Source organism: Lycium ferocissimum, chromosome 6, assembly GCF_029784015.1.
Source record: "Lycium ferocissimum isolate CSIRO_LF1 chromosome 6, AGI_CSIRO_Lferr_CH_V1, whole genome shotgun sequence".
Lineage (NCBI taxonomy): Eukaryota > Viridiplantae > Streptophyta > Magnoliopsida > Solanales > Solanaceae > Lycium > Lycium ferocissimum.
Window position 1 is genome coordinate 16,498,783 of NC_081347.1, and position 72,089 is coordinate 16,570,871.

The 72,089-nt window shown below is 34.9% G+C and overlaps 5 protein-coding genes across 5 annotated transcripts; 4 read left to right on the top strand and 1 right to left on the bottom strand.

The window, feature by feature from the left end:
• The first annotated feature begins 14,609 nt into the window (after positions 1 to 14,609).
• LOC132060699 (nuclear transcription factor Y subunit B-1-like) lies at positions 14,610 to 15,576 on the top strand. Its single transcript, XM_059453663.1, has one exon. It carries the CDS (start codon positions 14,757 to 14,759, stop codon positions 15,336 to 15,338), a length of 582 nt encoding a protein of 193 aa, XP_059309646.1. The 5' UTR covers positions 14,610 to 14,756; the 3' UTR covers positions 15,339 to 15,576.
• An 11,955-nt stretch (positions 15,577 to 27,531) lies between these two features.
• On the top strand, positions 27,532 to 28,436 carry LOC132061167 (L10-interacting MYB domain-containing protein-like). The gene is made up of 2 exons (XM_059454025.1): positions 27,532 to 27,901; positions 27,999 to 28,436. The coding sequence occupies exons 1-2, from the start codon at positions 27,575 to 27,577 to the stop codon at positions 28,434 to 28,436; spliced, it is 765 nt and encodes a 254-aa protein (XP_059310008.1). The 5' UTR covers positions 27,532 to 27,574.
• Positions 28,437 to 29,029: 593 nt separating this feature from the next.
• Positions 29,030 to 30,854, top strand: LOC132061169 (uncharacterized). Its single transcript, XM_059454026.1, has 3 exons — positions 29,030 to 29,162; positions 29,665 to 29,876; positions 30,186 to 30,854. Exons 1-3 carry the CDS (start codon positions 29,030 to 29,032, stop codon positions 30,852 to 30,854), a joined length of 1,014 nt encoding a protein of 337 aa, XP_059310009.1.
• A 9,894-nt stretch (positions 30,855 to 40,748) lies between these two features.
• On the top strand, positions 40,749 to 47,353 carry LOC132059428 (protein CPR-5). Its single transcript, XM_059452057.1, has 5 exons — positions 40,749 to 41,090; positions 44,340 to 44,396; positions 44,758 to 44,793; positions 44,897 to 45,634; positions 46,376 to 47,353. Exons 1-5 carry the CDS (start codon positions 40,779 to 40,781, stop codon positions 46,910 to 46,912), a joined length of 1,680 nt encoding a protein of 559 aa, XP_059308040.1. The 5' UTR covers positions 40,749 to 40,778; the 3' UTR covers positions 46,913 to 47,353.
• A 2,596-nt stretch (positions 47,354 to 49,949) lies between these two features.
• LOC132059429 (protein HEAT INTOLERANT 4-like) lies at positions 49,950 to 57,795 on the bottom strand. Its single transcript, XM_059452058.1, has 14 exons — positions 57,298 to 57,795; positions 55,899 to 55,937; positions 55,732 to 55,785; positions 55,560 to 55,623; positions 54,840 to 54,898; positions 54,007 to 54,131; positions 53,729 to 53,788; positions 53,477 to 53,535; positions 52,284 to 52,360; positions 52,094 to 52,132; positions 50,999 to 51,061; positions 50,844 to 50,891; positions 50,580 to 50,708; positions 49,950 to 50,421 (listed from the first exon to the last, which is right to left on the bottom strand). The coding sequence occupies exons 1-14, from the start codon at positions 57,520 to 57,522 to the stop codon at positions 50,374 to 50,376; spliced, it is 1,089 nt and encodes a 362-aa protein (XP_059308041.1). The 5' UTR covers positions 57,523 to 57,795; the 3' UTR covers positions 49,950 to 50,373.
• Between the last annotated feature and the right edge of the window lie 14,294 nt (positions 57,796 to 72,089).

The following is a 72,089-nucleotide window of genomic DNA, read 5'->3' on the forward strand; positions in this document are numbered from 1 at the left end:
GTTGGGCCTTGTTGTATGATTTGGGGCTAGCCACCCTATTGTGTTGTGACTTATCTTGTTCTATTTGTTGTTGGCTCGTTGTCACGTGGAGATAGTAGATATTGGTTACTAGTGATATATTTTGATAATGATATTATAGCACCTTACTTGTTACTGTCTTGAGACGAGGATTGTGATTCTATTGTGGCTTATTGTGTAGCCTTTTGTTGATATTGTTGGTGTGCCCATGTGTGGTACTGTTGAGACTGATTTGATTATTGACATTGAACTCATACATTGCACGCATTCTCATCCTTCATGATATATTATTGATACATTGATGATATACAAGGAAACACTGTTATGAGCTGGGCTCAGTTGGATGAGAGTAACGTGAGGACCGATGTTCGATGTTTATCCCGAAATAAAGGTATGAGTGTTGGTAGCGATTGCCGAGGTCTTTGACGGAATTGTGAGGATTGGTACATGGACTTCGCGGGTCCCCTATGGATTGTGCTATCGAGATGTGATGTTCCATCATCGGAGTACATATGTATCGGTGCATATGCATTGCATCCATATTTCATACATTATTGCATTGCATTGTACCTTTGGCTTCTTGTGATATAGTTGTGATATACGGATTCAGATTGGATGTAATGAGACTTGGCGCCGTTGGGTTTAGATGCTATAACATAGATGATGATTTGTACTTGGTTACTGGCTCGTGTTCACTTATACCTTATCGATTTACCTGTTTATCTTACTTTATTATCTTGGTATATGTTAGCTAATCTTAGTCGGCCTATGATACTTACCAGTACGTGTTGTTGTACTGACCTACACTTGCTGCATTCTTTTATGAATGCAGAGTATCAGGTGGGATCGACGTCTACCCCTCGTGGCTAAGAGTTCGAAGTTGCTGATTTGAGTCTGTTGGGGTGAGCATGTGGGCGCTTCGCTACCCGAAGACTTTTCTTCTTCTATGTCTTACTTTGATATTCTAAGACATTATTTGAGACTATTGATGTATTATTGCTACTTCCAGACTTTTAGATTTTAGTTAGATGCTCTTGTATGACCAGACCAGATACTAAAGTGGTTTTTGATTTACTTCCGCACTTATTATATATATTCATATGTCAGACTTACTTTACTTTATATTCTTCCGTTATTTTTACTGCGTTTGTGAATGTTGGGTTAAGGATTGGCCTACCGAGGTGAGATAGGAAGGTGCTCGCGCGACTTTGTGAAATTGGGTCGTGACACCATGCAACAAGCACTTGCTTTACCGTACCGATCAGCAACTTCTCTTCTTCTAAATCTCTTGTCTGGAACCCGGTTCCTTCGGGCCCGTCATGATTGTCCTGCTTGTTTTTAGGACAATCCTTCATAAAGTGACCAGGTTTCCCGCATTTGTGACAGCAGTTGTCGTTTCCTCTGAAGTTTCTATTGGATCTTCCTTTCTTGGTGAATCCACCATTCTTCTTGATTATCTTATGAAATCACCGCGTAAGATAGGCCATTTCAGATTCATCGTCACTTGAATCTCCTCTGGCAACTTTAAGAACAAGATTTCTTTCTTTCTTTACTCCATTCTTTTCTACCTTCTTCAAAGTCATCTTTATTTCATATGTCTTGAGAAATCCTATTAGTCTATCAATAATCAACATAGTGAGATCTTTGGCTTCATAGATGTCATTTACTTTGCTGTCCTAAGAATCAAGCAAAACTTCGAGTAGCTTCCTTACCAGTTTGGTAGATGTGATGACCTCTCCTGCAGCTGAGTTCATTGATTATAGAGGTGAATCTAGTGTGCATTTTATGGATAGATTCGCCCTCTTTCATTTTGAACAGCTTATACTCTGTAGTGAGCATGTCAATCTTGGAGTTTTTTTACTTGAGTTGTTCCTTCATGGGCAGTTTGGAGAGCTTCCCAAATCTCCTTAGCAGTTGTACATGATGAACTTCGATTGTACTCATCTGCTCCTATGCCACAGACAAGAATCTTCTTTGCGTTATAGTTCTTCTCCACAACCTTCCTGTCTGCCTCAGTGTATTCTTTCCTTGTTTTTTGAGTGGTTGCCAAACCAGCTTCATGTTTGTTTATAGGGACATGAGGACCATCACAAATGATGTCCCACAGCTCTGAGTCTTTAGCCATAATGAAGTCATGCCTCCTAGCCTTCTAGCACCCATAATATTTTCCGTTGAATGATAATTGACCTCCTTGCAAGTTTGATGGGGCTGCCATTTCACAGATTCTTTCTAGGTGTTAACCTTTTAGAAAGCACCCGTTCTGATACCACTTGTTAGCAACGGTGCGTTCACCAAACAAGATATTGGAGACCTCGGTTGCCTATCGCCCTCTCGCACGTATGTACCGTAAATAACACGAGATTTTACCGTGAAAAACTCCTTGCTCAATGGATTAAAAACCACGACCTACCACGTAGGATTTCACTTCACTACACCGAGTAACTTCAGATTACAACCTCTTGCAATATAGGAATTTAACTCACATAAATCCCTCACCCTTATAATACATCTATTATAAGCTACAACTCTTGACTACCCTTAGCCAAACACACAACCACGTTTGACTAACTCTAGCCAAACCAACTAATACACTTGACTAACTCTAGCCAAGGGTACCACTCAATAGATTGAATAGGTAAACTGCCAAACAACTACAGAGAATTTAAGCTACCTAAAACAGCTTCTTCAAAGAAAAGTAGGTTTACAGTTTAAAGAACAAATGAACAAAAACTCACAACAACCTAAAGAACAAAGACATAATCTAGTGTCTAGATCAGGTTCTTCAGCTTGTAAGTGGCTTTGTTCTTGAGAGCACTTGATAACTTGTGGCGGCAAGGATTTGCACAAGATTGTTTAGCTTTTCAAGAGATACACAATATGTTGGAACAAGTTGTATATATATTGGGGAACATGTGGGTGAGATAGAGACCACTCATCCCATGTTTGACTTAAAGCATGGGCCTCAAAGATCGTTGTACAAGCCATGGGAATTGCGCCGCAACTTTACAGTTGTTGTTGGTGACTGTATGACGTACAGAGAGAGCAGATCGCGAACCAGGTCTCTCTCTGTTTCTCCAGCAGTTTGACAATCATCAAAACGTAGAATGCATTTTGTCTTATCAGCTCTTATACTATAAATTTTTTACTTGATTTAATAGTAGGAAAATTTGTCGAACATTATTACCAAAAATCGAATATCCTTAAGTGATGTATTAATTTAAAGGAAAAAAGAATTCGGCCGTAGCATTTACTAGAGCAATGCAAGACTACAGGAGTATAAAAAAAAAAAAAAAGATTAGAATACAAAAAACAAGCATTATTTGGACTTTTAGATAATCTAATTAATTTTTGCCACTTTTGGTATGCCCTAAATTAAAGTATGCTGCATTTCGTTCGGATGATTGTCCAAATTTTGGTGACATATACCATGAGATAATTTATTTTAAGAGTGATGTACTAATAAAATACTTGAAATAAAGTAACTAGCAGGATGTAACAATCTTTTTTTTTTAAGAATGGAAAACAAAATAAACTAAATAAAGATTTTAAAATCGTTCATAAGCAACATGAATTAAATCCGCTAGGAGAAGAAACTTCATGTTCTTAAGTGCACCACTCCAGATCATGGAAGCCTCTTCATTATTGTGTTCTTCATTTGCTAGAAAATTGGCACACTGCGGGTTTGTCTCCCTCCAGACATGTCTAAGTGTGTCCTTGTTGGCCTTCAACAAATATCTACAATCTTCATAATAGGTCGCAGCGGATGATGTTGGACTTCCTCTTCATTGATAAGTTTGACTGCGATTAAGCAATGTGTTTTCACTTCTACTGCTTCATAATCCATCGATTTGCGACATTTAATCTTTGTTCGAACTACACAATAGTAAGGCTTGGGGTGGGCTTCATCTTACATGAGTATCCCAACAACCACTTTTCCTTATCAGCTCTAAAGATTATCAACTAATAATCTATCCAACTTCAATCCTAAAATTTCTTAGAAAAACTAATCAAAACCACTCTTCATTAACCGGCTCGTAAAATCAAAATAAGATTTTCCAAAGTTTATATTGAAAATTGTTTTTGGTTTGGGTGAGACAATTTCCAACTTCTCAAGTTCTAACTATCGGTCACTCTTTAAAAGTCATGCTTGTTTTTAGGTGATCAGTAGCTTTTGTTAGGATCCTTTCCCTGTTATCTTGTTCCACCTTGTCAATTTTCTATAGTTTGTTGACTTTATTAGTTTATTTAATTTGTAACGTTAATTTGCATGCTTTCTCAAGCAAGAGCATTCCATAAATCGATTTAACTCGAATCCAGTTTTACGAGAAATTTCCATCTATGGCAATCTTTCCATAAATAATAGGAGTTCTTCTCTTTTGCGCAACAGTATTTAAACTTTTAATTAGCTGAGTTGAATAAAGAGACAGCTAATTGGGATAGTACAATGAATGTTCTTCGCTATTTTCGAATTGAGAAGCTGGTAAAAGTTGCCATTTGGCACATTTTTGTAACAAGAGTTGAGCTGAGCTGGTACTAATATTAAATTTATACTAGTAGATGACCGTTTCGAAACTCAACGTGCAATTTTTAATTGTTGAATTAGAAGAGTTAGTTCATCAAATCCCAAGCTAAGTGTGAACAGAGAGTATTAGTAGTAATCCTAAAAGACTATAATAGAGTGGTAAGTATAAAATATGATAAGAAAAGTAGTTGAAGGATGATTTTATTCATTCAGCAGCCAGGCTTTAAATACAACAAATAATAACCTACAAAATTTCTTATGGAAACTAACTAGCTATACAATAGGAGTAGTCTTATATTAATACTCAACTACAAGAGAACTATAAGCAAGAATTCAAAATACAAAGAACTATAAGCAAGAACTAACCCTAATGATGATAAGATAATGATGCTTAATACACCCCCTCAAGTTAGGTGTGGTGCAACAATGCCTAACTTGGAACGACACCTTGCAAAGGCTAGTTTTGGTAACAGCTTGGTAAATGCATCAGCAAGTTTATCACAAGCATGAGTGTGTTTGACAAGAACCTGATGCGCTTGAACTTGGTTCCTAACATAAGAGAAGTCTACAACAATATGTTTCATGCGGCTATGAAACACTGGATTATGATAGAGATAAGTGACACCAACATTGTCACAAAAGATTGTGGGCGTATTTGGAATGGTGACACAAAATTCATTGAGCAAGTTGCGCACCCATGTGAGTTCTGCAAGTGCGTTTGCAACAGATTTGTACTCTACTTAGTGGATGAGCGAGCTACAGCCTGTTGCTTTTTGGACGACCAACTCACTGGATTGGGCCTAAAGAAAAGAACATAACCTGATGTGGATATTCTGTCGTTCGGGTCTCCGGCCCAATCAGCATCAGCATACATGTAAAGATTGTGGTCTGAGTTGCGAAGAATTCGAAGGCCTAAAGTTGCTGTGGTTTTGAGATACCGTAGTATCCTTTTAACCGCCTTCCAGTGTTCATCAGTAGGGTCGTGCATAAACTGTGACAGTTTGTTGACAGCGTAAGAAATGTCAGGTCGTGTGAATGATAAATATTGTAACTTACCGAGGGTACGCCTATAGAGTTTAGCATTAGCAGTTGGAGAACCATCAGCTGCCCGAGGTAGTTCTTGGTGCACATTGGTGTCAAGACTCCGTTACAATTTTGCATATGCAATTTTGCATATCCAATTCAGACAAAATGTCAAGAATGTATTTGGATTGAGAGAGAATGAGACCATCGGGCACCTTTTTAACTTCTACGCCCAAAAAGTAGTCTAAATAACCAAGATCTTTCAAAGAAAAACGAGAACCCAAGGAATCAATAACGCACCTAATCAAGCTGTGATGATTTCCCGTGATCAAAATGTCATCAACATAGATAAGCACATAAATAGTTATAGCCAGGTTATTCAAAAGAAAAAAAGAGGTGTCGGATTCAGACTTGATAAAGCCCATTTTCTATATATGATCACGCAATGCAGTATACCAAGCCCGGGGGGCTTGTTTGAGACCATAAATGGCTTTTTTTAATCTGCAAACATGAGAAGGGAATTGCGAATCAACAAAGCCTTGAGGCTGAGACATAAAAACCTCTTCTGTCAATTGGCCCTGTAGGAAAGCATTATTGACGTCGAGTTGATGAATCGGCCAATTATGCTGCACTGCTATGGATAACACAAGTCACACTGTTGTTGGCTTGATAACAGGACTGAAGGTTTGATGAAAATCCAAGCCAGGGCGCTGCGTGAACCCTTTTGCAACGAGGCGAGCTTTGTATCTATCTATAGAGCCATCCGTTTTTCGTTTCATGCGATACAACCATTTGCAGACCACAACATTCTTCGTTAAGTCTCGCGGTACCAATTCCCAAGTCTGATTCTTCATCAAAGCATCATATTCTACTTTCGTAGCTTGTCTCCACTCTTAATGGATGGTAGCTTGTTTAAAGGTGGTTGGTGTAGGAGTAAAATGAGTTAAAAAAGGGAATTGTCTTTTGGGCTTAGAAATATTATTCTGGGACCTAGTGACTATTCGGTTAGGTGTAGGCTCTGGAAGTGGCATGGGGGGTTGTTCTGGGGAGGGGTTACTAGATAATGGGGTGGAGGGAGTTTCTCTGCCAGTAGGTGAAGAGGTTGTCAATGGTGGATTCGTGGTTGGAGATGGAGCAGAAGGTGTTTGGAGTAGAGTGTTGTTGTTGGATTTACGTCTTTGATATGTTATCAAAGGTGCGGTGCTGTGGTTTTGGGTTTCGTATGCGGCCACTCGTAGAGTCCATTCTTATTTCGGCCTTGTACCGACACGTACCTTTCCGAGTACGGTGTCCTTCACAAGAAAAGTAAATGGAAAAAATTCAACAGATGTTACATTGTCTTGACAAAACTTGGCTACAGAAATTAGGTTCTTTTTAATTGATGGAGCACATAGAGTGTTAGAAAGCCTGAAAGCAGAATTAGATGCTTGTATATGAGTTGAACCAGTATAAATAATAGGAATAGTTTTACCGACACCCATAGATATTTCCTCATTGCCTGTATACTCCTCAAGATTGTGAGGTTCAGCCGTAACATGATGAGTTGCACCAGAATCCAAAACCCAAGAGTTTTCTGCTGACTGCAAACCAGAGGCAAAGTTGGCCTGAGCTTCAACATGATTGTGTGACTTGGAACGACATACATCTGCAGTGTGACCATATTTTTGGCACAATTGACACCGAACAGATTGTCTTGATCTCCAGTTTTGCTGATTGTTGGAGCTGTATGGTCGAGTCACAGTCTGTTTCCATTGTTGATTGTTAAAGCGGCGATTGTTCCTGTTAGACTGATGCGGTGTGTTTGTCTTCTACGCTCGTTGCAGCTGTGATAATGGAAGATGACTTCTCAAGATCTTGGTGCTTGAGGAAAAGCTCATGATCTGTGAGCTTGTGGAATAATTCTTCAAAACTCAAGGAAGAGTCTCGTGCTCTTATAGCAGCAGATATTTCACAGTACTCGGGGCCCAGGTCGCTTAGAATCTTGACAATAAGTTCATCATCTGTTACTGGTGATCCAGCAACTTTGAGCGCATCAGAGAGAGAGCGAACCTCTAGTAAGTATTCTGCAATGGATTTAGAGGATTTTTTGATATTTTGCAATTGATCTCGCAGGCTAAAAATGCGAGTATGGCTCTTATTTGCATAAGCCGTGTGAAGAAGTTCCCAAGCTTTCTGAGCAGATGGAGCTGTGCCGACAGTTGGCGCAATGGTCGGATCGACAGATGCCATCATTGCTTGTTGGATCAGTTGATCCTGAGAGAACCAGACTTAGTATTTGGGATTTGGCACCTTAAGGTTATCTTCGGTAACAGTCTGTGGTGGTGCCGTTTTTGATCCGTCAAGATGTCCCATGAGTTGATGGCCATTGAGTAGCATCACAAGTTGCGCTTTCCAAGTTGGGAAGTTGAGGTTACCTTGCAGTTTGATAGGTAACTGAGAAGCGGGATTGAATTATACCACATGAACGACAGGTGGAGTCGGGAAGCACCGCTTGTGGCAAAGAAAAGAACATCACCAAAGTTAATAACAACGGAAGGGATTGTGTTTCCAGGTGCAGCTATGGATGGGAACAGAAAAAAAAAAAGGATCTGACTCGTTAGAGCTTAATGGGCGCTGATACCATATAAAATATGATAAGAAAAGTAGTTGAAGGATGATTTTATTCATTCAGCAGCCAGGCTTTAAATACAACAAATAATAACAACCTACAGCTAAGCTTATGGAAACTAACTAGCTATACAATAGGAGTAGTCTTATATTAATACTCAACTACAGTAACTATAAGCAGTAACTAAAATACAGTAACTATAAGCAGTAACTAATTCTAATGATGATAAGATAATGATGCTTAATAGTAAGTACTTTTTTTTAATTTTTAACTAAAGTTTTTTAGTTCGAGTATGGGGAATAAAATCGCCTTTCGTATAAAACGTTTTACTTTTAAAATGAAACTTCCCATACAAATTTCAATTAGTCGGGCTCAAAGCAAAATCGAACATGGGGTGAAATTTTTTAAAAAGTATATTATAATAGTAGTTGACTAGAAGTATTGTATTTTTTGCAGGATAGGTCACCCAGAGCACTAGAAGTAGCTAGAAGCAAGCCAACTTATTTGATGACTCATCTCCCTCCTAGAGAAGTAGAATCTTTAAAATGCTAATTGGCATTTTTTTAAAAGTTGTTTGATAGAAGGAAAAAAAAACATATCTGATTTTCTTAAATTGTAAGTGACTTTATAGAACAAGCGAACCATAGTGTGTTTGGTATGCGGGAAAATATTTTTGAAAATATTTGTTTGGAAAATACCCGTCATATTTTATGTCTTGTTGTTAGAAAATATTTTTCATCAAATCAAAAAAAAAAAAAAAAAAAAATCTTCACATTTAGGTGAAAGTTTCTTCATCACTATCTCAATTTGTAACTTTGCTCCAATCAACATCTATACTAAATATTGAACACTCAAAAATTTCACAAAACACTATTCGATTTGCTAGAATTAGGAGTACAAATCTTTAATAAATGTTCTTTTTTCTGAAAAGTATTTTCCACACAAAATTATAAGTCATTATCCGAAATTCTGTTCAGTCATACATTAACAAAATACTATATTACAACACGCTGAAATACGATTATTTTACATTGTCGGAATTTAATATCTGTTACCTGTTTTCCTTTTAACATATTTATGACATCTTTTAATTTTCTTAATAAATTTGCAAGACTTGAATTAAAGATTTTTTGCAATCCCAATCAACTCTTTGAAACTCAATTAATGAAGTTAGAGCCTTAATTAATCATCTGCTCATGAAACCTCTCAAAGCCAAGAAAATTAAGATTGACCGTTGAGTTCATTTTCGAGTCATAGGAACAAAAAGGGGTCAAATAGAATTTATTTGTAGACAAAACTAGCTTTCTTCTGCAAACTTTATATCTTAAAGCCAAAAATGCCTCAAGATAAGGAACAACTATTAGTGTGGAGCACGATCAAGAAATCCTTGTCATTCAGCAGATTTCAAAAATTGAACCTGATCTCAGATGAAATAAAGTAAAGATTAGCATCTTTTTGTTTCTCTACTTTTTAACTTCTTCAAATAACTTGATATGAAGATCATAATGTCAAATCATAGCCTTAAGTGATTGATTTAATACATGGAATCCAGGGGGACACCAACAAATACAAAGGAGAAGAATTTATGCACTTTTTCCCCCTCTTTCCTTAGCGTTGCAAATATACTTTGTCACCCACACAAAGGTGTGACCTAGTGATCAATAAATTAAATGCAGCCTTATAGCTTAGAATTAAAATTTTCAACGAAGATTAAAAAAATACGAGGTGATTTTTTCCCATTTAAACCTAATTTAAATCGTGGTGCGTGGATAGAGTTGTCTTGTTATTATTGATGAAATACAGGCATAAACAGCTGAAGCAAATAGCCAAGATCGAACTTACATTTAATATAAACAACACATAATCAAGATTTTAATCAAACATAAAATCAATACTTATCTTTTGAAGCATAACCGCGACCGCAAATCGAACCTTCAAGCATCCATGCGATCTTCCTTCAGTTCCACGGTCTGCAGTCTTCTGCTATTAACCTAAGTATTCTATGAACAAGAATACTCGAGTGGAAAGTATTATAGCTAGGAAAAAATGTCCCTCTTAGGGCTGAAAAGCCTTGTATATATAGCCACGTTTTAGGGTGTAAAACACCAGCATAACGTGTGGGCTTTCTTTTTCCCCAAAGAATCTTATTTTCCAAGTTCTAGAATAATTAGGCATAGCAGGGATCACAGATTTAATAACGAGGCTTCAAATTGTGGTATTAATTCGGAATATAAATGAATTAATCATACCACAATAAATTATAATTTATTCCACTAAAAAACTGTAATTGCACTCTTCAGTTTAATTTCGAAATCCTTCATTAAAACTTATTTAACTCTCCATGTTAAGATTACAGATACCAATCATTAAATTAAATTACTGACAATTTAATTTATTGATTACTTAAATCCTTTATATTTCATGTGACGAATACAAAATTCACCTGCAGGGTTTTCACATGAAAACTTATAAGCATCCATAAAGGAGTATCATCAATCTCAAAGTCAAGATAATGAACAAATTACAATGATCGTAATAATTATATCAAGATTAAGAGTATAAGTACATTTAATGAACTAGAGAAGTTGTTTTATATATTCTATACAAAAACACTTATCTCTACTTGGTCCGTTCAATACATACAAAATGTACCAGCACAAGAAGTCGGAACTATACCGTTCCCATAATGAATATAATTATATTCAATCTTGTGATACAATCATGCCGATAGCTTTGTCCAATTCCTTTCGTAGAGTGTGAACATAAATTTTATACTTATAAGAACTGATAATCTAATCTTTCGTGTATAAACTAAACTATACACTAAATCATCTACTATATACAAGTAAAGGACACACATACTAGTACATGATCTATTTAACTCTTTATTAAAAATTGAATAAATTATTGTTTCATACAATATTATGTCCAAACACATGATTAACAGTATATACAGTCAAACCTCTCTATAATGGCAGCGCTTTTCCGGGAAATCCATGGCTGTTATAATGAGGTGTTGTTATAGATGTATATTATCATTTGATGTTTAGATCTCATTTAGCTGTTATAAGCAAAAGTACGCAAACAACTATTTTTTCTATACTTTTTAGGTTAAAAACGAAAACAATATACTTGTTAATTTTAAAATCTCAATTGATTTTTATACCTCATTAATTAAAAATTAAAAAGACTAATAAATTACTAAATAAATCCATAACTAGTTGTACCATACTGATAAAGAAATAAAATCTAAGGAACATATGCATTTAAAATTAATTAAGAATTTAAATATTTCAAGGTTGATGTAAGAATTCTACAATTGTAGCTAGGTTGTTTCGTAAATTCCTTTCTCTTATTAATAATATAATGCTTCAATTGACAAAGAATTTTGTCCAAACTTTCAGCAAAAAGAGCTCAATAGTTAACAGTTCTATCTCACCTCAAGTAGCAGTAGGTTGAGGCTCTTCATCAACACTTTCGTTGTTACCTTCTGCATCCGATGTCTCTTGAAATTTTCTATGTGCATGACATTAATGGTGATTACCATAAATATTTTAATATTTTATTCTTATACATAATACATTTTTTACAAAATGTTATCATGCAATATTTGAGTATGGCTGTTATAGAGAGGTAATTTTACAAATAGTACTATGTACCTATAATAGAATGTTATAAGTAAAATATGTAAAAAATGTTACGGGTTATAGTGAAATGTTGTTATAAGGAATGACAATTAGAAGTAAAATATAAGTATAAAAAATGTTGATAAGGTAATAAAAAATGCGCGAGGGAAACGTTATAGTGAAATGACAAAAAAAAAAAAAAAAAAAAGATACCTTTGTTATCTTATTGTGCATTTTAGTGCGGACACCATCCAAGAATTTGAACTTCACAAATCTTCAAAAGATATTAATTTACATGTGAAGTGAAGGATTGTATGAAATCTTTTATCGAACATAATGTCTCCTCCAATGTCAAATAAGCAAGAATTCATTCAAGTTTTCTTCTAGCACCCACGAATAGCCATATATGGCCAAGATAAAAAGCTTTACCATAATAGGAATGGGAAACTTTTAATTGGATACCTTTTGTTTGGGAACTTGTTGAGCTACAAATGGAGATACATATAATTTTATTTATCAAATATCTTTATTCGGATCACGTTGTAAAGGTAATACGTAGCAAAGAAGGCCAATCTATGAATTCTTTGGCATATGATTTTACCATTTTGAGGAATATTTACCACTTAATTCTTGTGCAATTTTTAAGCATTATGAAATTTATTTTGATTTGACTTACGCACACTAACACGTAAAACATTTCCGTACATTAAAAATATATTTTAACACGTTGTAACAAGTAATTATGTGCCTTATTTTCAGGCTAATAATTATTCTTTGTGTGCCTTGATATAATAAAATAAGTTTATGTTGTTCCGTATATATAGAAATTAATTTATTCGTGAAATGGATATCGAAATACGTCAATTTTAACAATTAAAAAGAGCAAACGAGAAAATAAACTCTATTCTATATTCAAGAATTTCCTAGAACGATATGATTCCAAGAACAATCATGGTCCTACCCTCTTTGAAAAGCAAAAAAATATACCAAAAGCTCGCTTAAAATCACCAAATATACACCAACAATAATTTTGAATAGCTTTTACATCAGGCAACATATTACATGTGAAGATTCCAGGGATCGGAGGGTTCAAAATATAATTAATCCTAACAATCTCCATTAAATTATTTAAAGCAAAATGCACAGTTAAGGTTAATTCAAATGGTTAATAATAAGCGTATAAGGTCCTTGACGAAGAAAACACATTTTTTAAGTTTCATATTAGCTATTTCTTCCGTTATTTGTGAATTATTGTTAAAGCTTTTTTCTTTAGTACAGCAACTTGTTCGAGAAAAGTTATTTATTTAATCAGTGTACCTTTAGCAATTCACTTAAAGAAAAAACAAACAAACAAAATTCAGATCTACACACTGAAGCAAATTAAAAGCTAATGGTACTTGATGACTAATAAGATGGAGTTAAAAGTTAACTATGTCCCATTGGTGTGCGTCTATTACCTACGAATTCGAAAGCATTTTCAATAGAAAAATAAATTCGTCTCTATAGGTTATTCGCCTTTATAAAAAAGTTTGTTTACACATCGATCAGTGTATGTTTAAGTCAAAACTCAATTACAAAAAGTTTAGCACTATAGTAATGTCATTCCTCAATTGTCTAGCAATTTTGTTGTGTGCGTTTTGTCATATTAAAGTCCCTTCTAAGAAAAAGTAAGTTTGGTTAAACAGAAGGAGCTAAATTTTAGAAAATTTTGTCAACTCAAACAAAAAGTCACATAGTGATTACGTTATTATATTAATTAATACATATCATTAATCTCCACCAAGCCGCCCCTCACACTCACCTAATAGTGGAGTTTGTGGAAAAAGGTTTTCATGAACAGAACAAGAAGAACGAGCTCATAACACAGTTAATTAATAAAACAAGATTTTTGTAGAAATTATTAACGGAGATTCTCTCTATTATCTTTTTGTCCATTATCTCTTCTTCATTAACATATAGAGATAAATTATTGCACAGAGCTTATTTCATTATATTATTGCACAAAACTTATTTCATTTCTCCTTTACGTACACGAAGAGTCAAAATGTACTATTTACAACCAGTATTATATATATCCATCAGTGAGTTGAAAAAAAAAAAAATCCATCAGTGAACCCAAGATATATGTCTTTCATACGCACAATTATTAATTAATATATTTTAAATTCATTTTTTTTAAGTGTTAAGATTAAATTATTTACTTACTGTAAAATATCAAGTGCAAATAATTATATATTGACTTAATATATACACAACTCCTTAAGCTTATCAGTACATTTCATTTAGACACTCGAACCATGACTTGTTTCAGTTGAGCCCCTGAACACAAGGTAAATTGATTCTATTAGACACTTTTGATTGAGATTTTGAAAAATCTTTTGCGCATATTTTCAAGCGTCCATTAGGTAGTTAAGTTAACCACAAATAAATATGTCATCTACTTTAACTAGACACATCACTGTTAATTGGAACAAGCCTGGAGTTTTACGGCTTACTGAGGCTAATGCGTATAATTAAAGAAAGTGACATATTTAAGTTAACTTATTTATGTAACGTGCAGTAGAAAACACGTGATTTTTTTTTTTTTCAAAATTTGAACCAAACGTGTCCTATAATGAAAGCCTAATAAATATTTATTTATCATATTTAAAATTTCATTCTCTACTAAATCTAATTCGCGTTGAGTAGACCTAGTGAAGGTAAATTCCACAACTTCTTACTCGATCCATCCCTTTGAAGATCAACTCATAATTTATATATATCCTTTTTCTGTCCCCATCAAACCGTCTGTCCACTCTTTTTCTATTGTTTCTTTTTCCTTCTAATGTTAGCTTAAAAAGCCCCCTCTCTCCCAATATTCCAAAGCAACATACACTTCATCCTAAAAAGAAAAAAAATCCAAACATCTCCAATTTTAACTTTCTTTCTTCTCTTCTTCATCATCACCATTATTATTATCATGACCGGAAAAAGAACCCAAAATAGCCCTGTGGGAAGCCCGTTATCAGGTAACGTGTCCGATAACTCCTCTAAAGAACTAGACAGGTTCCTCCCCATAGCTAATGTTAGTAGAATAATGAAAAGATCACTTCCAGCCAACGCGAAAATCTCCAAAGAAGCCAAAGAAACTGTCCAAGAATGTGTCTCTGAGTTCATCAGCTTCATCACGGGCGAAGCATCGGATAAATGCCAAAGAGAAAAGAGGAAGACCATCAATGGAGATGACCTTTTGTGGGCTATGACAACATTAGGGTTTGAGAATTATGTTGGACCCTTAAAGGGTTATCTCAATAAGTATAGAGAAACTGAAGGGGAAAAAAATATCATGGCTAGAAATGAAGAATCTTCTCATGAACCAACTAGTACTAATATTACTACTAGTTATAATAATATTGGTGATCATCACCATGTTACAAATTTCTCACTAGCAAGGCCTGAATTTATTCAGAGCTTCAATAGTGGGAACTTTTCACAAAGTTATGGAGACAATTATGGTGAAAATTTGACATCTGCAGCTAATCTTCATGGGGTTAAATGGTAGACTTTTGGTTTTTGAGAAATTATTGTTAAAATATTGTGTTCTTGATTCTTAACATATTGCATACGCCCTTTTTTTATGTTATCTTCCTTTTTCTTATTTTGTTAAGTTAGCACATTCTATTACTTTTGTAGTACGTGTTAAGTATTACTATAGTTTAATTAATAGGTTTGCTGATTATGTGTCTTTCGGATGTAATGAATGAGCTGATTCATCAATTCCATATTATTTATAATATCTAGTCAAATAGTTGTCGGATGTAATTAAGCATCAATTAATGCTAACTTCTATTTTGAGAAAGTGTTTAAGTATTGACTGTGCATTGGTTTTTTCACAACATCAGATTAAGTTGACCTATAACAACGGGTAATTCTACATACTTATAAGCTTGAATTTTTAAATAGTCATAACCTACTATTGCCAGTTAAATTAAATTGATGGCGTAAGAGTTTTTTACACTCTGGTTATAATTAACTTCTTAACTTGAATCCTTCGAGAAAACTTCACATACAACGTGTAAGAGGATTAGTTTAAGAGTTCCCTCTTTATTCTTCATTATCAATTCAATGAAATTAAGGAAATGACTAAGTATATGATGAAGCTTGCATATCTAGACATTATTAATTGTAATTAGCTATTTTCTTGATTAGCATATATGCAAAAACTAATTGTTAAGTCCCACCGTTTTACTGTAGAAAACAATAATACTGACTTTACCAACTTTACCATTTTGCAATATTCAGTAGCATTTGACAAAAGATGCTCAACACCTATATATAGCTCGCAATTTTTACTAGTTTGTATGTGACTGTGACAAAAAGATATTATTAGTTTTATTACTTAGTATGCACAGTCCCAGTGAGTTTGTTTGCCCATATTCTTAAACAAATGTACTGGAGTCTGGTTATATATTAGAACATCAGAACTATTTAATTATGTGGAAAAAAAAAAAGTTTACTTTACATTCTAGTAACTAACAACCCATAAGGTATAACGGAAAAATTACCCAAAAAAATGGAAAATAAAAATAAATTTCATACACAGAAATGAAAAGTTTTGTTTTAATATTTAATAACCTGTATCTTTAATGCCAACTTTAATTTTGAACAATTCCTTGAGTATTTTTTGTGACTATTCTTTATTTTTGGCGACGAAAAGTTCCCAAGAAAGTAATATTTTTGTGGCAACTTATAGGGGTGGTCTCGAATCAGTTTTAGTGACAGGACTATATTGGACATTCAATCGAGTTACTCTTGGACCCAAAAAAAAAAAAATTAAGAGCTCTTGGACCCAAAAAAAAAGAAAAAATAGAGTTACTCTTGAATAACTGGCATTATGAACTTGGTAATTCTGTGTATGACATTATCACTTAGTACAGTTTTTTCTTGCCATATTCATATATGCCTATAAAAATAGAAACATTTGTTTTAATGGCCCAAGACGCAGACCATTCAGTGTAATTGTTGTTGGCATGGCCCAGATAGCCCTAAAGCTCTATGATGTTCGATCTTTGTCAATGGCGTGATATGAGTCCTCATTGATGACTATCCACTCAATAACTAGCTAGGTCCACCAACAATTATAAAATGTTCTAAAAGCATATAGTGATATGTCATTTTCGTAATAGCGAATTGCTAACTATAATTTCAGTTTTTTTTTTTTTTTTTTTCACTTTTGGCTGTGTAAGAAGAATTAGATGGTGAACGTTGAGCACTCATTTCTTTTCTTTTTTCCTTTTTAATACGGGATTTTTTTCATGATGTGTGAGAAATAAATATATCCGCATGAACCATTTATAAAATGGAAAAGGGCCAAATATCGAACTATCGAAATTCATTTTATTATCGAACTATTAGAAATGGTACCATTTATGTCATTTTCATCAATAGTTTGGCCATTTATCATCGTTAAGTTACCAAAATGACTCATCCATGCCATTTTTCGTTGACGTCGGTTTTTATAATACGAGATATGAAACGTGGTCTTGATTAGAAGCGATGGCGGAGCCACGTGTCTAAACGGTTTGGCGAACAAGCTTTTGTTCAAACCTTATATTTGCTTTAAGAAATTTGTGTAATATGTATAAGTTAATAATTGAGAACTCAGTAACTTAAAGATTTGAATTCGGAACCCACAAACCTCAAATTCTAGCTCCGCCTATGATTAGAGGTCTACCTCGTTTAAGTAAACTAGTCTAATTTTAAATCTCAAATTAATAAAAACTACGACCCATACACCCGACCCACCCACAACCATAATCTAGTTAGAGTTCACGTATCATATCTGGTATTGTAAAACCGGCGTTAATGAAAAATAGCATGGATGAGTCATTTTGATGACGGACAATGGCATAAATGAGTCAAACGATTGATGAGTGGCATAAATAAGTCATTTCCGATAGTTCGATGGCATAAATGAGCCATACTATTGATGAGTGGCATAAATGAGCCATTTTCGATAGTTCGATGGCATATTTGAGCCTTTTCCGTTTATAAAATCTGCCCCTTGGAAAATTACAGGCCACAATTTTGGAAGTTGTATATCTTTGGATAAACAATTCACATAATTATATATCTGGAAGGTATACAATAGCAAGATAATTGAATTATATTGTGTATACTATTAAAGTATATAGCATGTGATTTGTGTAACTCGAAGGCATATAACGTACATATTAATTGGGTATTTTATGGATATTTTTTTCAAATATAGAATGTAATATATTTAACTAGGTGTTTTCGGGTGATTTTGCCGCATGAACACCCGCATTATTTTCCCTTAATTAACGGTTTAAGAATTATATTCTATTATGTTTTTTTCCATTATTGTATTTTTCCCTATCGTATTGTGTAACAAAAGTATTTACACGAATCAATAACCTGACCCCAGTATTTGCAGAAGTGTCAAAGTGATGGGGTTAAGTACCCGTAGTGCTAATAGCAAATGGAGGGCTGGACTTTAGCTGTGCTAGTGGAATGACCCAACTCCATTAATTCATACAAACTCTGGACACTCTTCCATATCGTTCAAATGGAATATCACGATACAAAAAGATACCCTTCAACGCTTAGATTCTTTGCTCAAAATATTAAATCTACTCAAACTATTTGATAGCTATACATAACTTTTCACGATCACAAAAGGAATACTAATATAAGACAGATGATTTGGCCCTCCTTTTGGATTTGAGTAAATAGCTAAACATATGGCCAATTAGGCATTAAGATATTACTTAGTACCTTTCTGTCAGCCAAGAGGAATCCTTGCTCAATAAGTAAGTTATTAAAAAAGAGAATAGCACTCATGCTTCTTCTTACAAATAAAAAAAAAAAAAACTTATTTTAAAATCATTGCATTGATAAATGTTTGAGTAGAACTACAATCATTTCTCTAGAAGAGATGAAAATGTCACGATCCGTAATTAGGGGCAAGTGATTGGCACCCGATTAACAAGTCCGTCGAGTGAACTACTTAATTTATTAGTTATTGATTAATACTTAAAAAGCTGATAACTTAATCAATTCGCATCATAAACTGAAATATCTGAGAACATCCCACAATACGGATAACACGAATATCTAATAAATTTCAACTACAATTATAACTATGATTGGACACTACACTAAGCAGATAGTTCTATATAGACCTCGATCGGGCATGCCATGGAATACTGAAAGTAATTAAAGTGTAATATAACTATGTAAGGTAGAACTCTTATTGAATATCAAGAACAAGGAATACTGAAGCTGGAAGTATGATCTAGCTGGTAGTATCGAACTTGGTAATACATTCTTGTATCTGGGATAAAACGGAAGCATATGTTACAATTCAACCCCTCATTTTGAATATTTGCGCCCCAATTGATGTTTTAAACTTTGTGCAAGTTATTTTTTGGATGAATTTTAGATCACTTGAACCCAATATGCACTTGTAGATTTGGATCTTCACTAACGTTGTCACTTTATAACAAACAGAAATGACTAAATACATAATTTAATCTTCAATCAAACATAGAAATACGTAACATTATGGGCAAATCTCATATGAGATGTTGGTATATATGAAAACTAGTCTACGACTCTGGTGACACGTTTTTAAAATTCATGTATGAATATATTTAAAGCGGACAATATTTTTAGTGGGTTGGGCTGTTACAGATGATATTACAACCACTCTGCACGCAATCTTAGGTGATGATACGTATTGGAGTATAGAATTCTTCTTCTCCGGTGATTATTGATGAACGAGTTGAAGAAACAATGGAGAAAGTTTCAGAGAAAGAAAAGAGTTCAATGTTAAGTTGTCGGTGACCGAAAAAATAAAGGGACTTTTGGGCCAGCCAACTTTCAAAGAATTGGGTCTATTCAAAGACAAATCTTTGGCCCAACAATGCAATCAAAGTCCCATATAATCAATATTCAGCTGAAGACCACAAAGAAATATACACATACGTATACAGCTGTTAGGATTACACCTATACATAATCTAGAAGTTTCCATGTATTTACATTTTTGTATTTTTCTTTTTATTCAGAATAGTTAGTTACATGGGTACCAATAAAGATTGGACAAGTGTACAGGTTTGGTAGGATTAGATTCTTTCATTCTTGCTATATATACATGACTGTATACAAAGGAATATACAAAGAAATTTTAGTATAAATTTTCTTCTAAATTTTGATTCTGTTCTTCCCTTATCTTCTTCATTAATCATCTTTTTCTAGTCTATTTCTCTGCGAAAAGTGGAAGATAATGTTGCAACCCCAACACTTGGAAATTCTTCTGGTATTTCTGAGAATAACTCTAACAATGAACTCATCAATTCAGCCCATCCTTTCTTCATTGCACCTTCTGATTCACCTGGTGCTCTTTTGGTTAACACAATATTTGATGGGAAAAGTTTTGGTAGATGGAAAAGGGCTATGTGGATTGCTTTGACTGCCAAAAACAATCAGGGTTTATTAATGGATCAATTGTTGAACCTGAATTTGGATCTAAGTTACATGCTGCTTGGTCTAGATCCAATAATATGGTAATCTCTTGGTTATTAATCTCTCTTTCTAGGTATATTTTTGAAAGTGTCTTGTACTATGCTATGGCTAAGGATATATGGACTGAATTAGAGGATAGATTTGGTCAGAGTTCAGGAGCTAAGTTATACCAACTTCAAAAAGAATTGAGTGACCTTGTACAAGGTGCTTCTGATATTACAGCTTATTTTACAAAATTAAGAAACGCTGGGATGACTGGACACTTTGGAATCTTTTATTCCATGTTCTTATGCTTGTCCCTATGGAGCAAAAGTGAAAAATGTTAAGCTCAAACAAGATAAAAGGTTGGTTAAGTTTTTAATGGGGCTTAATGATTCTTTCTGTGGTGCTAGGGGAAATATACTAATGATTTCACTCCTTCCCTCTATTGCTAATGCTTATGCTATTTTGGTGCAAGAAGAGAAACAAAGGGAAATGCAAAACACACCCAAGTTTCTTGGTGAATCCTCTTCTTTTATTGCTGCATAACAAGGTACAACAGGACAAAGGTCCTTCTCAACTGATTTCAGGACTACAAAGGGGTACTATGACAACAAGAAATCTAATATACTTTGCAAATACTGCAAGAAACCTAGTCATGTTATTGACAAATGTTACAAACTGCCTTGTTTTCTTCCTAATTTTAAGTTTACCAAATAGAGGAGTTTTCAAAATCCTATTCAAAGTAATGCAGTGACTAATAATGATGGTTGTGCAGATCCTTTTGTCCCTAGTGCTCAATCTGATGAGCAGGGAAAGTTACTTAGTCCTGAATAATTGACTCAGATTATGCAGATGCTACAGCAGGTTAATCCAAATGATCAAAATAACAATTCTGATGTCATAGCTAATGCAAACTGTGCTGGTATAAGCTTAAGCCCTTTCTCTTTAAACTCTAAAATTGATGTTTCCAAATTCACTAACAAGACTTGGATCATTGACTCAGGTGCAACTGAGCACATGAGTTACATCAGAGAATTCTTTATCAATCTTGGGCCTCTACCTCATACTGTGTGTGTCAAGTTACCAAATTCACAAAGAGTCTCAGTTTCTCATTTTGGTTCTGTCAAAGTTATATACTAATCTTATCATTCACAATGTTCTTTTTATTCCAAGTTTTCACTTCAATCTCTTATTTGTTCATAGGCTTTGTCAGCAACTTGCTAACTTCATAATTTTTTCTCCTTTTCATTGCTTTATGCATGGCCCTTCAATGAAGAGCCCAATGCTACTTGGTGAAGCAAAACAAGAACTTTATGTGTTGAACAATAGGACTTAAGCTGTTTCTTTATTTTTCAAGCCTAGTTTTAAATTTTCAAGTTTTGTCTTAAATTTTTTTAAAGGATGTATCATCCAATTTCAATTGTATTTCTGTTTCTGATTCTGAGAGCAAATTGTGGCACAATAGATTGGGTCATATGCCTTTGTCTAATATGAAGAATATTAATGAAATACCTTTTATTGTAAGTTCTAAGTTTCTTGTTTCTTGTACTATTTGTCCATTAGCAAAGCAAAGCAAGTTACCTTTTCCAAATAGTTCTATTTCTTCTCAACAATGTTTTGATCTTATTCATATTGATACATGGGGACCATATAAAACACCTACCTATGATGCTTATAGGTATTTTTTAACCATTGGATGATTTTAGTAGATGTACTTGGACATTTTTTTATCTACTAAATCCAATGCTTTTCCTATCCTAAAATCTTTCCTTGCAATGGTTGAAAGACAATTTTCCCAAAAGGTCAAGTTAATTAGATCTGATAATGCCTGGGAATTAGGTTCCAGTTCAAACACTTCTTCTTTTACATCTTCTCCAGGTATAATTTTTTTTTAAGTCTTCTCAAGGTATAATTCATCAGACTTCTTGTGTTGCTGCACCAGAACAAAATGGTGTTGTTAAAAGGAAACATAGACACCTTTTAGAATTTTGTAGGGCATTATTGTTTCAATCTAATCTACCTTGTAAATTTTGGGGTTACTGCCTTTTGATAGCTACTCATTTGATTAATAGATGTCCTACAAGGATTCTTTCTTTTAAAACACCTTACGAGAAACTATTTGGTCATCCACCTATTTATTTCACTCTTAAATGTTTTGGTTGCCTTTATTATGTTTCAACTCTTTCTCATGGTAGAACTAAATTAGATCCTAGAGCTCAACCATGTGCCTTTGAGCCTGTTTGGATTGGCTTATAAGTTGGTCAAACCGACCAACTTATAAGCTATTTTTAAACTTATTTTAGTGTTTGGTAAAATTTTAAAGTGCTCAAAATAAGTCATAAAGTGCTTAAAATAAGTCAAGAATGAGAAGTTGGTGGATCCTAACTTTTTTTCTTTGGGCTTAAAAGCCATTTGGTTTGACCATTAAATTTACTTTTTTATCCCTTATATTTTATTCTAATTTCAATTATACCCTCTCACCTAAAGCCCTAAAAATATTATCTTTTCCTCTTTTCACCATCTTCTACGCAACCCTCTTGCTTTCATTGCAGCTTTTCACCTTGATAAGTTCTTCTCCATTATTCTCTTGCGAGTTCAGTCACTTGTGCTATTAATCTGAAGAAATCTAATGTACTTTTGTGAGTGATGGAGAAGACAACTTTAGTTTAGATTCTTCAGATTTTAGTCGAATTTTGGGTTTTATTTCTTTAGCCTTTTTTTTTTTTTTTTTTTGTTCTCAATGATCTTCAATATTATGAGGGACAATTCATAAAATAGAAGTGAAGATTTAGTTGAAATATTTTTATATTGTTTGACTTCCCTTCCTTATTTTTCTTATATATAACTTTTCATGTAGTACTTGTTCGATTCTCCTTCAGATTTACGTGCTCTTATCTTTCGCTCTCGTGGTTGTAGTATTGGTTTGATTCCTATAAGTCCAGGAAAGAGTGGGCTGGTTCGCTTCATGTTTGAGGTATGTTATTACTTCTTAACTTCATAAAAGAGCTCTTAAGGACCGCTTTTAGTATGTTTATCGTATAGGACTCACGGGACGGTGATTGGAAATCGTGAGTCCGAGTTATTGAATTTGTTGTGGCTGTTTGTTTGGTTATTGGGCTGCCAACATTATGATGTTGCTAATTTCTGTGCTGCTTTATCTTTGTGGTTGAGCGTTGTTACGCCCTATTTTGAACTGGTACAAGATAGTTTGCAACTTCCCGGTTCTTCTAACTGATTTAAAAAGGGTTAGAGTCGCCGCCTTATTTTTAAGGGAAAACAGGAAACCTATATGTATTTGTGTGTCTACTCCATTTTTAGTCCACGAAACCTATGAGATTCTAGATAAGGGTTTTATTTACCCCAAGGGAAAGGTATTAAGCATCCTCTGGACCGTCAGAAGACAGGTCCTTAAACTTAGTTTAACTGAACACTAGAGGAGGATTATCTATCTGTTTATCATTATTATTACATGTTTTCAAAATGTTGTGATTTCATGAAAAAGCTACACTAGGTGATAATATGCTAAGTATATGCAGTGTATAAAAATGTATGTATAACAAGTATAAAGTATTTTATAAAGAATGTATATCGATAAAAATGTACAAAGGAGTGTAAAGAGAATGCACCTCGTAAGTATAGAAGTGTATCTGTTGGTATAAAGAGTGTATATCCGTTAGTGTAAAGAATGTATACAACTATATGGAAGATGTATAAAAAATATAAAAGAATGTAAAATAGGTGTATCAAGTATATAAAGAATGTGTGTCTATCTATATAAAAGAATGCATGTATATTAGACATATAAAGAATGTATTTCAAGTATAAAAGAGTTCAGGTCAAAAATGTATAAAGAATTGAATAACTGGATATATTAGTGCAAAAAGAATGTAAAAATAATTAACAAATATTCATTGGTGTAAAGATTTTATATAATGAAATTATTCAGAAAAGTGAAGTTTATTTGACTTGTTTCTACCGTTTAGTTAAAAAGAGTGTCCGTTTAGTTAAAAAGAACAATAAGGAACAAAAGGATAGTAAAACGTTTTGGTAAAAAATAAGTATAAGGAATTATGTATAAAAAAATGAGTGAAAATATATAATGCCTTTAAACAACAAAAGATTTGTAAATGAACGGCCTAGTATTTACCTAGCATCAAAAATATGGATTTAACTTAACTAAAATATGTATTGGCGTATACGAAACAATATAAAATGTACGTTGTATTAAAAGTGTATAAAGAATATAAAATAAAGGATGGACTAGCATTTTTGCCAAAAACGCCAAAAGTGTGAATTCAATTAACAAAGTATTTATATCGAGTCAATCTAATCAATTTATGAAAGTGTAGACGGCCTAAGTCTTGCCTAAAGCGAATAACGAATTTTAAATTAAACATATAAGCGACAAGTAATTAAATATCCCCACCCAACGTTAAAGTGAAGTTTTCACTACTCCAAGTTTATGTTTTGTACGATTTTAAATAACGCGCGAAAGTAAATACAAACAAGGATTCGATGAAGTCTTCGGGTTCCTTCCGAGTGTCGTCTTCGGGATGTGTCTGCGCATGCACTTGATAAACACTTAGTAAAAGTGTTAGTAAGGAATAAATAACTATCGAATGAATTAAATAAATAATGAATAAAATTAAAATAAAAACCCGTCTTTTGTACATGGCAGGCCTTGAAAATCGACGGAAATTTCTTCATCGGCAATTTGAGTCTAGTATTCGCCCAAATAAACTCAAATACATGCGAATAAAAGATAACTGTACAATTGACCACCAAAAGCATTTTTCCGGGCATAAAATCAAACATTAATTGTAACTTAAAAGATTATGTAAAGCAGTCCAAAAAGCAATAAAACAGCGCAAACAATAGCAAGTGAAGCTGCTAGCTGCAAATCTTCACAACAAACAGCCAACAATTAGGAACATTAGCAGGAGCGAAATTATCAACTAAAAATAGCATAATAGTGATAGAAAAAATCCAAAAATGGGGACAAAGTAGTAGCAAAAGTTTTTAAAAAAAATACAAAGCAAAGAGCAAGATATTAGTGAACCAAAAATATAAAAACAGTCCAATATTCATCATTGGCCACCGAAGTAGTATTTTCTGAGCATAAACTAACAAAAGTAATGTAAAATAGTCCGAAAATGGCAACTGTAAGGGTGAGCAGTAAGCCAAAAATGTGAATCCAGTCGAGAATCAGCCCATCGTTAGACACACAAAAAAAACATTAGCTATACAGAGCCACGATGGCATCTCCAGCCAAATCTTGGCCCAAAATCAGGCAACCAAAACAGCCATAAGCGAGCAAAAATATGTAAGAATCAACTGTAGAAAACCACAAATAACTATATGAAACAGAGACAAGAACAACTGGGTATCGAAATAAAATAAGCTTAGGACAAGGCCATGGAAGCCAGCCATGGGGGATGCCGAAAAACACCCATTCGCTGGAGCACAAAGACATCAGCCAGATCTGGAAAAGCAAGAAACAAAGGGAGGTACATCCGTGAAATCAAAATAAAACAGTGAAGAAGAGGAAAGAAAGAGAAGAAGGTGAGGGGGCATCGTTTAGCTCGCCGTTAATGGTTGTCCACCGGCGAACTGGTGGTCGGAAAATGGAGGAGAAGAGCAAAAAAGATGGTGAGGGGAGGCGTGGTGGTGTGAAACAGTGGTAGGGTCATCGTGGCTGTTGTACGGGCTGCTCCGGTTCACCGGAGCTAGAAGCTCCTCGCCGGAGCTGCGAAAGGGACGAAGGGGGTAGCGAAGTAGTGAGCTGTGGTGGTGTTTGGTCGCTGGCTTGCGGCTGGTGGTTAGCCGAAGACCAGTGATCAGAGCTCCGACAGTGAAGGGGTGGCGGCGGCTGAGAGAGAAGTGAGGAGAGGGAGAAAATGTTTAGGGGTTTTTTTAGGAAAAAGGCAAAAATCTAAAATTTTAGTGTGTTGTGTGTGTGCGTAAATGAAGACAAAAGATGAAAAATAAAATTAAACCCCCCAACTTAATAAAGTGACCCATTTTATTGTCCAAAAAATATAAAGCCATACCCCCTTGTCCCCTCAATGCTCATTTTAATCTTTGGGTTATTGTACAATGGGGATTTCACCCTTTTAACTAATGTATAAAAATATATTAATCAATGGATGAAGAACCTAACCCATCACTTCAAATGACAACTTTTTAAAAGTGACAAGACCTTGACTTAATCGAATTCTTGCTCTGCGCTTAAGAATTAATTTCTCCGATTTTCTTTACACTGACGGACTGTACTCAAATATAGTTAACTAATACATGTATAAATAATGATGTAAGTATAAAAGTTAACTATTAATGTATAAGATACAAAAATGTATTGCTATAACATAAAAGAAACAATTAATAATTGCACAAAAATTGTAGTATTACGTTGTACATGTGCAAAATAATGATTCTTAGAAAATGACAATAAATTAATAAAATTCCTAAAAATAAGGATAATTTTTGATAAATTGTCGAAAAAAAGTAAAAATGTGCAAAAAGCTATTTTGTGCTCTTTAACGAATGAGGACCACCCGAAACGTTAATTTTAAGCACGTCGAGCCAAAATTAGGTGTCAACAAGCGTCGTCGGCAGAAAACTGATATTTTTATTGCAACAGTCCCACAATGGGAAAAATTGTTAATTTTTTGTTATCAGAATTGTCAAGCTTGAGCAGGGTAAAAAAGAGTAATGGCGAAAGCCTCAGTATCAACATATTCACATTGTACTATAAAATGAGATCCTTCGTTACTACACACTTGTGGTAATGGTTAGAATCTTGATAAAAGCAGTAAGATGTGTTTTTATTAAAATTTTAAGTTGATTCACCCTTCGAATGGGAAATCACCAATGTTTGGCTATCTATGAATAGCGAAAAAGAAAACAAAATCTTTTAAAAGAGGTTATTCTCATCTCAGAGGAAAATTGAGAACTTCCTGGAGTGAATCCTAATTTATGATCTTGTTTGTAATCCTAATTTATGATCTTGTGTTCTTGCATTGTTGTGCTAGTTCTTTAACAGAAGCATTTTGCAGCATTGATTATTTGCATTAGCATTTGCACATTATTTGTGGTTATATAGACAAATTAAAATTATCTCAAATTGCATCATCTTGATTAGACCAGAAAGTTTGACCGACTCACTTGACATGAGATACAGTAACAAAAATGGTTAACTGTCTCGTCTGCATTCATGAGAGTTCATGAACATTTATTTCTCCTTTATTCAAATTGTTTACATTTAATCATGGCGGAAACTAGTAAGGCACAAAGTAATGCTAAGTGGGATAATGATGCTAGCATTAAATTTATAGATTTGTGTGAAAATGAGATTAGACAAGGACGTAGACCACACACTCATTTAAATAGAGATGGATGGAATAATGTTGTTGAAGAGTTCAATAAAGACATGAGAAGAAATTATGATAAAAAACAAATGAAAAATCATTGGGATAACATGAAAAAAGATTGGATTCTTTTTAAGAAGTTGATGAGAGGGGAGACAGGTTTAGGATGGGATGCCACGAAAAATACAATTATTGCAGATGATGATTGGTGGGAGCGAAAAATTAAGGTACATCTCTCACATTTTTCTATATGTCTTTCTTGTTTCTTTCATTGCTAAACTTCTTGGTTTGTTTAAAGTAGTTTTGAATTTTTTGTTACAAGAGGATGATCGATACAATAAGTTCAGGAAAATAGATCTTTCGTTTGTGTGGTATCGCTATGATGCGTTGTTTTCTGATATTGTTGCTACTGGAGAAAGAGCACGTACAGCGAATCAAGAACAAATGTCTGGAATTGGAGTAGATCTTGACGAAGAAGGAATAAATGATATTAGTGGCTATGACAAAGAACACTTTATCAATCCTAATGATGCAGGGAATGATGAAAGTGATGATATACAGAATGTGGATTCTGTTAAGTTTCCTAAGTCTTCACTAAAAATACGAGGTTCAATTGACGGTATTGGCACTAGCACTCAAGTAAAAAAAAATAAGGCAAAATCTGGTGCGGCATCAATAAGAGAGAATATACACTCTCTAGTGGAGTTTATGTCTAGCAAAAGCACTGCTACATCGTATGAATGTGTTGGCAAATTTTTCTGATATTCCTGCTGGGAACGGAAAGTACAACTATGTTTGCAACATGCTTCTTAAGAAGGACATCGTCATTTGTGCATCTTGTTTCTTAAGATGGCGGAAGCTTCCGAAGTCTTGGTTGGAGTGAAAATAACTATCGGTTATACCTTTATTTTTGATCCCGAAAAAGAAAATGTAAGTGATAAGATTGTCGCTGTTGCTATGATTAAATGTTTTTATTGTTTAATGTTCGAACATTATGGTTGTACGTGTAAACTTTATTTAGTGCTTCTTGTTTAGACGTTGTTGTTGTATCCCTAAATCTTATGGTTGTACGTGTAAACTTTATGTATTGTTGATCTAGGTTGACGTTGTGGTTGTATCCTTAAACCTTATGGTTATTGTTGTTGTGTTGACTTTAATGAAAGTGGTAACTTTATGTATTGTTGTGGTTGTTGTTCTTTACTAATGGAATAGTAATTTGAGATGTACAATGTGATTTTCCGAAGATAGAGATGAGTGTATTGAAACAATGGAGTTTCAAAAAAAATCTTGAAATTGGGTTCTTATGGAAAAACTTTCAATCTTTACTAATTTGAGTCATTTCCATTTTCAGTTAAATGGAGAGTTGGGATATTAGCAATGTGGTATCTCCTCATTTAAGTGATTTGTTAGATGACGAAGATCAAGAACTAGAAGAGATTCGGAGAGAGCAAGATGAGAAGGAACGGATGGCTTTATGTCATATAACAGGTATATACATTAAGGTGGTTGTGCTAATTGTCTTGATTAGTAGAAAGAAAATCGCACATAAATTACTTGTAAACTACATTTAGATGAGATTTAATGGAGATTGTCAAAGAAGAAAATCTTTGGAGTATCTTTGCCCGTCTTTGTGGATGCTTGTTAATCTAAATTGATGGTCTTGTTTTTGTGTGGCTCCTTGTATTGTTACTTGAGATTTTTCTCTTCATATCCTTCTTTATTTCCGGCTAATTTTCCCAAAATGTCTACATATTTACTGTAACAGGTAAATACATTTTGATGTATTGCAAAAAATACCTATGCAAAGAACCTTGTCGTACATCAATGCGCTCTGGAAATGTTTTTATTCAAGAGATATTACGAGGAAATGAGACTCGTTGTTATGAAAATTTTTGATTGAAGAAGGCGGTGTTCATTGATCTATCCAATGATTTAACTAACAAATATGGGCTTAAACCCACACCTGGAATGTCTATACATGAAATGTTAGGCATATTCTTGATGACTTGTGCACATGGAGCTGGAAATCGAATGATACAAGATATCTTTCAACATTCTGGAGAGACAGTTCATATACACTTTCATAGTGTTTTAAAGGCCGTTTGTAAGCTTGCAAGAGATATCATTAGACCACATCCAAATTATAGTGATGGTTGTGATGCTCACACGCCATGTAAACAAAGATATCCCCCTTTCTTTAAAGTAAGTAACCCGTTTATGATAATTTATTATTCTGCATTATATCTTTATTGTGCTTATATAAGAAAAGCTTTATGATAGTTACTTTCCCCTTAGGACTCTTTTCTACTTCAGTTGACATTTCAAAGATGGTTTCACAACAGCCTTTCTTGCCCTTAGCGTATGTACACCTCAGAACCATATTATAATCCAAAATAGTTATATGGATCCCATGTTCACTCTTTTGACCTGACTTCTTTCAATGTTCTGTTTTATAATTCCAGGAGCAAAAACTGGATCCCAAGTTTCTTATTTTAGATTCACTTCTTGTAGGATTGTATTGGAGGAATTGATGGCACACATATTAAAGCTAGATTACCGCAAGGTCAAGAGATACCATTTATTGGACGTAAAGGTTATCTGACTCAAAATGTTCTCGTCGTTGTTGATTTTAATATGTGTTTTACATGTGCATGGGCTAGGTGGGAAGGAGCAGGTCACGATAGTCGTATATATGGTGAGGCCCTTCATAGACAAGAGCTCAACTTTCCACATCCACGCGGAAACAAATATTATCTAGTTCGTGCAGGATATTCACACATGAATGGATACATGGCTCCATACAAAGGAAATAATGTGAGATATCACCTAGCTGAATTTCGCCGCGGTGCAACTCGACAATTGCGAGAGCCAAGAGGACGCATTGAAAAATTTAACTATTTACATTCTTCTTGTAGAAATGTAATAGAGCGCACATTTGGCGTTTGGAAAGCGAGATGGTCTATTTTGAGAGACATGCCTTACTATCACATTGACACACAAAGGGACATCGTACTTGCTACTATGGCCATTCACAATTATATTAGAAAGAAATGCAATGTGGATGATGCATTCCAAACAGCCAAGAATGAGAGCTATATTCCATCGGTTGATTCTAATATTGGCACAACTTCAAGAGCTAACAATGTCGAAGATGTAGGAGAACAAAATGATGTCTATTGAATGGGGTTTCGTGATATGATTGATAGTGACATTTCTAATGCTTGATGCTTGTATTATATGAATATTTTCCACTTCTTGTATTAGTGGAGTGCTTTTGGCTGTATTAGCACTTTTAATTTGTCTCAAATTCTCTATCTTTGAAATATGAATTGTATTATCGTTTTGTATAAAACATGAAGGCGTTGAGATACTGCATGAATGAATATTTTACTACCTTCTTAACTTTAGAAAGATATCTCTTGCACCATATTATGTGCAAATGCAATGATAGAATTTCTTGAATGACTTTAAGAATATGTTTTTTTCAACAGAATGTTGCCACTGGCTTCAGTTCTTTTGTTTCCTACATATTTAATGATGGATTATGTTGCTGTAATTGCCCCTATACATTTTAAAACTATAAGTAATATATATTTATAAAATAAACAGTTTATATTGAAAGTGATTTTAAAATATAAATTACTTTGATTTGAATCAAATTTAGAGTTAAAAATCTTATAGTATCCTTTGTTTATGGTGTTAACGGCTTTTAAGGGTATTTCAATCATTTTTTGACAGAAAATAAGTGTAATGACAACTTATGTACAAACACGTGACAACTTTATTTTCAGCATAAGCACTTTTATCCAAACACACAACTGCTTATTTATAAAATATCTTTCAGCACTTGAAAGTTCTAAAAGCACTTTATACATAAAAGTCACTGTTTTTAAGCTAATCCAAACGGGCTATTTCTTGGCTATCCTTTTGGAAAGAAGGGGAACAAGCTTCTTAATTTAAATACTCAAAAGCTCTTTGTCTCTAGAGATGTGATATTCATGAAGATATTTACCCTTTTAGTTCTGTTAAACCTAACGAATACATTTTTCCACTCCATGATCCTATTGTTAATGATATTTCTGATTCTTCCCCTTATTCTACTTCTACTAGCGATCCACATTCACCTACTCCATTTAATACACCCCCTGCATTTTTTCCTCCAACTGATTGCACCACCACTAATCATCCCTCCACTATTCATCCATCTCAAGATCCTACTTTACCTACCAATCTTCTTGGCATATCCCCAGATACTATTGATCCTTTCAAAAGATCCACTAGGTATGTTCATGCACCAGCTTACTTGCAAGATTATATATGCAATTCCATTCACCTCTCAGATGTCACAAATTCTTGTTTTTCCTCTTCCAACTCCCCTACTCCCTTTTCTTTCAATGCTTTGTCTTTTAATAATCAACATTACATTAACTCTCTTTCTCAAATCAAAGAACCTAACAGTTCTTCTCAAGCTATATTAGACCCTGATTGGCAAGATGCTATGACAAAAGAATTGGATGCATTTATTTCTAATTACACTTGGGAGGTTGTTCATTTACCTCCTGGAAAGAAGGCATTGCCTTCAAAGTGGGTGTATAAGGTTAAGCTTAACTCCGATGGTTCAGTTGAGAGATTAAAGGCTCGATTGGTTATTAGGGGTGATATACAAAGAGAGGGCATTGACTTCACTGAGACTTTTAGTCTAGTGGTCAAAATTACAACCATTCGATGTATTCTTGCAATTGTTGTTAAGAAGGGATGGGGACTTTACCAATTGGATGTTAATAATGCATTTATTCATGGTGAATTAGATGAAGAGGTATATATGAAGTTTCCGGTTTGTTTACAAGTTACTACTCCTATACTAGTTTATCAATTAAAGAAATCTTTATATGGGCTTAAACAGGCTTCTCGACAATGGTACTCAAGATTGACATCAGCTTTAAGTTACGACGATTTTCATCATTCCCTCAATGATTATTCTATGTTCTACAAATGCAGTGGTACTTGTATTTCTATCATCATAGTCTATATGGATGATATTCTACTTACGGGCAATAACAAAGCAAATTGGATACTTTAAAGCATTTTCTTGATACTAAGTTTAAGATCAAAGATTTAGGAGACTTATACTATTTTCTTGGGATTGAAATCATTCGAGAATCACAAGGTTTAATCCTCAGTCAGTGTAAATTCATCTTAGAACTTCTTTTTTAATACAATTGCCTTGATTTGAAACCAGCTTCTTCCGCTTTGGACCTAACTCAAAAATTATGTGTCGATTTGGATGCACCTCTTCCTGATCCATCTATTTTTCGTCGATTGGTTGGTCAACTCAATTTTTGGAGTCATACTCGTCCGAATTTGTGTTTCTCTGTACAATACCTTAGTCAATATATGCAGACACCTCACCATGGTCAGCTTACAGCTGCTAAACATGTTCTTCGATACTTACTCACAGACCCTGGATTAGGGTTTTTCTTCAATAGTTCACCCTCCTTCAAAGTACTTGATCTTTGTGATTCCGACTGGGCTACAAGCCCAGATTCCAGACGTTTAGTAAGTGGCTTCTTCATTAGATTGGGAGGAAGTTTCTTGGAAATCCAAGAAACAACCCTCTTTATCTCTATCCTCTGCGGAAGCGGAATATCGTTCTATGAGGCGGAAGCAAAATTAACTTGGCTTGTTCATTTACTTTCTGATCTTTCTCTTTCCCCTTCTTTACCAATTTCACTCCATTCTGATAGCCAAGTTGCGATACATATTTCTAAAATCCTTATTTTTTATGAATGGAAAGCATCTCAACTTAGATTGTCACTTCGCCCATCAACAGTATCTGGATGGTTTGATTTCTTTATCTTTAATCCCTTTATCTTCTCAGTTGGCAGATCTCTTCACAAAACCCCATCCTGGACCTTCTTATCTATTTTTGTTGGGCAAGTTAGGGGTTCGATCCTCCCTCTCCAACTTGAAAGGGGGGGGGGTATTAGAGTATATAATTCTTCTTCTTCGGTGATTATTAATAAACAAGTTCAAGAAACAATGGAGAAAATTTCAGACAAAGAAAAGAGTTCGATGGTTTCAATGTTAAGTTGTCAGTGACTAAAAAATAAAAGGGTCTTTTGGGCCAGCCGACTTTCCAAGAATTGGGCTGACTTTCAAAGACAAATCTTTGGCTCAACAATGGAATCCAAGTCCTATATACTCAATACTCAGCTGAAGACCACAAAGGAATATACATATATGTATACAACTATTAGGATTACATCGGTACATAATCTAGAAGTTTCCATGTATTTACATTTTTGTAGTTTTCTTTTTATTCAGAATAGTTAGTTACATGGGGTACCAATAAAGATTGGACAAGTGTACAGGTTTGTTAGGATTAGATTCTTTCATTCTTACTATATATACATGACTGTATACAAAGGAATATACACATAAATTTTAGCTTAAATCTTCTTCTAAATTTTATTTATCTATGAATAGGACAGACCTAAACATTTAGCTGAGTTAAGCGAATTTTACATCTTTGAGATGATGGTGGTGTGGTGGGGCAAACCTTAACTCCTCTCTGGATTCTAGGAGAACTATAATAGCGTGGACGACAGACCCGCTCATGACAATAAGGCAAAGAGAAAATCTCACATCGACAGAACGCGAGTGCGATGATGGATGTGTAGAAAAATAAGTCCAAGATCCTAAAAATGTGTTTTTTTTATAAAACTATATATAATTGCAAATAAATAAGAGAAGCAAACCAAAAATAACTTTGTAGAGAGGAGAGAGAGATTGTATTATCACTTTTCTTGATGTTCCAAATGAGAAGACAAAGCTCTCTATTTATATAAGAGTTTTTCCTTTCAACCTACAACATATAAAACTTGTACAAGTTGCTCTACAACTTGCAACTTGTAACTTGTACACAACTTAGCACAACTAAGATACAACTTGCAAGTGCAAGTTGTATTTATCACTTTAAGTCAAGTGGTACAATTTACACTTCTACTTGTATAATCATTAATAATACATCCAAATACAACTTGACAAAATGATTTATAACACTCTCCCTTGGATATTCATTAATAGATTTGTGCCTCGTTAAAACCTTACTAGGAAAAATCCAGTGGGAAAAATCCTAGTGAAGGAAAAAGAGTACACATATCTAGTAATACGCATTGCTAGCTGCCTCATTAAAAATCTTACCAGAAAAACCCAAATGGGACAAAATCTTGGCTAAGTGAAAAAAAGTACAACGCGTATTTTAATCCCCCTGATTAAAGCGTTACATAGCTCTTGAAGATGATACACTCCGATCATATATACCAACTTATCATATCTTAAGGTTGGAAGAGCCTTTGCGATCAGATATGTCAAATGATCATTTAACGAACTGGTTGATCACTTGCATCTTCATTACTTAGATAGAGTTGCATCATCACCATACAATATTGTTGGAATCACGCCAAGTACTCTTGACTTGCTTCATAAATTGTTGTTATCCTTCTATGATTTGACTGTCATGTAAAACAGCATGGTACAACAATAATCCTTCATGTAAATAGATAACATATTTGGATTGAATTCTTATGTTGATCAGATGAATGCCCTATCACTTGACAACATTTATTAGGATAAAAACATTCATGTCAAGGCTTTCATTGACAATATGTAATTGATCTTATTTCAATATCTCTACGAAGGAGAGAAATTATATCATGCTCATAGTTATAGCAAGATAAATAAGTGCATCAATTGCACAAATCTATGGTACGTCAGGACCAATATAATTTTCTCATTTCAACTTTTTTTAGCAAATAATCTACTACTTTTGGAAACTCTTCAAGAGCTCCAGAAATATTCAACTTGTACAATAATATGAAAGGTTCTGATTATCAGAAAGAAACAAAGGTAAACATGGTCATCTTTGTACCCTTCATCAATGAATATTCACTATGGTGATTAAAACACATTCACCTTACCTGATTTAATCCATATAAGAATTATGAACAAGTTCTCCAGGAACTTGTATATGCTTCAGGCATTTTGGATCATTCAGAATTTTTTTGAATTTTATCAAGTAAGACATATAGATTGTGACAACATCCATTTAGTAGTTAAATGGCGTGACATCTTTTGATGTCTGGACTGCAAGTCCAATAAGCTTTACGCTTACCAAATGTATCATACTTGGTAATTATTTCTATGACGGCATGCTTTAAGAGACGTAGAACTCAGATCCTCAAAAAAAAAATACAATATTGCGCGCCATATTGTATCAAAGATATTGTCGACGGGATATCATTTTGTATCGATTCATAATTCGACATAACTTACTGAGATCTCATCACTTCATTATTTTCAGGTACCTGAACCTCCCATAAGGTTTCATGAAGTGATATGTCGTAGGCTCTTCAAGAGCACATTGCATCCTTATTATGATCATTTGCTCATCCCCGTTTTCAAGGATTATTACATTTAGAACCGATTGGTCTACCATGCTTCATGCATGTTGTAGACTTTGTCCTTCAGGGATATTAGGAGCATTTCGCAGATGAAATATGAAATTGTTGGGTCAGCAAATGCCTCTAACATTTGACTTGAATTATCTGAGGATCACACTGATGATAATTCACAATATATTTCTTAGTTGCATATTCTCTCCCCCTTATGTTAGAAAAACTAACACACATCCTCATATTCTTTGGGAAATCCATCTGTGTGCATCATGGTATATCCATTAATTATATACCGCACATCAAAAGCTATAAGATGGAAATATCTAGTTCCTGACCCTAAACCAATTATGAGGGGATAATTTATCATAATTTATTGGTCTGAAGCATACAGGTGTCGTTATATGCAATATATCATATCTTAGACCAACATCTGAAGCTCTGTTCTCATAAGCAATGGTTAGTTATATTATGGAGGCATCCAATGCCAAACCATCGTAGATTTAAACCAGCATTATCAAGATGAATTGTCTTGATTACATATTCTGGAAATTGTGCTTCCAACTCAATTATTTTGAGCAATCAACTTCGTAAATGTCAAACTGTCAGTTGACAATAAACTTACACGTGACCGCCTCATAGATGCATCTATTTAAGACATCACATTGCAGGCGAAGGGGCCCACATTCACCTTTTATATTTTTCATAATTTAGGGGATTCAATCCCAACATTAGCTGATGTAATTAACTTATTATGAGAACAAGCAACACAACAAATTCTTGAAGAATCTTCTAGCTCTTCAATATATTCTGAATACTCAATTAGCACATCAGATTTAAATCAGGACGTCCAAAACAATCATGTCAACTGAAAGAATTATTTGTACTCGTAAACTTCAAGTTTACTATGAGGTGTGCTATTTCTTTTAGTAAATTTCTGATTTACTATTGCACGAGATTTTTTATTAATAAACTTCTGGTTTATTGCGGTGTGTGATTTTATCATGCTCGGGTAACGTTTCATATACGTATTTCTTACCCATGTTAACTTGAAGATATTCAATCTTCCAATCATTTGTAGTATCAATATGAATACCATTTTATTGTTAGTAAACATCAAATTTACTATAATTTGTGTTCCGACTATAACAGTTACAATCTAGTCCGAATGGTGATATCATATGCAACATCTTCGACAGACTTCAATTTATTTACCATAATTAGATATTATTTGGACTCTGCTGGTGTCATGATACTTGTAGATAAACAATTAGCTCTTCTAGAGCCCTTGATCATTAGTTGCTACTACCAAGTATTTTTTAGATACTTCTGGTATCACGAAAGAAAATTTGATTAGACGCTATTGGTGTATGAAAGAAAACAGTAATCAAATGGACATTTAAAGATAATTATAAACTATATATTACAAAAAGTAAACGTAAGCTCTAAACTTAAGTATTTCAAATATTTCCTTTAAGGAGATTAGCTATTAACATCTAAATATTTTGTATCAAAGTAGCAACCACATAGTAACCACATATTTCATGAAGGGATACATTGATGGTTATTTCCTTCAAGGAAATTAATAAGAGCTAACCATACTGTATCAATGTGGTTATATTAGAAAGCATTTTACTGTGCTTCTTTTTGCTTTAAAATGATACTTTAATAAACTTATTCAAGATGTTTCTACGTACGACAGGTACGTGTTGCAATGCCTTAATTTCATACCACACAAATAAAATGTATATTCCTTGTATTTTATCTCTCCAGGAGATAGGTTGTGGTATTTCTTTATTCACTTCGGGAAATGAATCCTGATTATTCAAATGTGCTTGCTATACGATGTTCATCAATAACTCGTTATTTTCCTCAAGTACAAGAAGATATTGCTTCAGAATATTTCGCAAATATTTTACCAATTCTTTCTGCTTCAGGAGTAAAGTTTAAAGTTTTACCACTTCGGGAGTAAAGTTTAAATGTTTACTACTTCGAGAGTAAATTTCAAAGTCTTACTACTTCAAGAGTAGATTCAAATATTTACTATTTCAAGAGTAAATTTCAGGGTTCCACTATTTCGGGAGTAGATTTCAGAATATTTACTACTTTAGGAGTAAATTTCAGAGTTCTACTAATTCGGGAGTACATTTCAAAGTTCTACTACTGCAGGAGTAGAGCTCAAAGTTTGCTACTTCGGGAATAAGGTCCAGAGTTTGCTACTTTGGGAGCAAATTTCTGAGTTTACTACTTCGAGAGTAAAACATAGAATATTCAAAATATTTCTTCTCAATTATTCTACCTCTTCTGGAGAGTCGTGATATTTTCACAACCAAACGTACATCCGTATTTATAAGCTTTACTACATATTGTCACATTCACTTCAGGGTATAGATATATTTGTTACGTTTATAAAAAATAAAAAAATAAAAAATCTCATTCTTCAAGAATGGAACATTTATGAACGCGTCTTACGCATATCAAATAATAATAGCTTAAAACTTCTTTTAAGATATTACTACTTCACGAGCAAATCGAGGCATACATATGAGTAGAAAATTTTTAATTTTTCTCTAACACATTTTCAGTTGTAAATCACAACAAGGTTATGAAAATAATGCCACTGCCGGTGGTTATACTGCCAATATTGTTCCTCGGGAGCGCATTTAAGTGCACCAAAATTCGTGTACAAACAAACTAGAGCTTTTGGAGCTCAATATTTTGCCACTAAGTAAGTGAATAAGCTGATTGGCCATTGATTTTCCGAATGATTTTAAGCCTGGCCTACCTTCAGATCACTTTAATTTTTACGGCAGACACATCTAATTGTTCTCCTTTCTTGACAGAAGTTGAACCTTCTCAATAATATCACTTCATAATAGAGAAATTAGTAGTGATTAAACAAATACCAAAAAATTAGATATTGACACAATTAGAATATAACGTGTAAGATACTTATCTTGCACTTCTGCCAAACTTCAAATGATATAAATTCTCCCATGTCTCTTGATCTTTCCAAAATATTTGACCAAGATGGCAGAGTCTCGTGCTGATAACGTGTTATAAAACTATATATAATTGCAAATAAATAAGAGAAGCAAATCAAAAATAACTTTGTAGAGAGGAGAGAGAGATTGTATTATCACTTTTCTTGATGTTCCAAATGAGAAGGCAAAGCTCCCCATTTATAGAAGAGTTTTGCCTTTCAACCTACAATATATATAACTTGTACAAGTTGGTCTACAACTTGTAACTTGTACACAACTTAAGCACAACTAAGATACAACTTGCAAGTAAAGTTGTATTTATCACTTTAAAGTCAAGTGATACAATTTACACTTCTACTTGTATAATCCTTAATAATACATCCAAAATACAACTTGAAAAAAATGATTTATAACAGTTTTAAAATGTGTATTCCTAAACAAACAATATCACTATGGGTTGCAATGCGATAAAATTATGAGTCAATAATCAAAGCCGACCTTTACTTCTTCTTTTTTCTTGAGATTTTTATGCTTCTGTAAAATCAGAATATTAGTGAAGAACTTTGTCCCAGCATCAAATAAACCCGATTTTTTTTACCTCTAAACTCCTTATATCACTCATCCTTTTGTCCTATTGCTATTTTGTTAAAATGTTATGGAACATAGGAAATGCTCAAATTTCAACAAATTCGATCGAATTATTATTCTGATGGTAACTGACAAGTATATCAGATGGTTCGCTCAACCCAAAGCTGTTGAGAATGCGTCTCATTACCCTTCGTTTCATTTTACTTAGGCCCTGTTTGGACATGGTTTGAAACCATGGTTTGAAATGGTTTGGCTTCAAACCACGTTTTAGACATACTGATTTGGATATTTTAAGTTGATTTTCTCTTATAAACATAAAAACCCCACAAATTGTGAAAAACTATCAAAACATTCTCAATTCTTATACAATCTTACCAAATGAGCAAATCGTAGTTTATAACAAAATTAAGACACTACTAGAAGGCTTTTCTAAAAATGCAACATCAATTAATCAAATTTACTTCAATAAAATCGAAAATTTAACATGAATAGTAATGTAACTAGTATTTAATATAATCTTCCCACATAAATTAAAGGTTGGTAGACATAAATAAAGGTTGGTGAAAATTAATGAGATTGGTAAATAGTTGATGGGGTAATTGTTAAAAATATTTACCTACTTATGGGTCTTTTTTTATAAAATATTAATTTATGGGTTAAATTTTATATTTAAAAAAGTTGAAACCATGGTTTCAAACCCAGACTATGCTTTTGGATGATTTGGGTTCAAACCATGATTTCAAACCATGACTGAAAATTGATGATCAAACGCTGGTTTGAAACCATGATTTGAAAATTGATGGCCAAACACCTACTTGGTTTTTGTTTACTTGACACTCCTCTTAAGAAGCTATTTATAAGGGGATTATTTTACTAAAATATTCTTATTAATTATATTTTGAAAATATAAATTTGACTATTATTACTTTATATAATTAATTAATGATAAAATAATATTAAAAAATAATAAATTATTATTATTTGACTTTAATTAATTATATGTTTGGTGTTACCCTCAACCAAACCTGTTGTTTTTCTTCCAAAAAAGAAAATCAAGATTTCAGAAATTACCCGTTCCAATGGACGACGACCCCCCTCTCGATCCACCACCGCCGGAGCCCAAGAACGACATCATGGCTTCCCAAATCCTACCTGAATCCGACGTCATCAAAAAGAAAAAGAAAAAGAAGAAGAATAAAGCAAGTGCTTTTGACCCTACTAATTGTTCCTCATCATCATCATCTTGTTCTAATAGGGGTATTAGGGTTTCCTCAACAACAGGTGGTCGTAGAGTCATAGTTGGTAGACATAAAAGCAGCACTGACAACAATAATGTTGTTGAAGCTCTTGCTCTTCCTCTTGGCATGTCTATTGCTGCTGTTCTTGCCCAGGTGTCCCTTCTTTTTCCATATGTAAAATGTACCTTTATTGATTATTGTAAATGATATTACCTCTGTCCACGTTTGACTTGGCACAAAACTTAGAAAAGAAAGACTTTTAGAAATTTGTCTAGTTATAAATTATTGCATTAAGGGTAAAAAGAGAATTTTGATGTTAAATTATTTCTCATTATAGAAAGTTAGCATTTTTTTTGGGACAGACTAAAAAGGAGAGTGTGTCACGTAAATTGGGACAGAGGGAGTACTTGCTAGTATCTGGGTTGGGGAGATATAATCCTGAACCTTTTAGGATGCAAGATCAAATTTTTATGTGAAAGTTGTGCCATTATTGAGCTTGGTGATTGGTTTTTAGCTGGTAGTGTTCAAATTTGTTAATGGGGCTAATATGGTTACTAAATACTGTAATTTGGAATTGTGGACGGCAGTTATTTGATTGTATCTCTTTTGCATTGTTTGATTACATGGCAAAAGCTTCAGTCTTTTCGGAAAAGTTGTGGTATTTGTGTTGAAAGAAGTGATTTTGATTCTTTCTTTTAATCATACAGAAGTAATCTTGATATTGGGATTGGTATTTAAGCTGGAAAAGATGCTATATCAGTTATTGGTGTTTCTTGTTGGTCTCTCTTTTTTGTGATGATTTGGAATCACGGGTGGAAATGTTTGAACTTTCTTAAGTTATTAGAATTGTGCTGAGAGTGAGAAGAGGTGTGTATGGTGCTGCTAAGTTGTACTGGCTTACTGTTTGGTTTGGGTCAAAGACAGTAGCATAGTAGTAACCATAAAATATTCTGGCCTAAAATGTCAATTAATGTTGCCTTATCAAAAAAGTAAGTTAATTACTTTTTAATTGAAAGGAATCACAAAGGTGTTAAATTATTGAGTAGCTCTGGGTTTCTCTCAAGCATTAGTTCCTTGAAGTTGTAATTCGATAATTATAGATGTTGTATGAAAAGTTTCTTTATTTAGAAATTGATTCATGTATAGTTGTGTCCATTGGAGATTGTGCCATGGTGTGTCCTTTTTGTGTAATTTTTGAAGATCATGTTTCAGCTGCTTATATATGTTTCTCTATTATTCACAGGCTTGATAAACTTGTTCGTAGTCATAATGTCCTATTAGTAACTTTTCTTTTCTATGAAGAGCTACTGACAAAATCGTTAAAGCTTGCTAAAGAATGGTGTAGTAAAATATCAAAACCATATCTTCATATTCAAAACTGAATTCCCTTTCATCCAACAGTACAAATTCTGCATATATCTATGTTTAAAAACAGAGAGCATCTCCTTTTAATCTTCAAAACATCTCCTATTTCTTTCAATCCATATAGTCCAGGAGAAATGCACAGAGGAATACACATCCAAATCTTCTTGTGAAAGTTGTCAGTATAATTCTTCCATCATACAAACTTTTAAAGTTGTGGGGTGCTGCCAATAAACTACAAAAATTATCAAGAACATAGTCCAGAGCTTCCAAGTATAACTGCACTGTGCGAAAAGATGATCTGCAAATTCACTGGAACTTTCACACAAATAACACCGGTTCCAAAGCTTATTCCCTCTTTTTTGCAGATTCTCATGGGTTAGATTAGCCCTATGAGCACAAGCCACTTTAGGAGGGGCTAATATCGTCCAAATCATCTTCCATGGCCAGGAATCAACATTTTCAGCAGAATTTTCCTGAAGCAATCTGTAGGAGGAATTCACAGAGTATTCTCCAGCTTTGCTTGCCTTCCAAAGCATAGCATCATCTTTATGCATGTCTAACATTACAGATTGCATTCTACACAGGAAAAAGTTCCAACATCTTCCAACTCCCAGTCATTGAAGTCCCTCCTGAAATGAAAATTCCATCCTTCAGTACTAAAACAATCAACCAGCATTATATCAGAAAATTTCACCAGCCTGTATAAAACTGGAAGTTGATCCCCTCTCCAACCCATTTATCCCATTATACCATCATTCTTGAAATTGGCTCCTTTTGCAGTACTGTTACCATGTGGCTCCTTCTGTGATCTGACTTGTCCCATTGTAATGACATGGCATCCATGCTTAGAATGTCTAATCAGCTGTTGAGGTCAGGGAACTATTTAATATTTCAGTCGAATGATGTTTGAACTTTGTGAGTAATTCATGTTTAGCTTCTGATTGTCTTGTCTTACCAGTTTCTCGTGCTAAATCTATTCTCAACCTCATTTGAAATTCATTCACTCATCTGTAGAAACCTCTTCTCTCTTCTGTGAATGGTAGTTTATATTGCTATTTCTGTTGATTTGTCAACAATGTTTGGGCTTTCCTTTTTCTTGTGATCATGACATCATTGAGTGTTTTGATAAGCTTCATGGTATGTGCTTTACAGAAATAATAAATATCCTGACAAACAACAATAACAACAACAATTAAGGAGGATGTGATACTATTTGTTAATAGCACATATCGTCATTTAACTTGACGGAGATATAAGCTGCCTTTTACAACGAAAGCCCTATAAACCTTGAAAGTTCTGATGACCGCTTAACTCAAACATGAGGGGGTGCTTCACTTTCTAAAGATGGGTTTTGTCTTGCCTCTAGGGCTTAGTTCAAGTGGCTTAGGTCACAGATTTGAGCTGTGCGACATGAGAACTAAGCATGGTATTTAAGTGGAGAGGCTAGAGGGCGAACCCATTATTCGTTTTGAAGGTTGCGGTTAGTCCTAAGAGTTGGCCCCAAAAGGACTCTCGGTCTAAAAATAAGGATGAGTTTTTTTTTTTTTTTGGCACCCAAGGGTGTGGCCTAGTGGTCAATGAAGTGGGTTGTGAACCATGAGGTCTCAGGTTCAAACCGCAGCAGATGCACAGTGGGTGATTTCTTTCCATATTTCCTAACCTTGGTGGACAGACCTAGTACCTGTTGCTGGTGGGAGGTGGGAGGTGGCAAGTATCCCATAAAATTAGTCAGGTGTGCGCAAGCTGGCCCAGACACCACGATTATTAAAAAGAAAAAAAGCATGAGTTTTTTCTTGTTTGATACTGCGTCTTTCTTTTTTTGTTGCTGCAAAGTTTTTATTAAAAAGAGAAAAAGCATGAGTTTTTTCTTGTTTGATACTGCATCTTTCTTTTTTTGTTGCTGCAAAGTTATCACCCTCGTTATCACAGGAACTTAATATGTTGATAGTCACTCATGAGTTGTGACCACGTTTCTTATGTATTTATAAGGATATAGTAAGTGTGCGCTGTTAATATAGTTTTTGTTGCTTTGTTTAGGTTTTGGAAAGGAAAGATGCAACCGGACAAAAGATATCTGTGGATTACCTGTCAGAGGTATGAGATACTTTATTGAACAAACAATTTTCCCTGAAGTGATTTAGGACTTAATAATGGTCTGAACTTAACTTACCAGTTCCCCCCCCCCCCCCCCCCCAAAAAAAAGGTCTGCACTTTGCAGAACCATATTGCTATATAACAAAATGGACTTCAAGGGTGCTTTATCTCAAGTGAACATCCTTACATGACTGAATTTTACATTACAAGTATAACCTGCCTTCGTGGAAATGTGCAAAACATTTTGCATTTTGATTACAACCATAGCCTGCCTTCATGGACATGTTCGAAACATTTAATATTTCCTCGGCGAAATCAGATGTGTAGATCTCATGATTTTATTTTGTCATTTTTCACACAGATTTGTACTTTGGCTGTCCGAGAGTCTTTGGCCAATGTAAGCATAATCTATCTTCTTTCTTTTAAGCTATGTTTTCTCATTAATAGTCAGTTTATAACATAGCAGCAGACTTTCTACTTTTGGCTTGTTCTGGAAACAGGTATTCGGTGACCAGTTTGAGTCTTTCGTGAGGAACTTCGAGAAATCGTTTCATAGTACCTTGATGACACTCAGATTAATCAGTGAATCCTCTATGAACAGTGGAGTAGAGCAAAATCATTGTGCAGCAAGGACTTCTGTCTCAGAAAGATCTGTGCCGTTTATTTCCAACAGACTAGAAAATCGTACATGTGATCCTGACTTCGGTGAGTCTCAAGCGGAGTCATTTCAGCAGAGTGCCATCTCTGATAACGAGAGAAATCAAGAAGAGAGAAGTGACGGTACATGTCTTGAATCAATAGGTCGGCAGCTTACCCTCTATGATAGGCAAGTGAGGCAGCAATTGGCTTCTGTTTCATCCAGTACAGAGATTAGCCAATCTGTGCATAGTACTTTGGAAAGATCTCTCATAGAGCAAGCTAGGTCGAATGACCTCAAGACATTTGAGATTGGTCTTACAATGAGGAAGTTGCAACTTAAAGAAAGGCAGCTGTCTCTCAGTTCTGATGCGAACCTTTTGGAGAGGGCCAAACTATCATTTGGTTTCTCTAAGACATCCTTCAAAGCTGAAAAGTTTAAAAATCAAGTAGAAGACTCAAAACATGCTGAGCTGCTTAAATCATCGATAGACTGCCTTGTTGCTGGTTTATTTATCATGTTGGCGTGTCTTGGATATGGGACTTATGTTTTCTCTCATAAAAGAATTACTGAAGCTACAGCGTTCTGCACACCTTCCATGGTAAGGAATGTCCGATTCTGGATTCTGTTGATTTTGTTTAAATCGCTTTTTAAGAGTTCTAGTATTGTTTGACTCAAGCCAATTGTCATCTCCCCTTGCACATGATTTCTGTAGAGTCTATAGATGGCAGAAACTTAGCAACAATAAAGAATGTTTACTCTTTTCCCATTGCCACATAAACTCTTTTTCCTTAGGGGTTAGCTGGAATAAATGCACCATATATCATTTTCGTGTATGTAACGAGCTCATACGAGTCCCTCGTCTATAGTGGTATGCAAGTCCTAAAAGCGGAAGTGTTGGGTGCATGCATGCAGAAAATTCTTGAATGAAGAAACCCAAATTCAAGTTGGTGGAAAAGAGGGATGATGGTTATAGTAATGCTAACTCCATAAATTTTAATTAGAGATTTATTTGGGGGTTGTAATGCACAATAATTATATGGCAGCTATATAATTGCCACGGGGCATACATTTGCTGACCGAAAAATGGTTGCTTTTGATCCAAGTGCTGGGTATGATTTGTATTTTATCTTTCTTTCACTTTGTTTTTATTTTAGCAAATTTGCCTATTTAAGCGATTATCAGGAAACTTTCATCCAAAGAGCTTTTGGTGTTCTTTCTTGAAGCATGGATCCCAGGGATGATAATTTAGTTAGTTGGCCGTCTCTGTTTGTTCTTATGTTTCACCAGTGCACAGCATTTATTAGCCATGGTCATGAAATGGACATATTTTACATTCCAGGAACACAAGTCTTGGTGGATGCCGAAATCGATGTCATCTATTAATTCAGGACTGCAACTCTTACGGTGTCAGGTTCTAGTTCTCAGTCGCATGCTGTTTGGTGGTTTCATGATATTGGCTATAGGCTATTTACTTCTCCAGCGCTCTGCAACTTCGAATCAGACTATGCCAATTACTTTCATTCTGTTGCTGTTGGGAGTTGGCTGCGGTTTTGCAGGGAAGTTTTGTATCGACACCTTAGGGGGAAGCGGATATCATTGGTTAATTTTTTGGGAGACATTCTGCTTGCTACATTTTCTTTCGAATGCTTTTATCTCGACTTTGTTCCTGATCCTTAATGGACCTGTCACGGTGTCAGAAAAGAGCACAAGGGATAGAACATTTCCATACTGGATGAGGAGATCTATGTTTTATACCACATTACTTCTTTTTCTCCCCTTGCTATGTGGTTTGATCCCTTTTGCTGGCCCCCGTGAGTGGAAAGATCACTTCTCTTCACTTGTCCTGGACGCTTTTATTACTCCAGTTGAGTACTGAAAAGGAGAGTGCAAGCTTGTAGCATTATTGGATGAAACACTGCTTTGATCAAGACCTGTCAAGGAATTAAGCGTAAAGTATCAGGCTTGAGGATGATTATTCTGTTTTACATGTAAAATTATTATGTATCATTAGGGGCTAGCTGAAGATTTCAGGCTTACAGATGAAACACTGTTTTGATCTGTGCCTGTCAAGGAATTTTAGCTTTGTATGATCAACTAGTAGAAGATTAGCCTAAATTATCTGTATCATTAGAGCAAAATGAGGCCTTGTGTAGTTAGGTTTCCTTTCTTTTTGGTTTATGATTGGGAGAAAGCAGGTTTTGAGTCTTGTAACATCTTGTGAAGATGCAGGATACAGTAGTATCAACGAAGGAGCATCTTGAATTGTACTATATTTTATTCAATTAAAAGAGTATTAACTGTAGATTGTGGTGAATAACTGGTGTCGTTTCTCTATGATCTGTTTATCTGATTCTTCACATTTGTTGTATATGAGTATACTGTTATGGTCTATGTGATTTTGATTCTTTAACCTGGTTCGTCCGTGTTCTTGGGACACGAACCAGTTGTTAGGTTAATTCTTCTTAATTCTTCCGCTACTAACATTATAAGCAACTTAAGAGGAAACAAGGCAAGGTACATCTATAAATAAGATGCTAACTTCAAGGATTAGATTGGTCTTGGCACTACAACCATTTATATACAAGCAACCCCTTTTGTAAGTAAGGTTCCTCCTTTTCATAAGAAAATGGTGAGGGAAGTTCAATTGGGGAAGGGGAATAAAGGGTCTTATGTGGATCAAACTCAACACTTATAAAGTAACTTTTCCCTATTCTCGTTGCCCACCCGAAAAAAGACGAGGCAGACTAATCACCACCCTACTCGAATCTTTGCTTCCGTGTTATGTAACTGACTGCGAGAAAGGCTGAAAGTTCAAACTATGGCTGCTATATGGAATGCTTCAGTTGATGTTTGTCCAATTAATGCACGAGAAGTGTCATGACCCGACTCCTTAGCATCAGCAGCATATTGATAGCCCGTGCGGCGCCCGTAGTTATGGCGGACTACAAGCCAACCTAACGATTGTCCCAGGATTCATGGCCCGACCCTATGCCTATTACAAAGCTAGCCTCAGAGGCTTAACTTCAGCGGTGTCGCCTGTTCGATGTCCTGGCCTCATCCTTGACTTGCTAGCATGCTCATGTGGCGCATTTCATGTGCTGGGTCTTGTTCGCGCGCGCACCTGGGTTGGCTACGGACATGTCAGTCCCTCGCCTGGAACTAAGCGTTGCTCGCGCTGCCGCAGTCCGATTCTCAAGCTTGACACTTGCCTTGTGTCTGTACACATGGCTTGTGCTTTGCCCGATTAGCGCAACTCTTAAGTCTTTGGCCTTTGTCATATGCTTCTTTCGTAATGTGCCCATGGTATGGAATTTCCAAACATAGCCCTCGCAACGTACTTCCATCCCGCATAGTGCAGCGACGCCCCACGACTGCACATCTATGCCAATGGACCCTTGCTTGCAAGGCTGAACCCAAGCCAAGTTCACAAGTCAACACACGAGGCTTTAAAAGTGGTGCCTCGAGTGCTCAATCGACACAGAGGTGTTCATATAGACCGCAGGACATAGTCGATTCATACGTCAAGCGTCCGGCACTCGTTGTGCGCCCAACGCTAGCGTGGAGGCCGAGCATCGCCTGTAGAGTTGCATAACTCGTATGGGTACCTTGGACACCCCTTAGAGATGCCTAGGCAGGCCCTTGAGGTTTCCCCTTAAGGTTTCTCACTTGGTACGGCTTGATGATAACATGCATGGGGAGGTTGGTTGAGCATGCAACACTTGTAGCCCCCTTATATATGTTTTAAAGAAATAAACCCAGATTCCCCTAAATGACATGTTTTGGCCAGAGAATCATGATAGGTGTTTCTCAGTGATCCGAACTCCAAATGAGGCTCTGTTTGTTCTTAAAGGTTCGTCTTGACTTCCTTCACACCTCCATGAAGTTTCATCCCATTCTCATACTCGTGGAAAGAGATGTGACATTCGGCAGCTTTGGATAATTACGACAATGCCACTGCTTCTTAGCTAAGTCAAGCCCATAGGAGAACGAACTCGGAATGGAGCCAAACTTGATAAGCATATTCAACATCCTAGGAATGGGGCTTTCACCCGAATTCCCAATATTCCAATTATTGCTCAAGAATGTGCGGCACTGGCACTCGTGGCACGCACGCGGCCGTCACCCATAGGCTAGACCCTTGCTCACCCAAGTCTTGAGATCCTTTGGCACTCTTAGGAAATGCAATACAACATTGCTAGATGGTCGTTGCCTCCCGCATTGCGCTTCTGCTTGATGCTCCTTATGATGACTGTTGTTGCTCCTTATGATGACTGTTGTCAGTGCACGACGCTTGCACGACCGACACGTGTGTGGCCCGCTCAGGGTGCGCAGCGTTATGGGCGCTAAGGCACAATGAAAGCAGCCCATAACAGAAGTCATGTAAATTTAAGAATGGAAGTTTGCTTGTAATCTGTCAGGCCAATCATGCTCTCTACTTTTATCTATAAGGCAAGGGAAAAATCAGTGGCAAGGTAGAGAATTCCTACTGCATGAACTATCTAATCATGTTTTCTTTTTCCTATCACATGCAACAGACAAGACTATGTTTGATCATCGCACACATGCTCTGTAACAGCTTCGTTCATGCACATTAATCACCACTCAATCCTCTGAAGCTCACTGTTATCTGTTTTGCTACCTCATATTTACTGTTATTTCTGTTTCCATTTTGGATGGGTAAGGGAGAGTGCAGTTTTCCAAAGTTTCTTCGTTAGAGATATCTACTAATAGGCTTTTTATCACAGTATGATAATTTTTTTTTTCCGTTTCCACTTCACCTATGCAAGGATTTCACAGCCTTAACAGACATAAAGATGCAAATACTAGTCCCAAAAGGAAGCAAGCAGTTATATGCTTCATGCTTCAGATTACAACCTGCTCATTTTTCAAAATCATATCAGAAGAGAAACAACTTCATGATGGATACCACATTTACTCAACTTTCATATGAAGCAAAAATTCATAGTTCATCTAAGAACCAACAGTTAATTGCAGCTCATATTGTCTTTAAGGGTGAACATGATAACTAACAACAGAAATGGATTACATTTGTATCCAAAATGAAACGAAATTTCACAGCTAATGGAGACAAGAATCGTTGCCAAAATTTTTGACTGAACACTCTAGCTATAGGATTGAGGAAAAATAACATTTTGCCTCTATGGATCTTTCTACATCCGTAAATAGTTCTATAACTCTAATGGTTGCTGCGGAACACATGCTAAGTTGAACAGTATGATTCCATCATCCAGCTCCCAATTAGGCTACCAGAGGTACATGGTTTCAGAATACAGTTGCTTAATTTTTCCATTCTGAATATGCTCTCTGATGCATCATTCAGAAAACTTTGTGAGCCTTCCCGTAGTATCTGTTTATGAATGGAGACTGCAAAGAAAAAGAGGTGAGAACCACAAATTTTATTTCCTAACACATAGTTAATAGTACATACATATATATATTAAGTCTTAGCATCAGCTAAGCAGACATAAGGTCATGCATAGACCTATTTATAACATACTTAAGACTGCGAACAGGATACTCACCTTGACCTGAGATACATCAGGAGCATCAGGTGAGGGCACGGGATAAAATTTATAAAACTTCATACTCTGGAATGCAGCTTTCGCTTCTTCACTCATCTCCTGTATAGCTTTTTTCCTGGCTTCTCTCGCCTAAACCATAGAAAATTAACAGTCATGAACATAAGCAAATCAAGTATTAACATGAAAAAAGATAATAGGACTGCAAACCAACAGCTTTGCCACGGAACAGAAAAAGTAGGATTCCAACAAATTTCCCAAATATACCTCTCGATTGCTCTTCTTTCCTTCTTTAACCTTCTCCTTCACAAATTCCTAAAATTACAAAGATGATAAACAGAAGTTATATAATTTTTTAATAAGGTAAATCTTTTATTGATGTATAATGAGACTTGTCATTTGATATCACAAGGAAGCATTACCATAAATTCATCTTTTTTATCTGCGGACAACTCCTCTCCCTCAATCAATTTGTCAGCCATTTCCTACAAATTTCATCACTCAAGTTAATAGATGGTAGAATGGCTTGAAAAATGGAAATATACAGAGGCATATACAGATTGGTATGACTTTAAACTGGCAAAACTTGCATGACTTGAACCAGTAGAGGAAATGCTGATCCACCTCTTAGCTTCATACTGGAAAATTTACCTTTTAGTAAAATGAACATTTTATCTCACTAGTATAAATTAAAACTAAAACTAATTTGCGTAAAGCTCCTTCTTATATGGCAGTATACTCCAAACTAATTGTTCTGCTTTTTCACACGTCAAAGTTTAAATCTTAAACACTCCTAAAATTTGACACATATTTGCTACGCGATCTCCAAAACGCCTTTGGTAAGAAAAATGGCAACCTATAGGATGGCTATTCAAGATAAACCTCTCACCCAAGCTTGGCTAAAAGAATAAAAGTTTTATCCTTTCTTAAATTTGTCAAAAAACAAGAAGTTACACAAATAGCAGCCATATGGGGAGAAAAACCAGGATTTGGTCAGTATGGCTGACTGAGGTCTAGGAAAGGGAAACAATATTCTAATGTGGGTTCGGATGAGAATTTTTTTTCCTTCCATTTTTGTTCTAGATTGCAATGAAAAGGGATAAATTTGGTTTTTGGTTGAAAAGAATTTCTTTGTGATAGTTCAACAAAAAGAGAGTTTATTTCAAGAAACTGCTGGATGGTGCTTTCTGTGCCTAGTCAGCAAAAAAAAAAAAAAAAAAAACACAGCAACAGCAACAGCAGAAATCAATAGAGATAACATATCGAATGGCATAGTAGTAAATATGCAAGTCTCACATTGAGAAAAGAAAGGATATATTAGTCCCTTTTTTTGTGCAAAAAATAGAGAAGTTAACTAAAGCTGGTGGTCAAAATGTCTTTAGCAGCTTCAACATATGAGGACAATAGGAACCAATTTACAGCATATCCCAACAGCCCCTTTAATTTTCATTTGGAAAGAGGGAGGCACCCAAAAGTAGAGGGGTGGCAGAGAAGAAAAAGAGAAGGGTTAAGCAAACCTCTGGCTCATCAAATTCCCAATCAAACTCGCAAAACACCTGAAACCAAAAGAAGTCAAAACTTCCTTAAAATTGTGAAGAACATGCATATATACCTGCATTTCTCTTCATACAACCACTTACGGATCCCTTTTATGGCAAACCGTAGTTGAGTGGCCACAGACTATTCTACTAGTATTTGAAAGCTTACAGGCGGCTCTGTTGGGAACAAGATCTGCACAATGGTACTCTGTTCAAATTCATCTTCTGCGAATGGCTGATAGAAATCTGCCAAGAAAATAAATGTCATGGAGACTTCTACCCAGAAATGAAACCCATCAAAGAAAGCTAAAATAATTAAAAGATGTACACCACAAGGAAAGTCAAATATGACAGGATATCCTCTCAGTTTATAAGTGCAATGCATGAAACTGAAGCATCAAGCTAACTCTAAGTAATTTACAGAAATCATTAGATATCATATTCTCAAGCTTAGTTAAAACCCATATATAAAGACCAACATGATTGATATTCAATTAAATAAATTTTGACAATTATAAGAAACATATTCTTAATAACTAAATATTTTAGTTTTCTATTTGTTTAGAAAAGAGAAAACAAAATTAAATTCAGTGCTAGCATACAGACATATAACTTCAAAATTTAAAATTTCCTGAATTTTAGATACAGGGACTTCTCAAAACAGCTAGAGACAAATCTTAATTCATTCCAGAGGGGATCCTAAACAGGGATAAGCACAGCAGTGTTCCAAACTTTTATTCTCCAGTTATAAATGTTAGTGCCGAGTCATGCCAATTACCAGAAAAAGGCATTACCTAATGCATCTTATACAATGAAACATGCTCCAAATCTGATGTGCTATCTCAGAATGAAGAAAAGAGAAGATAATTGACCGCCTTGCAGTTTGCTAGCCTAACCCCCCCCCCCCCCTCTCTCTCTCTCGGCCCCTGTTGAATTATATTCTAAAACCAATTAGCCTCCAGTGCAACTGCCAACACCAAAAATTTCAAGTCAGAGGTCCACATATTCTCCTAGCAAGTTTATAAGGAAATTAATCATCAAACTTGTTCCTTCTAGAAATGAGAATTAAAGAGGAAGGCTCAACAAAAATCATCTTCACATGTTAATATCTCAAGTAGTTATGGACTAGCAAGTCCTTCAACCAGCTTCAGAACAACCATGTGGGAGAGGGGAAGTAAGTTAACTGAGAACAAATTCTGGAAGAAGGATTACCGCTTCAGTTATCATGATACTAAAACAGAATCAAATAACTTTAAGAAACTAAAGCAGCATAAAGGAAAAACTTAACCTAAGTTTATTGATTGACACGAAGGAACAAATACTGGTTTAAATCTCCATAATCATTGGAGTTATTTTACTTACAAGGTAAGCAATATTCAAACTTCTTAACACGCTCCAACTTCAAGTGTTTTAAACCAGCCCTGAAATAAGCACATTGAAAGATATTAATCACAGAAAGTTTTTCATCTCCTCCTATCGCCTCTTTAATACGCGAGCATCAAGTGATGACATTGGGAAGTTCTCCTCAGATACCACACAGAAAATTGAGTGCCTAACAAACCAAATAAAACCAGCCAAACTGTTAAAGAAGAAAGCAGGAGGCAGGAAGCAGACCTTCTCTGTGTACACCTCAGAATAAAAATTTGGGATTTGAGTCTTTCAACTTGAGCTTCCCTGTTGGAACAGTCAAAAGCCAAGTTATAAACCACTTAAATAAGACATACAAGAGAATAGATATAAAACAAGATGGAAACACACCAACTTAGGGACAAGAATACTATTATTCTAAAGGAATATATGCATTGTTAAAAGCCAAGATCGACGCGCATACGACTCATAAGAGGAAATGAGAACGAAAAAGTTAAACCAGGGGGAGGGGGCAGCAACAATACCGTTTTTCCAAAGGAATATATGGAACCCAATCCATTTTCATCTGTTTCATTGGCAGAATCTCTTCAGCTTCCCTTTGTACAGAGTTTATTCCAATTTTATCAGAAGGTGGAAAAGGAGATACAACCTGTTCAAAGGGAGGAACAATATTAACACAGAAAGAGGAGATTTAAAGAACAAGTGCTTTTACTTCCAAAAAGCACAAAAACTAGAATCATAATGACACCTTAATACACTAGGAAACAGGAAAAGTTTACTGAAGTCAATTAGCACTGTTCTCTACTTCTTCATTTGTCTGTCTTAATACACTCTAACCAGGAAAAGTTTACTAAAGTCATTGGCAATAGGCAATGTTCTCTACTTCTTCACTTGTCGCCGTAGTTCTCTCTCTCTCTCTCTCTCTCTCTCTCTCTCTCTCTCTCTCTCTCTCTAGAATCATAATGACACCTTAATACACTAGGAAACAGGAAAAGTTTACTGAAGTCAATTAGCAATGTCTCTCTCTCTCTCTCTCTCTCTCTCACTTATATATGGCTCAGCCTGAGAAATTTCCTTGCTCGAGTGTACAGCACTGTTCACATTTGCAAACCTCTTAAGGACTGACAGTAATGGAATGGGCTCAAAAGTAAGCTCTTTGTGATCTCCATGTCATAAATTCAGAGGGTGGAGCAGATTAAAGCTCTGCCAAGCAAACTAGAGGTCAAAATGGGCTAGACTGAAAAGTGCAGCCATTTAAATTTTTATGAGCAGTGAAGACTACATACATAGAACTGAAAGGAATAAGGTTAAAATTAGCTAAATACTTATATATAATGATTGGATATTAGAGACTTACTGCAACCACAACAGGTATACACGTGACTTTTGATTGGCCCTGGAAAAAAACCAATTGTGCTGCAAAAACAGGAGAACAGTTCTACATGAAGCAGATTAATTGAAGGACTATAATAGGATATTGGTCATACTAAAAACAGATTAACTTGAAAGAATACGATCACCTATTCAAAGAAAAAAAAGAGTGTTTCAGGATACATGAAACAGAAATAATTATGAACGCTATCAAATATCCGAACACAAAATTTTTTAGAACAATATCCAAACACAAAATTGGCAGGAAAAAGAAGGTAATCAAATTAAACGAAGGGGTCAATGACATACATGAAATTGTAAATAGAAAATTGAACACATAAAAAGGTGAGAACATAACTATTCATAAAAAATGACATGAAAAGAAAGGAATGAATCGGCTTAAGGGGTCAATGATCCCCAGGTGATATTGCATAGCAAGATTAGAATAAAGAGATTTAAATATGGAAAATGGTGAAACATGCTATTCACAAAATATTGATGGAAAAAGAAGAGAATAGATCGGCTGAAGGACTCAATGATCTCTAGATAAAATTGTATAGAAAGAATAAACACTAAACAGAAATCTGACTACTATTTAGAAGCAATACAGTTTCAAAGATCACAGCTACAGGTCAAGTTACTTGGAGCACAGAACATGAATATGTCCGTACAGTAAGTAAGACAACAAACTCCAGCTAACACTTACGTTCTGTACAACCAAAAAGGTAGACATTCTTTCCATGCAATTCTCCGCCTTCTTCAAATGCATCCTATCACAAGTCCAAAAAGACCTTTGAGTTATCTTGTCCTTTTTACAAAAAATACTTTGTATACTTAAACAGAAGGCAGGTATAATGAACTGAAAATAATCATCTCACTTCGAGATTTGAGAAATTCCATTTGTATTGGTAAACCATGTCTATCTGATCCCACTGTCACCAAGAAAAAGAATACATTCAAATTTCAGAAATTATAAGCTAGAAAATAAGTAATATAAACCAGAAGGCTATGCCAATGAACAAACGGAAAGCAATCAAATTCTAACCTCTGTACCAACAGGAAAAACCTCTTGCCAAAGATCTTCCTGCAAAACAGACCAATTGAAAGTGTAAGGAAGCAAAGCAAAGGAATTATTGTCTAAACGAGCAAGTAGAAAATTGCAAATTTCTGCCAGAAAAGTTCAAACAAGCACAACTGCAACTATGATGATAAACACAAAGTAGTGTACTGTGATGTTTCTAGTCTCGCCCTCCATGACTAGACTCCAAGATATAGCAGCTTGGATAATTTCTTGACTTTTAAATTATTTCATAGGACCGGAGAACAGAACACCACAAACTAAAATGTTGATGGCATTTCTGTACGTTTAGGAAACTAAAAAACAGATGGGCCACCCAATGGCTTGTCTTAATTTTAAAGAAACCAAACATATAGGGTATTAATCCCATCCCTTTGCCAACCCCTAGAACAAGTAATTTCAAATATATCAATATAAGTGTTATCAAAGACGAAAAACACAAAAAAGCTCTAAGGTCCATTGGGGCTTTAAGCGGAAATAAAGCATGGGCTTTAATGAAGAAAGACGCTAATAGAGAAAAAATACAAATATGTATGTGTAGTCCAAGACTAACATTTATAAGCATGAATAACAAATATATGGACACAGAAATTGGGAAAAAAATATGATAAAGTGAAATATCAATTGTTTAAAGTTAGGATTACGCTTATTGGAATCGTAAGTCTTAGAGTTTTGATAACAACATTGAAGCGCCTGAAACAAGGCGAAATGCTCTACTTGTTTTAAGCACGCCTTTGACAACACTGATTAATATACAAGATAGAACACTCAAAAAACAATCCAAATATTGACTCCAACTCATTGTTAACAACTGCATAGCCATGCTCATACGCTAGCTAACAGCATCATACATCATTGCCAGGAAACAGCAACGACCCAAAACAAGGAAATATCTCTAATAACTAAAACATATACTTGAGCAAAAACCCCAAGTTAGCATTAACAATAATCAAAATCATAATATTCAATCTTAGACAAACCACTTAGCAATTGAAAGAATCCTACCGACCCTCCATTATCAAAAGGGAATAACAAGATTTCATGAAATACCCCTAACTTATTTAAGCCAAAACCCAAGCTAGCATTAACGAATAAACAGAGTAATTAGCACTTCAAAAACCCCAATTTAATCAAGCAATTAACTACACCCAAATCTCAAACTAAATGGGGTTCAGCTATATGAATAATCGCCACGATACATTCTGCTTTATTCGGGCCTATTAACAAAGCACAATAATTAAGTTTAACCCAACCGACAACCACTTAGAATTTTCAAGATTCAAGTTACTACTTTACTAAACATTATCAAAACAATGTGACAACCGACAAAGTTAAAAACAAAAGGGAAGCAGGGTAGCATAATTACCAAATTCCTTTTATCAGGGAAGTACTCAGTTTCAGTTTCAGGTTTAACAATCTTGGCTCGTTTAGCTCTACCCTTAACAAGACCTTTGGTACCCTCTCCTCCATTTTCATTCTTCTTAGCAATCTCCTCCTCCTCCTCTTTGTTGTTAACAGATTGGGTCTCCTCTTTCGACTTGGCTTTTCCTCCTGCTACTTCTCTAGCCTTTCTCTTCGTAACTTTCCTCATGTCTTTGATTCAATTCAATATTATAGATGGCAAATGCGTTGGTTGGCGTTAAGGGTTTGGTTGTGGTGGGAATTTGAATAAGAGAGGCGATGGCGGAAAACAGAGAATGGAAGAAGCCAGAATATAAGAGAGGCGCTGGTAATAAGGACACATAATTTTGGGTAAGCGCGTAAATCGGACGCGAGTGAGCTTAACTATGTGTATTGTGTAGGAGTTAGGAGGGAGATTGGAAATTTTGGCTTTTGTTTTCCGCAACTATTTGCTTTTGGTTTTGATTTTCCCCCCTTTGAAAACTTAGATAATAACGAGTCCGGAACCAAACTTCAAGTTATATTCGGAATTTTTATGGCCAAACGCTAATTCCAGAAAAAAAAAAAAAAAAAAAAGTGAGAAAAAAATCAGATAAAGTGAATAATTTTTATGGCAAAAAGTAACTTAGATAATAACTCGCTTAACATTTACTATCAATTTCAATACTACGCCCCGTTTGTCCATAGGTATCAAAAAAACAAATCATTTTTTTTTTGGAATTTTGGAGTTGGAGGGAGTTGGAGCTGTGTTTGGTCATAGTTTTTGAAATTGTAGTTTTTGGTGAAATGTAATTGTAAAAAAGTGAAAACAATCTAAAAAACAAGTTTTTTGAATTTTTTGTATTCCGGAATACAACTTCAAGTTGTATTCGGAATTTTTATGGCCAAACGCTGATTAGGAAAAAAAGTGAGAAAAAAATCCGGAATAAAGTGAATAATTTTTATGACAAAACGGGAGCTACATCTCCCTCCATGATCTCCTACCTTTATTTACACAAGAAAATGGATAATAACACCAATTTTGGCTCAAAATTATAAAAATTTATTCATCTATAATTTTAACTATATATGAATAAAATTATTTCACGTCACCTCGCCTATATTTCACTTCCTTGCCCTTAAATTATTTCATTTATCATTTAGTTGGAAAAAAATCTTCCATCAAAGTCAAAGTCTTAACCCACCTTAATTTGAAGCCTTTCAAGCACCAAAAACAGTTTTTCCTTCTTAGAGCCTTCGAATACTCCAACACATTCCTCAAGGGTTCCAAATCTGAAATTATAAGTTAATGTAACCTCAATTCGACCTTCAAATCATCAATTAACATTATCTTATCTTAGGACAAACTCTCACTTCCATACTTAAAAATTATAGATTAAACATCTAATTAAAGAAGGTAATCAAGTACAATATTCAATTTCAAGGTTAGAATCCTTACCCCCAACTCCAATGGTGAAAATCTACTTGAAAATCGTTCAAGTGAGCTCCAAAAATCCCAAATAGTATTTTGAAATGACTAATTCTCGATCTGAAATTCTTTAATCTGCTGGGTGCTAACCCTGCATGACTACGGCCAGGCCTCTCGCGACCTCGAAAGTTAGCCCGATGGACCTCTCACGATCGTGATCAGCCCTACACGACCGCATTGACTTGGTCTCTTAACCGAACGTGGCCCTCATCCTCGCGATCGCGATGTTCTACTATTGTACCAAAAAAAATTGTTGTTTACAGACTTGGTTTTAACCCCCAACACTCATCGTACCCCTCGGATTGCAATCCAAACATACGTACAAGTCCAAAATAATCTGACGAACCTATAGAAACCTTCAAACCACGAATCTGAACGTTTTAAATCAAATATTTGACTTTGGTCAACTCCTAACTTTTCAAGCTTTTAGTTTCGGTCCTAGTGTTCTGAAGTGCTCCTAAGTGAGTTCCTAAGGACCTGTACCACCCGTACCCTCAAGTTATAAATTACTAAATAAACCTACGAGAAGTTCAACTAGAGGAAAGGGGTCCTAAAACTTAAAATGAACGGACGGATCGTTACAATCAATTTAATGCGCAAAGTACCCAACACTTGGATTAATTCTTAACTTTCCTAAATTAACCCATTTCGGTCATATTATGGATAATCGCTTTAAAAGTCTCAATAACGATGTTACGACATTCACTCGAGTCATTACAATACAACATTAAAGTCCTAGCGTCACTATTCGGCATCTCTTGCACCAACACTATTAGTGACAAGTTAGGGTTAGACACTTATGATCTCCGATCACCAACCAATAAGTCTCATATACTTATTCCTATCATAATTTGAAAGAGAAAAAAAGGTGAATATGCTATAATTTAATAATAGGTTAAAAACTGGGGGTGGCACTAACACCTTTGATTGTTATCATAGACCATGAAAGGTTGAAATTGATGGACGAAATGTTTTTTTTTTTTTTGTTTCCATTTTGCTTATTATAGCCTAATCATATTTAGCATTTTTTTAGCAATCGCGCAAAGCGCTCGCAAGTGGCAATGGCAATAGGGCGGGGCGGGGCGGGTTAAGTCTTCCCCTACTAAAGTTTTGCCCTACCCTGCCCTGTCCCGTTTAACTGTCTGCTCTATTTAGATTGAGCCCTGCCCTGCCCCATTTAGCCCTGTTTAGCCCCTATTTACATTTTCTTTATATATTTTTTACCATAATTTAAAAAGAAGATCAATTTAATCCTTTTAAAATCACTTCAGTTTTTTTTTTTTTTGGTTGCAATTTTCTAATTTATTAGTTACTTATTATTTTGTAAAGATACTTTAATAATGTTAATACGTGATTTTGTAACCATTCTCGCATGAATTACTAAACCCATTTTATTTAACTTTTAGCTCATAATCTGAAGTGTGATGTAGAAGATTGTATTACTCAATCTCATTATCAAATATTCAATTAGATCAGTTTTGAACCAAATGAAGTCTTAACTTTTGAGAACTCATATTAAATATTATTTACTTTAATAAAGGCTACTGCTCTTCCTACTTCCAATACATTTACCTTTAATTTTTGTTAAATAAGTTTCAAACTTAGACCTTAGAATATGTAAGCTAACAGTTTTTCTCCATTGAGACTAAAGTCAGAGTAATGTTTTAATTCTAATATGGGTATATTCTCATGATTTAACTGAAACATTTTTTTGGTTTAATCAAATAATACTCTACCAAGGTTAAAGAAATAAAGCATAAAAGTGTAACAAAATTGGGTAACAATTTTTCCCCGCCAAGTTCCCAATTTCCTAGCTAAGTTTGCAGCTGGAATTGCAAGAAAACATAATAAAACAGCTAAACAAACCAAAGCTTAGACCCGCCCTACTACTTGCCCTGCCCCATTTAATATTTTGAAAAAATAAGTTTTGACCTGCCCCGCCCTGCCCTGCCCCGTTTAACCATTGACTTGCCCCGCCCTACCCCACCCCATTTGCCATCCCTAGTGGCAAGTGCTTTAGTCAGTGTTATTAATAATGTGTTAACAATAATTAAATGCTGAATTGAATTGTCTTTTCTTAAAAGTTATGTTCATTCCAATTAGAGTAGTAACCAACTTATCCATTTAGTAACAAACTTTGGAATTGATTTTGTCATTGGGTGGGTTAAAATCTCATCTATATTGAGTCTCTATTTGCAGTCAATCATGAACATACGATGAACATTTATTCTTAATCATTCCCTGTCAGTTCTTGTTGATCACTAGACCAGTGTTGATATATATTGATGCTCAACTTCCTTTGATCCGTTATTTCAATTTTCAATATCTTCTCCTTCCTATTGGCCGGTTGAAGATCTCGAGGTAGAAGAAATCAATGCAACTTTGATTTGCACCTTGTGGGAGAACTTTCTATTTTCATTACCATTCTGTTGTACAATTTTATTACATGTGATTATCTTTTATATTTTACGATCGAAATATTTATTAATTGTATCAATGAAGTTCACTATTACTATCGCCATGATATGGTAAGCCATTTTTATGCTATAGAGAAAGCCAACAAATAACACAATCTCCCAATGTAATAGTAGCACTAGATGGCTCGGGCAATTGTACGATAATAATGACTGCAACCTCAACAGCTCCAAACAACACTGTTGCATATTACTAATCAAAATAAAACAAAGAACCTATAATGAATATGTCCAAATCGAAAGATGAAAAAGCTACATAATTTTAATTGAAGAGGAAATGGACAAAATCATAATATTCGAAAAATAAAGTTATGATGCGGACATCGGGACAAGTTATACTGCAACAGTGGGTGCCTAAATCTATTTTCTTTATTCAAAATAATTAATTTCTCGAATTATTCACTTTAGCATTAGATTATTCCTTGTCATTACGCATCACTAATTCGATCCATTTTCTTTTCACTTTTCAGGGGTGAATGGCCAAAGCTTCATAGCCCATGGAATTACTTTTACATAAATAGCTGGAGCTAAATGCTACATGCGGTAGCATTAAGAGTGGACATGGTACAATGGAATTGGCGGCCTAAAGTCAAACTTAATAAGAGGTATCAAATATATTCAATAAAACTAGCTTTTGCGTGCACTGCACGTGCATCTCTGTCGCATGTGCATCTCGTGCGCCCCATGTACATCACATGTCAATTAGTAAAAATATTTTTAAACTACATATATATTGTTGTTAAACATGTATGTGAGCTGTGAGGTATACATCTATAGTAAAAGAACATTAGCGCAAGCTCAAGATGATGAAGGATGATCCTATTTCGACAGATTTGATAGTTAAACTCAAAATTATTGGACATTGTTTAAACTTGGGATAGTTTGTGAGCATAGAAAACTACTACTATAAACTATTTTCTATCTTAATATAATATTCTTTTAAAGAAAAAAAGATCTATACACCTAATTCTACTTTTAGTAACTATTGAAAAACGAGCCTAGGGACCTAAAGCACTTGCCACAATGGCTTGCGTATTGAGCCGACCCTGAGAATGGAAGCAGATTTGCTTACCTTCTACCAGTGTCACTTTGAGGGTTATCAAGATACTCTATACACAAAACAGGGTAGACAATTTTATAGGGACTGTGATATCTTGGGCACCATAGACTTTATTTGTGGTGCCATATCTACAGTGTTCCAGAATTGTTTAATCGAAGTGCGCAGGCCTGCGCATGACCAATATATTACCATCACAGTAGAATAAAGAGATATTAAAACTATACTATCAGGGCTAGTGCTGCAAAACTGCACCTTAAAAGCTACCCCAGACTTGGGGAAACGGGTAATGTCATATGTTTTTATGTCACTTATCGGGTAACTTTTCATCAACTGTGATTACGCAAAGTTATACAGACGTACTGATAAATCCAAGAGAATGGATTGAATTTGAGGGAAGGCCCCTAGTTCGCTCTTTAATATGGAATATAGAAATGGACAGTCGGGTGCAGATACAAAAGGACGTGTGAAGTGGGCAAATGTCATCGATGATTCAAAAGTCACATCAAGATTCACTGTCAAGAATTTCATAGGCGGTGACAAATGGATAACAATTACACATTATTTGGGTCTCCTGCTAATCTTATGTTTTTCTAACTCATGAATATATTTCTCATCTTTTATCAAATCCAAGCTTTTGTGAGTAACAACTTTCCTTCGGGATTAACAAGTTCGGAGCTTTATCTGTTGTCGTACATTGATCTTTCCTTATAAGTTTATTTTGGAGAGCTTTATAATCTTTCTCTCTTATCTCTTAACATTAGATCCTTTTCATGAGCTTTTGTGTGATTTATGTATCCCAAAAAGTAAAAGTGCTGATAGACTTAGTTTAACAATTTAATATTTTCGACGCTATAATAAATGTTCTTGCTCTCTTGGTAATCAGATTTTATCTTCTGTTTGGATTGCCCATATGAAGCAAGTTATTATTGAAATTATAATTTTAGTCAGTTATTTATTTATTCTTTTTTGAAAAGTAGGAGTAGTATTTTGTACTCGATCTCTTTATGTCAGGATTCACTTTATTACACGATTACGTATACAACTGTTCTTATTCATCTATGATGGAATTTAATTGAACATCAGTTTTTTCTTAATTCTCTTCCTCTTTTTCATCTACGCCAAAGGTGTCAAAGCGAATCAATAAAAAGTAAGTTTAGACTTGTTAAAAAAAAATAATAAGACTGTCGATTTTTCATTATTCTGCTTTCATACAACCAACACTAGTTGTTGTTATTGGTGTTATTATTATTATTATTATTATTATTATTATTATTATTATTATTATTAATAATAATAAAATATTTTAAAAAATCTACACGATAGATGAGGAATGCTTTCCTTTTTGAGATACTATACTCTCTTCCAACAATCCATTGACATATAGCTCTCTATGATATTCCTAAAAAATCATGTCCGAAAAATCACAAGTCAATAATTTTATGAAACTCTCACGTCTTTCTCACGTCTTGTAAATAAGCATAAGCCTCAATCAACTTTCTTTTTTACAACTCTATTTAGGCTATATATTTCTGAACAATCTACTCTTTAGTTAGCTTTTGTCGAATTTTCTAGATAAGATTGGGGCTGACAAACTTATAATTAGCTTTCTATATATGTTTCAACAAAATTTGCATAATTTTATTACTTTCTTATTGCCTCATGAAATGGAAGTGTTTGTACTTCTTTTAGAGGAGCATTGATTGTTGAATCTCATTGGGAATGAAGAAACAACGTAAATGAAAATTTTAAGAAAGTAAACCATGATAGTCCGTTCACAAATTTCTTGTGTATAACTGCATTATTTATCAAAAACATTGTTAGTAGCAAAAGTTGTCTTATGTTTCATGAATGAATATAAATATATTGATAAAGACCTCTTTGTGCACATTTGAATAAATCAATCATATACATTAATTTCATTTCTATATGCTTGATAGTTATAACAAGATCAATTTATTCATGACGACGATAAATTCTGAAATCAAAAAGATATATATCTGAAAAAATGCTTATAAGAAAATTATGACATGACATCATCCATTTATAAGCTGTATTTATAGGGAAGGTGCATAACTTTTATCAGAAAAATTGCTTATAAGCATATTCTTAAGAGAATGTCTTTTTCTTTTTCAATTTTTGAGAAAAGTAATACAATTACTCCAGTAAAAAGAATCAAATTGATTGTACTCATCATTACTGCTCTTATGGAAGGCTCAAAAGTACAAAAACTAAATAAGGGCTTCCCTGAAGAAGGATTTGATAATGATTGGGAAGCTACGATTGAGGTGTAGGATCTCTTAATGGTGTGAGCCCTTTAGGGAAAACCATGCGGGCTTGCGAACAATATCACACTATATTAAAAATATTTTGGAGCTGATTTAGCCCAATAGTGATTATGCATGCACAATTTATGCCTTGTTGATGACTTATGTCTATTTCCATGCTAGAGAGGTATTATTTATCTCTATATATGTTGATATTTCATATTTTTGACTTTTATTTGATACGTCCCGTGTTATGACATTTTTGTTCATTGCTTTTGATATGGTATTACAGTGGGCTGCGAGGTGGAGACAGGAGACCATGAGATTTGACACAGTGATGAGACTATTGAAAGTCCAGCTTGATACATAGATGGGACTATTGAGAGTCCAATTTAGTACAGAGATATGAGAACTACTGAGATTTTGGTTGTGATGTAGTGATTCGGGAACTATTGAGTATGTGGAATCGTTAATATGATTATGTTGTGCGTCTGTGGATGTGGATTCGCCCCTCAGGAGTCATTGACCTGGTACCTATCTTGGGTTTGCACAATCGCTTCGTTGGTGAGTTGTCTATATTGAGAGAGTGGTTATAATTTGATGTGATAGAGCTGATTTTAGTGAGGTGACTGCTGAGATTGTGGTTTGGACACCAAGTAAAGTATCATGATTGATAAAATTGAATCTTTACCATATTTCATAATTGATAACTACTTACAGATTAATTATTTGAGTTGATTACACTTATCTCCGATGCTTTATATGTGATTGTGATTTATTGAGTTGTTTACACTATAAACTGCATATTTCTCTTTGTTGCTCTATCTCTTTGTTGCTCTATCTTAATATATTGTATACGTTAAGAGAAATGAATATTTTTATGAGACAGAGTTAATAGTACAGTTTTCCACTAAAGTCAAGTTGTAGCCTAAAATGAACTTCTAAACCCCAAGCCTATCATATCCTCAACTCATTCCTCTCGGTGACCACAACACGAATACAAAATATCACCAACCGAATCATCGCCTAGTGTGAGCTTCTAAACCACAAGTCTGCCAAGTCTCAATAGCTCTCAAGGCAATCACAACAACAAGAATGGATGATGATATATGTATTGCAATAAGATGGAAGTCATGCAATGAAATGATCAATGCTTATTTTGTACTTACATGCTCCGGACTGAATATCGACGTCTCAGCAGTCATGACCCACAGGGGACCCATGGTGTCCAAGTACCACTCCTTCAGGAATGTCCCATCAGATCACGAGCACACATACCTTTCGCTCCGGAAACAACCTCGGATCACGAATTCACATAATACTTTCATCAAAATGTCACATTTTGTTTTATAGTTGCCATAAATCTTTCATCATCAATACCACACTTCTTTCATCAACCGTTTCCACAACATTACCACATGTATGAATGTATGAATGTAAGAATGCTAAATCAAATAGGATCAATACCAATGAATATGTTATGGGAAACATAGACACCATAAGCCATATCAAGTATTGCATAAGTCACAACAACCATGGAAACAGTTCAATATCAACTTTCAATCACTATAATGGATCTAACACATCTCACAACTCCAAATCACGTAATCAAATACACCACGTCACCAATGCATAAATAACAGCGACAAGCCCACATAATCAGATATCATACCATCCTAATTAGATCACAATGCCATACCATGTCCGAAGACCTAAACATGCTTTCTCCGTCAACATCTACTAGTTACATATGAATTCCTAATCGGAGTCTAACTCAAGTAAGTCATAACCTACCTCGAAGCCGAACAAGTGCCACGAACATCCATATTCCATTTACGGAAAATGCCAAAACACGGAGGGTCTAATAATAGTATTAGATCATGTGAGTAACGCGTTGAAGATAATCAGATACCACAACTCTAGAAGGGTCCTATGAGAATTATAGAGGTTGATCCCAGGCCCACAAGGGTAAAATCGAAACTTTTTACTTTAAACAAGTTTACTAAGTTCTCCCAAAATCAAAGAACTAACTTCATGCTTAAATTAACCCAAAGAGTTTCCATTTGCCTTCATTTATCAAAACCCCCAATTTCAAGAAAACCCTATTTAACCTATTTGAGAAATCAAACTAAAGATTAGATATTAAAGTTAGAAAATATTTTCCCCAAGCTAAACCATAACTTATAATCCTTAAACAACCATCAAATTAGTTAATGACACTCTTTTTCCACCTATGATTTTATTAATCACAAAGGTTTTTCCCAAAACCTAACTCTTAGCATGGATAAACTAAGAATATGACAGGAACAGATAAGGAAAACAATTTAGGGTTTAGAATTTACCTCCTCCAAGGTCACACGTGGATATCCCTGGAATTCTTCTCAAGAAAAACTTTAGAACTTTGGTTGGGTGGAAATGAGGTCCAATCCCGAAATGGGGAAATAAATCTAAGTCTGATTCAGCTATCTCTGCTTACGCGGAACTCGACTCTTCTACGCGATACCGCTTCTGTGGAAAGGAATTGCTCAGGCGTGGATTTATTAACTCATCAGAAAACTCGCCTAAGCGGGCATAACCTCGGCAAGCGGCCCGCCACACGCAGAGGCGAAATAACTTGTTACACTTTGGAAATTTCGTGTCGTTTGTATTATGAGTAAACTAACGCAAGCCTAAAGTGGACATGAATCCCTTATAAGTTTAAGAAGGGTATTTGATAATTTTAAGTGTGTACCTGTCACACCCCAACTTTTGATAGGGCATGATGGGCACCCGACCCTTACTTAGGGCCGAGCGAACCCGCTGATTCTCGTGATACTCATAATCTTACTGGACTCTTAAATCATGAAATGAGTGCATAATGTAAGCTTTTAAAAAAAAAAAACATGCTTTTCGTCTTTCTCAAATCAAGTAAAATACGTAATCATATGAAATTTGTAACATGATGCATAATGATACATCGAACTGCAGTTATAAGATCGACATGTTATATACGTGACTGTCTCGCAAAGTCTCTAACATAAATCAAGATACCATAACATAGATACTCCGACTCGGCGGCACTCGGAAGGAAATGGAGCTCGCCAATCCAAATTTGGAACATCTTCTACTAATATCTCTACTCATCTCGTATACACGCGTGGCATGAAACGCGGCGTCCGAGAAGGACGTTAGTACGAATAATGTACTGAGTATGTAAGGCATGGATAACAACATAATATAGATATGGAAGGTAACATGGAATAAGAGAGATAACCTGTACATCTGGATGCCTCATAAGGCGGATGTCATGCATGCTTAGCCTTTAAAAAAACATTTCTATACATATACATAGTACCATGCCCGGCCATTTAGGCTCGGTGTCATATATATAGTATCATGCCCGGCCATTAAGGCACGGTGTTATCATCATTAGCCCGCGTCCGGGGCAATATCATAACATGCCCACTAGGGCTGTGCATGTTAACGGTTAAACCAATAACCCGAACCAATTATTGGGTTATTGGGCTAATGGTTCGGGTTAATGGATTACCGGTTCGGGAACCGGGTAGTGTTTTTGGGTTATTGGCTTATTGGGTCGGGTCGCGGGTTGACTATTTTTGTTAACGGGTTAGCCGATAACCCGATAAGAATTTAATTAATTACACTTCTACCCTTTCATATATATAAAGTCACTTACACTACAATTAGGGTTACTTCATTTTCATTTCATAAAGCAAACCGCTCTCCGCTTCTCTTTAAGTCTCAAGCCTCTCTTTAAGCCTCTCTTACCCATTCACATGATTCTCAAGCCCCTACTTTTCTTGCCTCTTCTTTGACAACCTATTTTACATCCGATTTCGGCCTCATTCACGAACAGGTACGTTTTCAATTCTCACTCTTCTGTTATGGGGTTTTTGTTGGGGTTGGGAAATTAGGGAAATCACTTCATTAGAATTGTAAATTTGATGTCTTTTGTTTGTTGGGTTGAGAAATAGTGGGAGTTTCTTCTTGTATTGCTTGCAAATTGAGTTTTTGGTTATGGATTTTTTTTTTTTTTTTGCTGTTAAAGTTGCAAACCTGGTAATAATTTGTGCAATTTCTGTTTTTGGTTGAAGCATTGCTTGCAAAAAGGATTATCTACTTAATTTTTGTGTTCCTTCTTTACAATGTAAGATGGCTGAACTCAAGTTACACAAAATCCAAATGGAATCTGAACACTTAAGCTCCATTTCATCTTATTCTTTTGGTAGTTTGTTTTATTTTTCTCGTAAGAATGCTTCTATATATGTCTTCTTTTGGATATATGCAGAAATTTCTACTTTTTCAAGAATGTGCAGTAAAAGTATTTAAGCCTTTCCTTCTATTTTATCACAAAAAACTAATGATTATTTTGTATCTCATGCAGCTCTATATTCTGCTCTATATAATCGTCATTCTCAGTTTCGGCAATTCAATCAGTTTCCGGTAAGTTTCTGATTCTCCTCTTCTTTTCCTTTGGATTTCATTCGAGATAACGAACGTTTGTTTTGTTTTGTGCTATTTGGATTTTTTATGTTTTGTTTGCTCGCTGTCATCTGTTTGATTATTTTTTTTTTTTTTGAAAAATCATAATTCACAGTGATACAAACACATGGCTGAAAATATGATAATTGATAAAGTAGTTGGTGAAAGTGGAGCTTCTAACTCAAAAGCAAGTCAAACTCAAACAGTTCAGTCGAAAAAAAGGAAAAAAAGGAGAAAAAGGTCTGTTGCTTGGACTTATTTTGATCCAGTGATTGATCCTGATGGAAATGAGAAGGGTGTATGTAAATTCTGTAAAAAAGAATATTTTGCTGACACAAAAGACCATGGTACAGGGGGAATGCTTGGTCATATACCCAAATGTAAAAAGATTCCTCGTAATGTTGATACTAATCAAGCACAATTAGTATTTAAACCTGTTAAGGTGGGTGACAAGGGTGATGTAGTTGTTGCAGCATGGAAATTTGATCAAGAAACCTGTAGAAAAGCTTTGTGTCGTATGGTAATTATCGATGAACTTCCTTTCAAATTTGTCGAAAAAGAAGGTTTCAAAAATTTTATGAAAGTGGCACAACCTTTTTTCCAGATTCCTTCCCGTACTACTGTCACTCGTGATTGTTTTAATTTTTTTGATGAAGAGAAACAAAAATTGATGATTGAGTTTATTGAAACACAACAGAGAGTGTGTCTTACTACTGATACTTGGACTTCCTTGCAAAGAATTAATTATATGGCTATTACCGCTCACTGGATTGATAATAAGTGGAAATTGCATAAAAGGATTATCAATTTTTGTCCAATTTCTAGTCATAGAGGTGAAGATATGGCAAAGGCTATTAGTAAGTGTTTGCAGGAGTGGGGGTTACAAAAGATTTTCACTGTTACAGTTGACAATGCTAGTTCAAATGATGTGACAGTGAAAGAGTTGTCTAAGCAATTAACTAAATGGGGGACCAATCTTATGACTGGTACTCACCTTCACATGAGGTGTATGGCTCATATTATAAATCTTGTTGTTCAAGATGGTATAAAATAATCAATTGAGTCTATTGAAAGAGTTAGGCAAACAGTGAGATACATTAGGCAGTCTTCTGCTAGGTGGGGGAAGTTTCATGAATGTTGTGAAGATGTAAATCTTGTTAAGAAATCTTTATGCTTAGATGTTCCCACAAGGTGGAATTCCACCTACTTGATGTTGAATAGGGCTATTGAATATGAGGGTGCAATTTCAGATTATGCCGATCGTGATATTGGCTTGTCACATCATCTTGAGTTTGTTGATACTATCGATGGAAGTCCTGCAGGTACACTTTTGAATAGTGATTGGGAGAGTGTAAAAAGAATTGCAAAATTTCTTGAAATGTTTTTCAAGCTTACTGAGAAGGTTTCTGGATCACTTTATGTTACATCAAATTTTCATTTTCTTGAAATTTGCCAAGTTGCTATTTACTTTACAAAATTGACATCACATGAAAATATTGTTTTAGGTGAAATGGCAAAGAAGATGAAGCTGAAATTTGATAAATATTGGGGTGCTCCAGAAAAAATGAATAAGATGATTTTTATATCATGTGTTTTGGATCCTCGCTATAAATTTAATTCTCTTAGTTTTGGACTTAAAAAGATGTTTGGGGACAAAGGGCCCGGTATAGAAAAAGATGTGCTAAAGTACATGACTTCATTGTTTAATGAGTATGTGAAGAACGATTCAAAAGATAAAGGTAGTCAACTTTCTTCAATAGAAGTGGCAACTTCCAGTTCAAGGCTCGAACCTATAGGAGAATTTGGTGACTTCTATGAGGAATTATTTAGACATACATCTGGAAGTGAAGGTGCAGATTCTAAGTCAGAGTTAGAAAAATATCTTGCAGAAGATATTGAAATTGGAAGACAAGATTTTAAAATATTGCTTTGGTGGGAAGTTAACTCACCTAGATTCCCCATTCTTTCTGAGATGGCTCGAGATGTGTTAGCTATTCCTATTTCAAGTGTGGCATCCGAATGTGCTTTTAGTACTGGAGGGCGCGTTCTTGATTCGTTTAGGAGTTCATTAACTCCTAAATTGGTACAAGCTCTAGTGTGCCTTCAAGATTGGATTCGGAGTGAACCAACGCCAATAAGTATTGAGGAAGATTTAGATTCCCTCGAGCAACTTGAAAAAGGTAAGACAAGAACCTTGTATTGATGTAAAATTATAAATAATTTATTTAATATTATTGTTTCTTGACTTGTTAATATAATTCTCTTTATATATGGCCAATCTTGGAAAAGAACCTTCTGTTGATGACATGTAGAAGTGTAGATTGTTAAGGGATGAAACTTTGGTAAGTTAATTATTCAACTCCTATCTTGGATATTACATTTGCTGATTCCAAATATTTTCTCTTCCTTTCTATATTCACTTTGTGATATTGCTTGTAGTTCCTTTTCTCTTTAGGAAGAGAATATGTTACTTTTTTCTTAATCTTTCCAGTGTTGTAGACATTAAGTCATCAACTGATACTTTCTCTGTTTCTATGTTAATTAGGTTTAACCATGCCTCGACTTTGTGGTTCTAAAGCTCGATCACCTGTTTGGGATCACTATGAAAAGCTTGAAGAAAATGAGGATGGATGGTGCACCATACAGTGCATTTATTGTGGCTGTGTTGTTCGTTACCATTCAAAGCTTACTGGAACCTCCTTCTTAAGGTCTCATGTTAAACGTTGTTTGGATCGCTTGGAGCAAGAGCATAACACTATAAGGACTGAGTAGTTTTTGTTTTGTTGACTTGACTAGAACTATTAGGACTATGTTTGGATTTAATTTTCAGGTTCTTTGACAGTTTGACTGTTGTTTTTGGTTTTTTGAAATTCTGATGGTGCTAGACAAATTATTGCTAACTACAACACCACTTGCATTAGCTATTTTCAGTTTTGAAGTTATTAATATGGAATGGTAACTTATCTTTTATCTGGTGCTAATATGTTTTCAAATGTTGATGGCAGCTTA

Coding starts and splice junctions, on each gene's coding strand:
- LOC132060699 (XM_059453663.1), top strand. CDS start 14,757: ATGACCGGAAAAAGAACCCAAAATAGCCCTGTGGGAAGCCCGTTATCA.
- LOC132061167 (XM_059454025.1), top strand. CDS start 27,575: ATGGCGGAAACTAGTAAGGCACAAAGTAATGCTAAGTGGGATAATGAT. Junction 27,902..27,998: donor GGTGGGAGCGAAAAATTAAG/GTACATCTCTCA, acceptor TTGTTACAAGAG/GATGATCGATACAATAAGTT.
- LOC132061169 (XM_059454026.1), top strand. CDS start 29,030: ATGGAGAGTTGGGATATTAGCAATGTGGTATCTCCTCATTTAAGTGAT. Junction 29,163..29,664: donor GGCTTTATGTCATATAACAG/GTATATACATTA, acceptor ATGAAATGTTAG/GCATATTCTTGATGACTTGT. Junction 29,877..30,185: donor GATATCCCCCTTTCTTTAAA/GTAAGTAACCCG, acceptor CACTTCTTGTAG/GATTGTATTGGAGGAATTGA.
- LOC132059428 (XM_059452057.1), top strand. CDS start 40,779: ATGGACGACGACCCCCCTCTCGATCCACCACCGCCGGAGCCCAAGAAC. Junction 44,794..44,896: donor TCCGAGAGTCTTTGGCCAAT/GTAAGCATAATC, acceptor TTCTGGAAACAG/GTATTCGGTGACCAGTTTGA. Junction 45,635..46,375: donor CGTTCTGCACACCTTCCATG/GTAAGGAATGTC, acceptor TTTACATTCCAG/GAACACAAGTCTTGGTGGAT.
- LOC132059429 (XM_059452058.1), bottom strand. CDS start 57,522: ATGAGGAAAGTTACGAAGAGAAAGGCTAGAGAAGTAGCAGGAGGAAAA. Junction 55,624..55,731: donor GGAATTTCTCAAATCTCGAA/GTGAGATGATTA, acceptor GACTTGTGATAG/GATGCATTTGAAGAAGGCGG. Junction 53,536..53,728: donor CTGAGGTGTACACAGAGAAG/GTCTGCTTCCTG, acceptor TGCTTATTTCAG/GGCTGGTTTAAAACACTTGA.